Source organism: Malus sylvestris, chromosome 13 (assembly GCF_916048215.2).
Source record: "Malus sylvestris chromosome 13, drMalSylv7.2, whole genome shotgun sequence".
Lineage (NCBI taxonomy): Eukaryota > Viridiplantae > Streptophyta > Magnoliopsida > Rosales > Rosaceae > Malus > Malus sylvestris.
Genome location: NC_062272.1, coordinates 14,105,475 through 14,166,422, shown reverse-complemented (window position 1 = coordinate 14,166,422; position 60,948 = coordinate 14,105,475). Strand labels below are relative to the sequence as shown.

At 38.1% G+C, this 60,948-nt stretch overlaps 4 protein-coding genes and 1 pseudogene across 5 annotated transcripts; 4 read left to right on the top strand and 1 right to left on the bottom strand.

Annotated features, from left to right (window-relative positions):
- Window positions 1–4,534: 4,534 nt before the first annotated feature.
- On the top strand, window positions 4,535–6,477 carry LOC126595743 (S-adenosylmethionine decarboxylase proenzyme 4-like). Its single transcript, XM_050262047.1, has one exon. It carries the CDS (start codon window positions 5,083–5,085, stop codon window positions 6,148–6,150), a length of 1,068 nt encoding a protein of 355 aa, XP_050118004.1. The 5' UTR covers window positions 4,535–5,082; the 3' UTR covers window positions 6,151–6,477.
- An 8,489-nt stretch (window positions 6,478–14,966) lies between these two features.
- On the top strand, window positions 14,967–19,001 carry LOC126597730 (probable protein phosphatase 2C 35). Its single transcript, XM_050264538.1, has 5 exons — window positions 14,967–16,567; window positions 17,404–17,535; window positions 18,039–18,256; window positions 18,338–18,398; window positions 18,551–19,001. Exons 1-4 carry the CDS (start codon window positions 15,650–15,652, stop codon window positions 18,342–18,344), a joined length of 1,275 nt encoding a protein of 424 aa, XP_050120495.1. The 5' UTR covers window positions 14,967–15,649; the 3' UTR covers window positions 18,345–18,398; window positions 18,551–19,001.
- A 513-nt stretch (window positions 19,002–19,514) lies between these two features.
- Window positions 19,515–29,646, bottom strand: LOC126597162 (SAC3 family protein B-like). Its single transcript, XM_050263927.1, has 18 exons — window positions 29,421–29,646; window positions 28,654–28,752; window positions 28,279–28,377; window positions 27,509–27,742; window positions 27,114–27,191; window positions 26,534–26,701; window positions 25,847–26,077; window positions 25,504–25,760; window positions 25,159–25,259; window positions 24,968–25,061; window positions 24,751–24,872; window positions 24,101–24,328; window positions 23,932–24,023; window positions 23,759–23,852; window positions 22,905–22,997; window positions 22,007–22,803; window positions 21,807–21,921; window positions 19,515–21,411 (listed from the first exon to the last, which is right to left on the bottom strand). Exons 1-18 carry the CDS (start codon window positions 29,570–29,572, stop codon window positions 19,621–19,623), a joined length of 4,845 nt encoding a protein of 1,614 aa, XP_050119884.1. The 5' UTR covers window positions 29,573–29,646; the 3' UTR covers window positions 19,515–19,620.
- Window positions 29,647–30,189: 543 nt separating this feature from the next.
- Window positions 30,190–31,841, top strand: LOC126595267 (peptide methionine sulfoxide reductase B5-like; annotated as a pseudogene).
- A 142-nt stretch (window positions 31,842–31,983) lies between these two features.
- Window positions 31,984–34,720, top strand: LOC126597300 (F-box protein At3g07870-like). 2 transcript variants are annotated; one of them, XM_050264087.1, is made up of 3 exons: window positions 31,984–33,769; window positions 34,219–34,399; window positions 34,506–34,720. In XM_050264087.1, the coding sequence occupies exons 1-3, from the start codon at window positions 32,505–32,507 to the stop codon at window positions 34,623–34,625; spliced, it is 1,566 nt and encodes a 521-aa protein (XP_050120044.1). In that variant the 5' UTR covers window positions 31,984–32,504; the 3' UTR covers window positions 34,626–34,720. The 2 variants fall into 2 exon arrangements, with proteins under 2 accessions (XP_050120044.1, XP_050120043.1); XM_050264086.1 differs by having other exon boundaries at window positions 34,491–34,720.
- The last annotated feature ends 26,228 nt before the right edge of the window (window positions 34,721–60,948 follow it).

Here is a 60,948-nt window from a genome sequence, read left to right as displayed (position 1 = left end):
TATCCGCACTAGTGCCCGCCGAGAGACTAGTTATCGTTCATACAAACCGAACATTGGAATTCCAATTAATACATGTGTGTAAATATGTTTTGTACGCGTGAAAGTATGGCATATGACTCATCAGTCATGGCATGGCGGCTAGATAATTAAGCCCACCCTCTCGTTCATTCTCAATGATTAGTTTCATCCCAACAATTGCAAATGGTGAGACCATGGAGGTGCTCGTAGGGTTAACGTGTCTTCAAACTGAAATACATGGAGGCCCGAAGGGAGGGGTGGGACCAATTGTGCCAAGGAGTTGGGACACATGCTAGATGATGTGTCGCTTTGTAGGGTCGTTCATGGTGGCTGTCCAGGGGTGCATGAGGCCGCTGAGTGGGACCAATTATATAGTGTTGGAGATGTTGTAAATCCATGATTTCATTTATTTGGGCTGAGAACGAAGAGAAAGAAACTTTTGTATAAGCTAACGTGTATTTGTTATGATTGTATTTGTATCTTCTCCTTATGTTTTATGTGCTCATATGGCACGATACCTGTATGTTTTGATTTTCTTAATTATAAGTCCAAACCTATAAAAAGTTTAACCTAGAGAGCTTAATTCTAAGTTCAGAGACAATATAAGCACAACTTTCTCATGTGCCAATTTTGTGACTCGTTATTGCGAAAGGAACATTGTATGCATTTAGAATATTGATAAATAAGAAAAAAAAAGTTGGAATGTGGGATTAGGTTATACAAGATTTTAAAAATGGTGGGTTAGGGGGACCAAGTAAGGATTGTGGGTAAAGGCTTTCAAAATGCCTTTCTTTGTCCCTTCAAATTATCAAAATGAAACTATTATTAGCACTTTAAAAATTTAATCATGCATTCTTTATAAAAGTATATTTCTTTCTAAATACATAAAGTTTGAAATGCACTATTAAATTTTTAAAGTGTGAATAACAATTTTCTTTCAAAAAGGATATGAGTTAATCCTCCCGAGTTGAAGTTAAAAGGAAGACTTGTTGAGAGAGAGAGAGAGAGAGAGAGAGAGAGAGAGAAGCAGAGAAGAAGAAGAAGATTGCGTGCAGAAGAAAGAGAGTGGTGTGGTGTGGGCTTTGAGATAGTGTGTTGAGTTTGGTGATGCGCGTGCAGCACAAAGAGGTGGGATTGTGGTCATGATGGGGGGCTGCCAGCCACATATCCATAAGATTTATTCATGACGCCATACATTCTGCATCATTCCTCTTCTTAAAACAGCAATTTTTTTTTACTAAACTCACATATTTTCATCATTGCTTTCTCAACCCTTCCTAATTCTCTTCATTCAAATTTTACCCCTCTAGACCATACACCTTAGTGCATACCGACATGCATCATAAAAATACAAATTGGTTGCTTGCTTTTCTATTGATTTTTATCTTCCTCCCTAACGGTATACGGTATATAGTGAGAAACGATGTTATGAGTTCAAATTTAACAGAAGTTAGTTATGGTGTTTTAATAATTGATCATTCAAAATTTCATTTGAATGTGCGGTTTAGATTGAAAATCCGACACCATAACTTGGTTTTAGTTGTGCATCTATAACCTAACATGCAAAAAAAAAACTTTTGACAAGAGAAAGCTTCTTCCTAGCTAGCTGATCATTCTGAATTGTAGATGTAATCTTCAGCAATAGTCTTGAATTAAAAGCCATGGAGAACCAGAAATGTAATTAGGTGAGTAGCAAAACTTCATTGGAAAGCCCACCAAGCACTAATTACTCCCTTTTCCTTCAAAGTTACTGTACCTCAATAGTTTATGTCTGACCAGAATTAACACGAAAATCATGTCGGTAGTTTTGGCAAATGAAAAATATATGGACCAACAAAATTATACGAAATGTTAGGCAGCATGCAGTTTGTAATAGCTAGAGGTTTAAGTTATTTGTATAAAGAAAAGGTTTGGCTGATCAAAGTTGACATAATTATAAGTATGGCAATCTTTTTCCTAATTTTCCTTTTCGTTTTGGGTGAATGCTTAAATATCAACCTCGACTCTCCTCGAAAAGTATCATGTTGATAGTACGTTTCCAGTATACTGCTAGACATACGTGTTAAGATCTCGTATTTCGATTTTAGCTTATATCTTGATTCTCTGAACTGTGATTATCACGATCTTGAAATAACTCAAAACAAGTTAGTCTTACATTTTTTGAAGGGGAAACAAATTAACATGACAATGCCATCTAGCTGGCTACATGTATTTGCAGGGAGAATAAAAATGATGGGAGAATATTGGCTTTGATTTCACGTACGCATCTCCCCTAATTCAAGGATATTCTCATTATTTTTATCAGTCACGCCTGATTCCTTTTATTTTTGGTTTTTGCAAACGAAATTGTATATTATTTTTTTAACTTATAAGCTAAAATATTCATGATATTCTGGGCACGTCTTACCTTTGTTGTTATCAGCGCGCACCTGCTCGATCAATGCTCAGGAATATATATGGCAGCATTGTCCCTATCAACCACTTGTTTTCATATTTTTAGTGTAGTTTTCACCTTTCCATTGTCCCACGGCGCATTTTCAAAGTTTTGAGTGCTCATATCGCAGTTTCTTTTTAATTTTTGTAAACTTTTTATTTTATTATATAAAAAAATAGCATAAGTAGTAATAAAACCATCAAATTACGAGAATGAGGATTCGAATTTGAGTTCAGAAGATGAAGCCCACTATTCTAATTAACTTGACTAAACTCAAATCTTTACATTTTTTTTATCTCTTTTCTTTACCACTTTTTCTAATTTTCTATAATGTATTACTTGGAAAAATTAGTATGCCTATAAAAAAACATATTGAATTTAGCAACAATGCTAATAATTCATGCATGGATAGGAACAAACAAGAACATACATATATTCCTAGTCTATAATTGTGTCCCCGAATATTCAAGCTATGACTTAGATATAATTCCTTGTAATTGTGATGCTGAGTTTTGACCCGTCTTATTTTCAATTATTGACATTCAAAATTAACCGAAGTTTCCCAAAATTTGGCAGAAAAACATATATAACTATCTTCCTTATGTACTTGTGATGATAAGGTTCTTGTTCAAACAACAATTCCCTTACAACCTACTTGTGTTTGAGCAGACATATATGGACCAATCCATATGTCCAATTCTTACAATCGTAAAATAGTTATTGTTTTTTAAAGTAATAAATATTTCATTAATGAAATAGAATGAGAAACATCATTGATCAGGAATACAATTTTATGATTACAAACGCAACAAAAAGATAATAGAAAACCTACCCCACATAACCACATCGAACCAAACGGAAAAATACGCTCATGAGAACAAAATCTTGCATTACTTTTCTAACAAACTCGCAAAAGACTATGCTCATTCGGCAAAAAAGCCATGTTATGAGACATCACAAAGATGTCCTCGTAGTCCTTGCCTGGTGAACAAATAACGAAACCACAACCAAAACAAAACAAAAAAATGACACAACACAAAATAAACTCTTTTACGATTCCTCAAGGACGGAAGAACCACACCTAACCAACAAGAATGATATGCTCACAAAGCCTAAACTCTGCGAGCCAGACCTAATACCGTCAAGACACACAATGTAATTTTCACTCTAAGATTCGGAGTTGAGTAGTAAGTCATAACTGCTACAAAGGCTCTCATCCTCATGAAAAAGAATGACCACAACTACAAAGGTTCTTATCAACAAGCGAGATACCGACTCTACTAAAAACAAGAAAAGAAAGAGAAGGGATCAATTAAGAAGAAATACCGCCGATCCCAAGACCAAAGGCTTCGACGGCGATAGGTTTTTTCTTAGGTTTTCTTCTCAGCTAGGGTTAACTTTACCCTTCTTTTAAAAAAAAAAAAAAAAATTAGTTACTAGGCCTATTGATGATGTTTGTTTCTTGGTCCAACATCAATCAGTCAAGGACCTCCCCTGCTTATTTTTTAGACAACAAGAGAAACATGAAATGAAATTATATATGCAATTTAGCACAACTTATACCATGCAAATTAAACTTGTTAATTAAAGCAAGCAACAATCGTAATAATATTTGTTAACCAGGGTTACACCTTATAACACAATCCGGAATCCACAAGAGACGAGAAAACTCTCAAATTAAGTTCAAGTGCAACCTCTAAAAGTTTATTAATATTTCTACCAAACTCATGCAAATGACCTCGAAACCCTTAAAATGCCCTAATAGCAAACAATAAATTTTGACCGTCTCGACGTTTTCTTCGAAATACGTACTATGAGTTCAAATAAAAAACTGTGAACTTAACTTTAGAAAACTCAAAATTGTTTCTTTTAATTTATGTTTATCAAGTTGTTGCATGATTGAATTCTTTAACTATTATATGTCGTTAAAACTGAGTAGACATAACATTATTTGTGTCATTTCAACATTTACATTTGAACATATTAAATAGATCGAATAAGCTTTTCATCTTAATCAAATTGATATTAATTAAGTGGTAACAAATCACTAATTGGCAATATGCATTTGTTTTGAGAGAACAGTGACTGTCTGCCGACTGGAAGTAAGTGGAGACAAGTGCAGGGTTCCGGTACAAATTATACGCGTGGACATAAATTCCACTGCTTGCACATCAGTCTCTCTGTCTCTCTCCGCTCTTCTGAAAGGAAAAGATTTTGCTCACAAAAAAAATAAAATCGTAAGCAAATTTCAATATACATATCGTCATCCTTATTCACTTCATTATATATGCCTGCAATCATGATTCTTGGTTGCCACACCAGCATGCCCCTCCTCCTCCTCCTCTTCTCTCTCTCTCTCTCTCTCTCTCCCACCTACCTATAAATTCCACACACCCCACCATCTCACTCTCATCTCCACATTCCTCCTCACAACCTCTCTCCTCTCTCTCTCTCTCTCTCTCTCTCTCTCTCTCTCTCTCACATATCTCATTTCTTTCTCTCCATCTCTTCCTACCCATTCTTTCATTTGGAACTTGTTGATTTGTGCTCTTCTCTTTCAGGGCACTTGTTTGTTATCTTCCTAGGGTTTACCCTACAACTTGCGTGTGACCTAAACCTAAACAACCCAAATGGCGGTTTCTGGTTTTGAAGGGTTCGAGAAGCGTTTGGAGCTGCACTTCTCTGGGGACGACCGTAAAAATGTAGGGTCGTCGTTCGGTCTTGGTCTTCGCCTCCTTGACTTCGAGTCCTTGCAACATGTCCTACATGCCGTCCAATGCACTGTGGTCTCGGCCGTAGCCAATCACTACTTCGACGCCTACGTGTTATCCGAGTCCAGCCTCTTCGTCTACCCCACCAAGATCATCATCAAGACCTGTGGGACCACCCAGCTCCTCAAATCTATCCCTCCACTTCTCCGCCACGCGTCGCTAGATCTCGGCCTCACCCTCGTCTTCTGCCGCTACACCCGCGGCAACTTTATCTTCCCCAATGCCCAGCCTTTTCCCTACACCAACTTCCAAGACGAGGTCGTTTATTTAGAGGAATCTCTTCCCGACACTCTCTGCTACCGCAAGGCAAACGTCATGCCCTCCAAAACCCCCTCACATGCATGGAACGTGTTCTCCGCATCCAGAGAAAACACGACATGTCCTTTTGGAGAAGACGACAGCGACGGCGGACTGTTCACACTCGAAATCTGCATGACCGAGCTCGACCGCGACCTCGCCCGCAACTTCTTCCTCCGTCCCGGCACCAAATACGACGGTGACTCCGCCGGCAAAGAAATGACTGCGCTCACTGGAATATCCGGAATTAACCCTCGTGCTCTGATCTGCGATTTCGCATTCGACCCCTGCGGGTACTCCATGAACGGTATCTACGGGAACCGCCACTCCACCATCCACGTCACCCCCGAAGACGGCTACAGCTACGCGAGCTTCGAGTGCGTGGGGTCGGTCTACGACGACCGAGACGACGTTGTTCGGGTGCTGAAGAAGGTCGTCCAAATCTTCAGGCCGGCGACGATGTCGGTATCGACCACGTGTGCGAGCCACGAGGTGTGGACGCGTGTCGCGGGGGCATTGGAGCCGCTTGGACTGAAGTGCCGGAGTTGCTCCGTGGACGAGTTTCCCGCCTCCGGTAATGTCGTGTACCAAACGTTCGTCGATCGTCGGAGTAAGAAAAATAGTAAGTAGGATTAAATCGTAATTAAGTGGGGTTTTCTTCTATATTTAATTAGAAATTTAGCGGAAAATTTTAGAGCGATCGTACGGTGGAGGTACGAGGAGAAAGAAGGTAATGATCGAACGTGGGAGTTGTGGGGATAGGCAGTAGAGACGACGTGGAAGCATCGCGTATGAGGTAGCACGATGTAATGCACCCCCCACTTAGGTTTGTCACGCCTAAGATTTTGAGGTTGTTTTTTGTCTGTTAGTGGGGTACATCAAAATTAAGTGCCAAATGTTGAGAGGGATGTTTACTTGGAGTTTCTTTCCATATTCTCAAGATTTCTATTCTTTTCATTTTCCTTTTCCCCAATCCTTTTCGATTTCCTATTTAATTCTCCATATTTTCTAATCCGACGCTCTTTGTCTCACACAAATGTTGAAAGTGAGGAGTCGTGAAATGAGCAAAGAATGTTTAAACAATCAGCTGAACATTTGTTTGCAGTTGGACGTTTATTCGTAATATGACAATATATTATATGTAGACGTTCAAAAAATATGTTCAAACTCTTCAGTGTGATTATTTGAATATGTTTTGTTCCTTTCACAAGTCTACAATGCAAACACTAGCCCTTAATTAACACAACAATATGTTAAAATGTATAAGTTCAAAAATATGATCGACCTCTCATTCTTGAATATAGACCCATAATCCTGAATATTCTTTGTTCATTTCACGAGTATGCAACTAAGTATACCGACACGTTATATGATCAAGTCATCGTTCTTGTACAATAAGCATATTACACCTTGAGACCCTAACAAAAACAACATCGGTATTCTATTGAAAAGCTCCTTTGTTTTGAAGTGTCAACCCCAATTTGCATGCATGGGGAGTTAAATAAATTTTTTCATGAACAAAATAATTCTCCGTCCATGATAATATGCGATGGGCAATGAGGGTGCGTTTGGTACGTGGGATGGGACGGAACAGGGTGGGACGGACGCGTTCCGTCCCATGTTTGGCGCGCTAAAATTATGTGGAACGGCTGTCCCGCGGGACAGAAATGGGCTAATTTTGGTTCCGCGCTCCCCTCCTGGAACAGGTTTTTCCATCCCGTGGAACACAAAATTCGTTCCCTCTCCCATTGTCTCTTTCCTCGGATCTCAGCCTCTTCGTCTCCTCCTTCTTCCTTCTCACTTCCATCCGACACTTAATTTCCAGATCAAGGCCTCCTCCGCCCAGGCGTTCACCGAGGCTAAGCAGCGGCCTCCACAGCGAGTCTGTACGAGGTCCTCTAAGTCACGGCCAACGCGTCGCCAACGAAGATCAAGTCGGCGTACCGAAGCTTGGCCAAGCAATACCACCCAGACGCGTCGCGGTCGGAGTCCGACGATCGGATTTCATCCAGATTTTGGCCAAGCAATACCACCTAGACGCGTCGCAGTCGGAGTCCGATGACCAGATTTCATCCAGATTCACAACGCCTACGCCACGCTGTCCGATCCGGCAGCCCGAGATTTCACCCAGATTCACAACACCACGCTGTTCGATCCGGCAACCCGGGATTTCACCCAGATTCACAACGCCACGCTGTCCAAATTCACACGTCGTTGGGTTTCAAACCGACGGGTTTCGAACAGAATCTCGCTGACGGGTTTCGAACCGACGGGTTTGGTAGTCATTTGCGTTCCGTCCAACGCGTACCAAACGCAGAACGGAACAACCAACATGTTCCGTCCAGCGCGTACCAAACATACACGGAACCTTCGTCCCGTCCTGTCCCATTCCGTTCCGTCCTGTCCCGTCCCATCCCGTCTGCATACCAAACGCTACCTGAAGTCACGACCCCTCCTCACTATGATGTCATGCAATAGTTCCTTGTCGCATATAATTTTAATTAATTTTTCATCCTTTTTACTTTCACGTTTATAAAAAAATATCATATAATTTGCATGTGATAATTATTAAGGAACTTTAACGAAAAGCTCCCGGTACTGTTTACTTTAACGAAAAATCGTATTTTTACACTAAAAATTCAATCATAGTATTATTCACTTTATCCTTTAATTTGTTTTATTGTTAAAACTTAAAATTTTCAAGTCATTTTCATTAGTTTTCCTTAATTATTATTATTAAGTTGAAGTGGTCGGACAGGACACACATAATGAACAACCTGTCTAAAGTTGATTTATTACTCAAGGGGTTCATATGATATGAAATTATTACGTGGGGGGCTATAACTTTATTTTGTCTAAAAATGGGTTCATTTTTGTAAGCATTCTGTTTTTGGTAAGTGGACTGATTCGTAAATTGGGTAAAGCTGTTAACAGGCTAAGGCCCATTTCATGACAAGAAAAAGTTCTAAGCCCAAGGACCTAAAGCTCTTGCCCGAAGGACCCGGTGCAAGTCAAAAGAACCGCCTACAAATGAAGGTCTCTACTCTCTATCTTTTATTTTATTTTATTTTAATTCGAGAGATATTTTAGTTTAATTTTAAAAAAAAGTTATGAGAATGAGAATTCAAATTTAGATGCACTTCGGAAAGTGTATCTATAATCAACGAACACACACTCCCATGGAACATAGGAGAAAGACAAGATAATGGGATTTGGAGCCCAATTTTTTTTAACGATGACAAGTAATGGTAATTTTTACTAACAAATAAGAACACAATTATAAACACACGATAATGTAGTTACAAAGGTTTTTGTATGAGTATATTCTTTAGAGACCAAATATTGATCTAGTGATAATCTGCACAAATAAGTATAACAATAAAACTCCTAAGGACTACCACAAACACAAGTACCTCCATACTAGCACAAGCATTCCAGTACAAAATTGCCACAAAGCGGTAGATGCCAATGCACACACAGGGTCAGAAAAGAACTAGAATCCCACCAACAAATGGGTCAAAAAAGAAGGACATGATATTATTCTGCATTTTTTTCTTTACAAGCATAATGAACAAACACTGACTTGAGTGCCATAATGTGTTATGCATTGTCTTCTCCTCCCTCGTTGATGGCAATTGAAAGTTGATGTCTGGCTTCTCAACAAGGCTACAAGATTAATGTCGGAAAACCCAAAATTCTAAAATCTAACCATTGAAAATTAGTTTCTAGACTTCAAAATTTTTGGTGAATAATGAATGAAGGAAAAATTATGTTATTGGCTCTCCAAGTTTGATATTGGGCTGGACTACAAGGTATTTTCAAGCATCTGTTACTGTTCATTTTTGATAGCTTCAACTAACATGCTTCCTTTACGGGAAAAAAAAAAAAACTTCCTACTTAAACAAGATTATGTTTAAGGGATGTGAAACAATCAGACAACTAGTTGTATGGTGCGTGACGGGATATCATACTTCCTGTTAAAATGAAAACCCATCTATGAAGTAGTATGCATGTTTACATTATTTCGGAAAGTTATTCATACAGCACTAGTGTTTGTCAACCTAGAGATTGAAGCACAAGTGTTTGTCAACCTAGTTTTGGTAGTTCCTTAGTAATTTGATAACACAGAGAAGATATTAAACTTGAGCGATGCTCCAAATTAAACATGGTTTAGCAAGAGAAACATTAACATGATTGAGCTTGAGCTGTTACCCTTTTTAAAGTGCATGCCTTAATCAAGTAATAAAGCATTAAGAATCCAAGATGATTAACCAAAAAAGAAAAAAAACTTAATTAACCCCATCAACTTTTGGAGCTTTATTATCAAAAGCTGAAGATTAGATGGAGAAAAAGGCTACACATCAAAAGCTTGTATGACAGAATCTAGTGGGACTCATGAGACAATGCTTTTGGTCCCCCAATCATCTTGAAAATTGCAATTAAATTTCTACTCAGCAGCCCAATACCCTCTTTTCCCAAAAGCACTTTCGGAATTTTCTTCCTAACAAGGCTCAAGTTCTTCCGAGAAATTATCATGTGTATTAGAAACACACGTCACGATGCATTATTTTATGTGTTTTTAATAAGAGTGAACGACAAAGTTGATATGTCTTATTTATGTAAATAAAATAAAAGATATGCTAAGGAGACTCTATCAGAAGTGGAACTCTCAATGATCTCTCTATCACCTCATGTTTTTTACACAATATTTTTTAGTGTTGGCACGAGAATTAAAGTTAGACTGTAAGATGGTAGAGAGTCAATATTGTACTTTGAGAGTCTTCTTATCATTTCTCATAAATATGTTCTATGTGTTATAATTTGAGTGACATAATAATGTTACGTAATTGTGTTTTGGGTAGACCGCAAAATTGCTATGAGATCTTCCACAAGTCACAGCGGAGAGAAACTGTGAGCTTTGAGAGGTGTCCATGTTAATAATTTGTATTTTCATAAGAGTTCAAGGGGAAACTTCCAATTCAGACAGATAAGGAGACAAATAAATAATGCTACAAAACACCAATTACTAAAGAGCTGTGGATATGGAATTTGATCCTCTCCAGATCTTCTCATTAGGGATTCCAGAGATCAATTAATATCAATGGTTGATCAAAAATCATGTGATAACAATTATTTTTATTTATATTTTCAACAGTAAGGCAAATTCGTTTTGTGTGAAAAATATAAAAAAAAAAAAACTGTAGTTACACGATTTTTTATAAATGGTTGGTATTAATTGATTCTTAAGATTCACAGTGAAAAAATCAAGAGAGGATCTAATTCTACAGGATATAGCACATCATATTGGAACTTTGACTTTCACGTCCTTAAGAAAATCATTTCATGGAAGAGTAAACTGCCGATTTGCCCCCTGAACTATAACCCAACTTTCGATTTGCCCCTTGAACTTTTTGATTGGAAAATTAAGGACTTAAACTAATTTTTTTGGCCGATTTCCCCCCTACCATTAGTTTTTCATAGATTTCATCCAAATTAACGTTAACTTTTATCGTGTGCAAACCACGTAACTCTCATTTGTGGACAAAAGCGTCATTTCACTAGACATTCAGACAAAAAAGCTATATAATCACACATATTTGCATAGGTTTATATTTTAGAAATCTAAGGTTTTCAATTATTTTAAAGAATGAAGCGACCGAACTACCTACACATGTTGTGCATATGCTTCCATTTAACAGAAATTTGGATGGAATGAATGAAAAATTAACAGCAGGGGGCAAATCGGCCAAAAAAATTAGTTTAAGTCCTTAATTTTCCAATTAAAAAGTTCAGGGGGCAAATCGAAAGTTGGGTGATAATTCAGGGGGCAAATCGACAGTTTACTCTTTCATGGAATATTGGTGGAGTTTTGATTTCTATTTTTCAGTCAATTTTGAACATTACATGTGTTTGGAGACGAGTTGACCGGTGGTTTCCTTTTTAGTTTGGTAATATTTTTTAGTGTTTTACGACGCTCTGCTTAGCAAGTTGGTGCAGCTTAGGAGATTTGTGTATTTTGTCTAGTGGTGGCTATACAGCTGTTATAATTATCAGAGGGGGTATTCAAAAATTGCTTTTGTTATGTAATAATGTTCTATATTTAAAAATTGTTTTTGTTATCATTTTAAAATCTCATCATGTACTCATTATAAGCGTAATTTTTTTTCCTTTCAAAATATAAAAATTTGGAGTATAATGAGATATTTTTAGTGTCAATAATAATACCTTAAAAGGGTATTTTTTTTCTTCTCAGTTTTATTATATAATAATGTTATATATTCAACCGAAACTTTAAAGTTAGAGTTTTTGAAGTTTTTTTCTTCTTATGTGGTTGTTTAAGATTGAACTGTTTTTTATTATTTAGTGAACATTATGTTTGTTGCTTTTTTTACTTATTATTAATGATATTTTTAAACTTACAATCATTGCGTGGTAAATTTTGTTTTGATTTAATTGATTGCTTTTGCGGCTTAGTACTGCGGTCTAGTACTATTCATCTTCACTTATAAGTCAGAGGTCTTAGGTTCAATTCTTGCTAAAGACGAATTAAACTACATTATTGCTGCCAATTGTGAACCTGAGCCTACTTCTCCACCCCATTAATGTAGATAATATCGTTTATTAAAAAAAAAAGTGATTGCCTTTATAAATTTCGCACAGGACCCCTAAAATCTCATAGACAGCCCTGGTAATTATATTATTGGTTGTGCGAATTTCTTTTCTCATCAAGAAACTGATAGTTGAAGAAATGTACCCATTTGACATCTCATTATAATTTTTATGTTCTTAGCATCAATCTTTCTTTTCAAGGTAAGAAGATGTTCGAAATTTAGTTCGTCACTATATCATGTTCATAAAATATCATTATTATTACCAATTCATAATTATAACACATGAATTAATATTAATGTTATTGTCACTTGCAAAGTTGTACAAACATGAATATTTTGATTTTTATTTGGGTTGTCCTATCCATACATTTTTTTAATTCTCACATATTATTTTTTAATTTTTGTTCTTTAATTACCTTTATTTAATCTCACCATAAAAATTAAGAAAAGCACATGAGAAACATGTGTGGACGGCACAATCCTTTTATTTTTATTTCTGTTGATCTTGTCTTTCCGCAAAGCAAGGAAGCAAGGCATCATTTCGAAAAGCCGTCTCTCTTCAGCTTTTGCAAAGATTATTATTCCATGCGAACCCCACCCATACGTCACCCGTCCATATTAGTGATTTGATGCATTTGCTTTGTTTTTTATAACATTGCTTTTTTGTAGGTTTATTCCAAATTTGAACTTGCAACGCACTAAATAATAAATTTTGGTTCCATACAAGGTAAGTATATTATTTACTAGTATTTAATTAGATTTAGGGCTCCGATTTGAAGGACTCGGTTCGATATTCCAATTCAAGGAAAAGACTCAATAACGTGTTGACCAAAATTCACTTCAACAAATTAATTACTTGGAGATAATTGGAGTATATTCAACCTAGACGTTTCCATTTACGCCCAATAGTCAAAATGATGTCTTTAATATTTATTGAAACCCACTTATGTATTCTATTCTCCTTTGTGTACGTATCTTTGTCATCTTAATGAATATCGTATTTTAAAAAAAATATTTAATTGATCAAAATTACTTCAAAATTGGTTGGTTTTATTTAAAAAATTATTATTATTATTAAAGTATTTATCAAAATTAATTCAAAATGGTGTCTTTGGCCAACTATTCTTATGTCGTATGTGGCTGATTTTTACTATAGTGGGAATTGGGATGCAAAATGCTTGATCCATTTCCTTCCTAAGGTAACTGTCTATAAAATTGTTAATATTATTGTGGATAGTATTTTGGTGGCTTGTTCGAGAGGTGTATATGAAGACCAACTAGTGATAGTAATTTTACTATAAAGTATGTCTATGTGTTGACCTAGGCGCTAATATGAACACCAAGTGGCGATGAAGTTTTATCTGGGAGTTACATCTTCCGCCTAAAGTGTTATTTTTTCTTTGGCTTTTGTTGCTAGACAAATTATTGACCAATGAACACTGAGTTACACGTGGGTTGGCTAGCATTCTTCATGCGGGAAATGTGATGGTGTTTTTAAATCAATTGTTCATGTCTTTATAGATTGTTCTTTTGCTGCTAAGGCTCGAAGAAAATTTCCTGCTCTTGACAGCTTTTTACTGATGCACTTACTAACTATTAGTTCCAAAATCATATCTCTTCCAAAATATTAGTCTTGGTTTTTTCTATAACTTACTGGTTTTTGTGGTATTGGCAAAACAAAAATATTTTTGAACATGATTTTTCTCTCCTTAGTGATTCCAACTTAGTTATTATTGCCTACTTGAAAGCCATAGAGCCCCTTCGAACATATATTTTTCTTCATTGGGAACCTCTTCCTAAGTGTTGGGTAAAACTTAATGTTGATGGGTGTCGCAAGGGGTTGTCCAATTTCATTGTTGGTGGTGGTGTTCTCAAAATCTCGTAGGGAACATGGGTCTCTGGTTTTTTTTGTTAATGTTGGTCGAGGTGAGATTCTATGTGCTGAAGTTAGGGGTATTTTTATTGGACTACAACTTGCTTGGAATAATGAGTTTGAGAAGATTATGATAGAATTCGATTATGCACTTGCAGTACAATTAATTTTAAATGCAAAAGTGGATAATCACTCATGGGGAAGTTTAGTATTGAATTGTCATGCTCTTATGCACCAAAGTTGGTTTTGTGAAATTTGACATATTTGCCGTAAAAAGAATTTTGTTGGTGATGATTTGGCATGTTTGGGTTTGTCATGCAGTTTGGGTCCAGTCTTTTTCTAGCAAGCTCTTCCTTCTTGTCATCTGTTGCTAGTTGCAAATATAGCTAGAGTTTCATGATCTCAAGATATTCTTATGTAATATTTCCTTTTGAAACAACAATTTTTAATTTAGGAATCAAAACTCTAATTAGACCAAAGTCCATGAATCAATGCTTAAAAATTTATATATGACTTTTTAACCAAAATGGTCCATGAGATTTTCATAACTCATTTATTTGGTCCCTAAGATTTGAAATCAATAGAAATGATCTCTGAGATTGTCCACCATCAATCATTTTGGTCATTGGGTGAAAAATTATGTTAAATAGGGATCCAAATGACAAAATTACTCTCAATTTAATAAACAATAAGTCAAAATGACTTAACCAAAATTGAGGGTATTTTTGTTATTTTATTCTTATTTTATGGAGATTTTTCATGGAAGAACCAAAATGATTAATTGTGGACAAACTCATGGAACAATTCTATCGATTTCAAATCTCAATTATCAAAATGATGAGTTATGCAAATTTCAGGGACTATTTTGACTAAAAAATCTTTATATAATTATAAATTAAAATTACAAAAAAGGACAGGACCTTTACTTCTACATGGTTTGGTTGGTTCCTTGGGACATGGGTTTCTTTCACACACTCAACCCATGCACACATAGAATCTCATCCCCGTCTCCCTCTCTCTCTCAAGAAACCCCATTTCGCCACCATTTCTCAGAGTCACAGACAGAGACAGACACAGACCCCATCTTCTTTGGACTCTTCCTTTCTTAGGGTTTCGCATTTTTGATTCTTTAAGTTCTTGAGCCCTGATCTTGTGCCCTCAAAAGAAAGTAGAATTTGTATTTTTTCTTCTGAAAACCCACAAACTCCTCGGTTTTACTGTGTCAATTCCCCCATTGCGCGTGTGATCACAGAAACACAAAAAGGTCTCCACCTTTTAAACATTTTATTCCTTTGGGTTGCTCTGTGGTTTTGTGTTGAACATCGTTTCTGGGTGGCGGATATTTTTCTCTTGTGAGAATTTTCCCGGAAATTTCATTTCTTTGAGGGTGGAAAACAAAACCCACCTGAAATTATCATCTGGGGAAGCTTGATCCTCTGTAGTCACAGCTCAGAGGGATCACCACTTCAAGCTCCACATTGTCGAATTCCAAGATTACCCATTTCACCATTCGCACCAAGAATTGCGTTTTGGAAGCTGATCACGCTTGGTTTCTTTCAGGCATTTTTACAAACACCTGGGTGCAATTGACCTGGATTTGAATTTCTTGGCTCTGTTCATCTCGTTTCTTTCCCTTGTAGAAGCCATGGGTTGTGTCCATGGCAAGTGTTGCGGCCGGTACCCCCAGTCTTCCGATGGTGATCTCCGGGACTTCAGAGATGCTGGTCCGTACAGCGCTCAGAGGAAGCACATACTCTCACGGAGGTCATTGGAGTTCGTCCCTGTTCCTTCACACGGCTATCGTTTGGAGTACTCTTTGTTAACACAGCGCGGCTACTATCCTGACTCGCCGGATAAGGAAAACCAGGACAGTTTCTGTGTTAGTACGCAAGTCCGAGGTAACCCGAATATCCATTTCTTTGGTGTGTTTGATGGGCATGGCGAACTTGGTACCCAGTGTGCTAATTTTGTTAAGGACAGGTTAATAGAGATATTAGCCAATGATCCCACATTGTCAGCTGACCCTGTGAAATCTTACAATTCTGCTTTTCTAACGACGAATTATGAGTTGCATAATAGTAAGATTGATGATACTATGAGTGGTACCACGGCAATTACTGTGCTTGTTATTGGGGATACCCTTTATGTCGCGAATGTGGGTGATTCGAGAGCAGTGATTGCAGTTACAGATGGTAATAGAATTATTGCAGAGGACTTGTCTTGTGACCAAACACCATTTAGGAAAGACGAGTATGAGAGAGTAAAGCTGTGTGGGGCCAGAGTTATGAGTGTTGATCAAGTGGACGGGCTGAAGGATCCAGATATCCAGACGTGGGGTGATGAAGAGAGTGAAAGTGGTGATCCACCAAGGTTGTGGATTCCAAACGGAAGGTATCCTGGAACTGCGTTTACAAGGAGTGTAGGTGATGGCACCGCGGAGACGATTGGTGTGGTTGCCACTCCAGAGGTTTCAATGGTTAAGCTGACACCTAATCATCTCTTCTTTGTTGTCGCAAGTGATGGAGTTTTCGAGTTCCTCTCAAGCCAAGCTGTGGTTGATATGGTATGTCACTTTGACCATTTGTAGACTGCAATAAAGCAATTCTTTCATTGTTTGTTACCCTTTTAAATGATGCTCAACTGAATTTGTTATTGATGCATTGTATTTGAATGTCTCATTGCTAATACATTGATCTTTTGCTGCTTTTGGTATCTCACGGATAGTTCATCATCTTGCATGTTGTACAATGACCTAGGCAAATGATTGTTTGTATGCTCTTGTGTCCATGTTGGTCTATGATACATTGGGATTTGTTAGCTCTCGACATATAAAGCAATAAGTACGGAAGAAACCTCTATTGCCATCAGAAAATAAGTTGTTATTTGGAGTTGATTTTATAAGTATGGAAGAAACTTCAAATATCGTTGTGGAACATCGTTGATAAAACTATCTTGTCATTGGCATATCTAATATGGTTGTTGAGTCTGAGCTCAATATAAACTAATGGTTGCACTATTGGTAGCTCATTTAGAATCATTAATGTCATGTTGTCGTATTTGTACCAAAGAATATTCCAAAAGTAGAAGTTGCTTGTGTACTTTTCCTCTTTAGCATCTATGAACTGCTAAGTCTTTTGCCATTTTACAGTTTGCAAGCAAGTTAGCGTTTGAGGTACTGCCCTTTTGTGTCCATATATCTTCTACCTGTGTAATTGACCAATTTATATGTGGATTTCATCCTGTATAGTTACAGAGTTTTCATTAAATATGTAATTATTAAGCATTAATGCTATACACCAAAAAGAATAAAATGTCAAACTGTTTTCTCTTTTTAATTTTTAAATATTTCTATTACTATCCTTCCGGCTCACAAATATTCGCACACAATTCTTCGTACAGGCGGCAAGATATCCAGATCCTCGAGATGCATGTGCTGCCATTGCTGGAGAATCATATAAATTATGGTTGGAACATGAAATCCGGACAGATGATATAACAATAATCATCGTTCACATCAAAGGCTTGTCCAATGTATGAATTGTATAAACCTTCTCTTAATTTTATTACCTTTTCTTTAGGCTGATTCCAATGCCCCTGCTTTGTACGAACTCCCATCGGTCCTCATAGTGGTAAGCTGTAAGATTCTTGGGTGTAGGATATGTGGTCCCTAGGGGCTTCCATAATAAGGTTACACTTTTGCTTCTGTTTAGTTTCTATTGTAAAGTTGCACATTTTAAGCGGTAAATTTCTGATCATCCGATTTAGCAGGGTGACATCGGACACTGGGTAACATATGCCCCATGTCCAGAAGATGATTTAAATTTACAACTAGCTTGATGATATTATCTATAACATGAAGGAATAGAGGAATAGAGGAATATGAGAAATCCTATTACACTCCTATCGTATTGCTGCTTCTTATTGCGTTGCACATGACACATGCATAATCTGATATTAGCTATAGAGGGCATTGTTTTCCGATGTACGCTCTATTGATTGGCTCGTTTACCAACTTTATATTGTGCGTGCTACAGTCAGCTGGTGGTGCTACAGATGGAGCTAGTGGGGCCAATAATAGGCCAGCAACAAGGGTGAGAAAAACTTCCGAGTCATCTGTTACCACTGGGTCAGAAGTTTACCGTTCTGTGAGAAGTGATTCCTCAGAAATACAGTCTTGTCAGCTTGTGCTTTCGATGAATCGAAGCCCAGCTATTGTTGTTCCATCTCCTACATGTCAGAGCCCTGTGAGTTGGTATGTCTGTTAAGCTGTCATATATCATTCTGTGACTATTATGCTACAACTATCCATTTATGTTCCCTCCATTGACTGCAGTGGTTGAACTGAAGGGCCTTAATGGAGCTGCCACACGTCTCCTTGTTATTTTTCTTAAGTGGTACTTATTTACTTGATGTTCCCTTCAGTCCTTTTATATCAGATACAATTCCAATTAAGTTGACCATAACGAGCTTATTATTGGAGAGATCACTTTGGAGAGTCAATCAATGCCTTTGTTCAAATACCTGATTCAACTTTTTCTGATTGCAGGATGTGTGTTAGCGGTGCATTCAGCCGTTACCAGAAGCGTTGGTTCTGCATGTAGAAGATGTTCCCCTGAACGCTAATCTCACTAATAACACGGTTTTTGACCTATGTGATATGCCTGGAGAACATATTATCTTCTGCTAATCCAACAATATAGATAGAGGGAGGAAATGAGATTGAAGTAGGAGGTACATACAGAAGGTTCATTTACATGGAAATTAGGGTGAACATTTCACATACTTAATCTTCTTGTTAGTTTCGGTTGTAATTCGTCGTCTCCTAAAACTTAACGATGATGAGTAGATATAACATATTGTGTATGCTCCTGCCACTTCTCTATATGTATAATATGATTTCCTCTCGAGACAGAAATGGATTCTTAACTGATTTAGGCATGACCTACTTATGAGCAGTAAATTGCGCTTTATGTAACGCTATGGTTAGCGTTTCAGAATTCGAATCTTGTTTAGCTTTGTTAAAGATGAGAAGACGTGTGGTGTTATTTGGATGCTGATTTTTGAGCAATAATGTTGGATTGGATTCAAGAATGTGATCAAGGTATGAGATTGTCGTGGAATGTGGGGCTCTTTTCAAGTTGTTTGTTTCCTCATCAAGTGGCAAAATCTTCAGTGCAAGAGTGGCCTACATGCCTTCACCTTTCTTGGCAAACCTCAATTCTTATCCTAGCGATAACTACTTTGCCCGAAAATTGTAGATCTTGGTTATTGACCATCAATCAGGTTTCCACCGCTAGAAGCGATTGTGCATAATATACTTGTCTACAAATTGCCTAGTGAAAACATTGCTAGCCAATCACTGGAAAACAAGTGCTCCATCAAGGTGCTGTTCAATGCAGAGCAGAGCACCTTCTTTTTTGGGAGCCCGCGGCCAAAGAAAGAAAAAGATTAAAGTTTACGTGCAAGCATGCGTTTGGCGTCTTTTTAGATTATCATTGTGGGGTTAGGACTTCGGAGTAAAGCATCCCCAACTTGGTATATCTCGTCAGGTAAATACAATATTGTTACAACAAATATTACACGTAATACAAAATTCGTACAAAAAATCGTTAGAAGTTAGAAAAAAATGGACAGCTTCTCGTCTATCACATTCTGTAACATGTTACACTGTTCTAACAATCTGCTTAATTTTTCAGCCCCCTTGCCCACTTCTCCAGTCACCACCATTTCTCTGCCAGCATTCTCCAATCTCCCATTTTCGTGGGGTACGTTTTCTATTTCCGCTTGACCATCGTGCGCCAAACTTCGTTCATCCTCCATCCAGTCCGTTCTATTCGGGGTCTCGTGGATTTCACCATTAGGAGATGTTTCAGGAACAGCTACACCAGATTCTACCAAGGGCTGACCTCTATGGGATGAAAGAGGGGCGCGCCCAACTTCGAGGATTTCATCCAGAGACAGCTGATTAAGGTAACAGGGCGAAGGTCCGGTATCTTCAAGCCCCAACTTACCCAGATTTTCAAAAACTGCGTTAAGATGAGGACTCTCCAATACATAAGCTGACAAAAAGACCCCATTGGCTAAACCCATTAACCGCCAGTTGAAAATTCGTCTGAAGATCATAACCCAATTCGGGACTATATAGCAGCACGAGTCATGGCGCTCCAGCCGACAGCTTCTTTGTAGCATTACAGGTGCCTCTTTTATAGCAAGTGCAAGTCCCATCATCTTACTTGAATTCGTCAGGTACTCGATCAAGCCATTTTCAAGTTCACCTCTCAGGTTCTCAATCTCCTTTCCTGCATTACAACATTGGGGTAGCCATGAAATATGGTCGGGAAAAGCTGGAAGCCTACAATCCCCTAGTGCTGACATTAGCGGTTCAACTTTTTCCGCTGAGCTCCATCCTATGCTTGGCAAGCACCATTTCACAACCCTATACTCATCACTGAACTCCTCCAGCAAAGCAATCTCAGGGCAAGGCCAACTGGATGGATTTGATTTGACAGCAGCAGCAATTTCCTTCTGTGACCAATCCAATGCTTCATTGAAGGCAAGGATACAGTTGTCTGGACCTGCTTCATAATCTTTCATTCTGCCTAGTGGCTCCAGTGAAGAATTCAAGTGGGTAAGAACGAGTTCGCGTGTTTTCACATGATGAAGAATGGGTTGAAGGGGCGATTCACTTGCAAGCCACCGGAGCCCCTCCCTAAGTCGGTTGTCACTGAAAAAACCATCCAATCGTCCCATTTGCTGGCTTTCAACAAGTGGAACAACCAGAAAGCTGCTTATTAGTGACTTATCCAAGTCATGGAGACCCAAATTATCAACAATAGTGGAGTCATTAACATTGTTCTTGTAAGAGCCACTTAAGATCAGAAGGGGCAAGCAGGAACCATACGGTATCAACATCAGAAGGTTATGAAGATGGACTTTTTGCAAATTCCAAGGGATGCTCTCAGATGTAAGGAACAAAACAGCACTTGCACCAGATACACTCTGACATAGGTTATCAAAACTTGCATCCTTGACCACAGACAAATAGCAATTCAGATCTGAACCAGATTGGCCACGAACCCATTTCTTCCATACAGAGACACCAGGAGATGAAACTACAAGATCCTCATCATCATTGTCCACATCATTTGCTGAAGGCATGAGCTTTGAAAGCAACCAGGGGGCTGCTCCCAAGACATGGCTCCTCTGCCCTAGGTCATCACCTTCTAGATTGTTCATCTGAGAACATAAAACAGTTTTCCAACAGAGGCATCTAGCATCTGGATTTCTTGTGCCCAGTATATCCGCTATTACATCTGAAACATTAAGTCTTGACCATGACTGACCATGGTTTTTATATCTCTCCCTCAAGATGAGATCAATGTCAAACTCGCCAGAAGTGCTTGGTTGCTACAAAATGAAACAAAAAATTATTCCAAGGCCAAGATAAATAATCAGTTGGATTTCTTTCCTAGCTAATGAACTATGTTCTAATAGATGTAAACACAGCTCTCCTATAGGAACAAATGCTTCATAAAGTCAGAAAAGAACATTATGGGACAAGAAATCCAGTAAGACAGCAGTGAACAAAGAAACAATCTCTAAAATCCAACAATTTAATTATCTTTCCATTGATGAAACTATTGAATCATGCTCGAACCCACAACAACACCCAACTACAGCTACCTAAGCTCACAAAGAAGAAAATCTACTGCCTTTATGACTATCTTTTAAGCACAAACAAAAACAAACTTGCACGATAAAGCAGACAGGTATTTTAGTTTCATAAAATTGAAAAGGCTTACATCTGTCTTGAGTTGAATTGGTGGCCCCAATGATAAAGAATTCAATGCAGCATTTGCTGCCAACTGCTTTTTCTCTCGCAATTCTCTTAGCTTCTGAGCACGCCGCTTCCATAATCTGATGAGAAGAAAAGTGAGAGCATGAAGGTACAGGATAACAATAGCCTCAACATATAGCCAAAGAAGTACAACAAGCTATATACCTCAGTATCAACTTAAATTTTGCCTCCGCAATTTCTTCCTGTTGAGAACTCTCCATAACATCATTATTTTCATCTATCTGATGAAGATCTGGATGTTCCTTGTCTTCCAACTTATCAGTTACCATAATTTGGATATCTGGGTATTCCTTCCCGGAACTATATATACCAACAGATCTCTCTTGTACATATGTTTTTGACTCAATTTGCAGTGGCATTCGTTCCATGCCAGAATGCATGCTTGTCTCTGGAGAGTTACTAAAAGGAGCATCATAGTTTCGCTTCTCAATGGTACCAACTTTATCCGGCTGAGGTGTAAATGATGAGAAACCCCACAGGGAAGGAGACACAGCAGCCACCTCAGGGGAATCTTCACCGTATTGACCAAAAATTGGTGTTTGAATCATTTGCTGCTTTTGTCTGGCATCTTTTGGGGGTGAAAAAGCTTCAAAATTAGGCATTTCTTCATCAACTTCATGGACAGGTTTTGTAACTTCAATGGCTGGGGCACGACGAACAGGACTTTTCTTTTCAACATATGAAATAACTTTGGGTTCAGGCTTATTTGACTTAGTCAACTGAGGCTTTTTTGTTGCTTTAGAAGACAAGGGTATGACTTGACTAGAAGCCAAAACATCCTCTACTATCCTTCTTGACTTTTTCATATCAACAAGTTTAGCACACTTGGTAGGATAATCCTCATCACCATTGAGAAATGGACCTTCCTTCACCATATATGGCTCCTGGAATGACTTTATTACAAACCCATGATACTCTGAAAGGCTTTCAATTTCATCTTCCTAATTTCAATCATCAAAGCAGAGCATCAGATAAGTTAAAATGGTTCCTCCTTCGCCACTGGGTACCGAAATGGAATTGTAATCAAACCAAAGAATCATACCTCCATTGCCAGCCACTTGGCAGCATCCGCAATAGGGAGACCTTGGTTATTCTGGAGACCTGCGTGTATAGAAGCAAGTGCCTGGGTTCGTAACTGGTCAAAACAGAAAAGATCGTTAGTTATCTTATCTGTACCAATAAACAAATCTAACTTCAGCAGCAACAAGTAAATCACATCAGCTGAAGCCTGAAGATGAGCGGTGTTATGATTCTGTTACAAGACCCTATGGCCGAATCTTACTGCCTTGGGTCATAAGTATGAAAATCATTAGAGCCCAGGCCCTAGACACTGCAACCATACTTTAATCAAGTTCAACCCAAACTTCTATTCACAAAAGATTTCCATCCGAGTATAACACGGTTGATTTTGCAACTTCTTCCCTTCTTTGAGTAAGAAAGCTACCAATCAAACACTTTAAACACTTATGCTCAAAGAAAACACTCAGAAAACCCTAGGTAAACCTTATCTTAAAAATATGCTAGGTTTAGTAGAACACTAAAACTCTACAACAGCATATTAGAACAATGGCTGAGACTTATCTTTTAAGCCTATACTTTTGATAACACAGAGTTCAAAAGTCTGTTCAAAACATTTCCCTTGAATGTCATGGATGAACATAAATATGTGATTGATACAGCTGGAAAGGAAGAAACAAAATCTTTAATATGATTCTGTCTATCCAGCTCAGCAAGTTTCTACAATCACAAGCACATACTGCATTTTACAGTACTTGATGTTTTAGCAACTGAATGCCTTGCTGGTAGATAGAGCAGCTTGTTATTCTTTGTGTGAGGTCAAAGATCCTAAATGTAATTGTGAAGCAGTACCTCAAAATAAGCAAAATTTAACCATACCTTTGAGAAGTGAGCATGCATTAGGCATGCTTGGAGGTAACTTGCTTCCCTTGCAAGTCGAAAAAAAGCAATAAAATTACCAGTTCTGCAAGCTCTGCAAGAGGAAATCAATTGATATCAATATTCCAGTTTACACACCGAAATTAGAAAACACATGTGAAGGAAGTGATTACCTAGCGACATCACGTGCAAATAGCACCTCTGAAGTTTGTCTTATTTCTGGAGTCATCTTTGCAAGATCAAGCGAGAGCTCTGCAGGTTCAACCTAGCAGGAATCCCTTAATTTTGGACAACAACAAAATGGACCATGTACAACAGAGTGACTACTGCAGGAGACCTTACCATGTACCCAGGATGCTTGTCCAGCTTGAGAAGGGCATAATAACCTCGAAACTCTTTTTCTGTAGGAATGTTTATTCCTTTCTTTCTGTGATCATCATACAATTGGAACAATTCAACAGATGTTTTATTCATCTGTTCAATATTGAGGTGTGCATCAAATCCCTCAACAAAGCCTTCTCCTCTTGAGTATTCACATAATTCATGCATGACAATTATGTGAAGTCTTATCTGAAACTCAATGCGTAACAATCAGTCAAACAGAGCTTTGTATTTATCACCAACCAGATGCATCTTCTTGAAGAAAAAAAAATGCAGAGATAATACGTATGTGAAATACATAGAAAGGCAAATAGCAGTTTCTGGGTTACGTATCTATACAAAGAAAGAAAAACATAACATGAGTACATATGAATAATTTAACCAGTGTTTTTTATACAGCTTGAAACCAGACGATGCAAAAGGACCTCAGAAACTATGAGGAAGAGCAATAAGAATAAGAGAATTTTGCTATCCCATTATCCTCACTCCTTTCATATAAAAAAATAAAAAATAAAAAATCCGCACATTTTTCTTCACACTAAATGTTGATAATTATGTAGTTATGTTCACTAGCATATCAGCAAACAGGAAGAAAAGTAAAGAGGATTCACCATTTGCTCCAGCATAGTAATAGCCTCTTGGTTAAAAATGTGCTGCATTCTCAAGTCCATTCGAATTGCTCGCATCCGATCCCACAGGAAGTTGTAAATTCTAAGAAACCTATCATTGTAAGGCTAATTAAAGTCGTACCCAATGCACAAGGCTCCCGCTTTACGCAGGGTCTGGGAGAGGTGAATGTCGGCTAGTCTTACCCCCATTTATGGAGAGGCTGATCAAGCAAATTGAGCAAATAATCAATTGTCTTCTGCAGGATTGGCATTGGTCTTATCAGGTTTGCATCTCGCTCAGCTGTTCTGTTATACTGCATACCAATGACATTGAACATCCATCACACTTTATCTTATTACAGAAGTAATTTCTAGGAGAGTGGGGGCGGGAGGGAATAGCACAAAGAATACCTTTTTAACAGCAAGGGACATTCTGGTTTGATTTCTATCCCCATCCAAGCGCTCATATATATCAAGATCCCCTTTCCTTTCTCGTTCTGTCCTTTCTGACTCTGAAATATCAAGGAAAATTTAGTGAGATTAAAGGACTGAGTCTCATACTCTTCTAGCACAAAAGAAGAAAGGCAACAGATATAAATTACTAAAAATCTGGAGTGTTAATGTTTCATTGATATTTCCTCATTTATGGATGACACTATCGACCATTTGTCCTACTTTCCTCCACATTTTATCAAGTGGTCATGCTAGAGACATAAAAAACCAAAGATAATTGTGTATCTTGGTTGAGAGGCATACCTGGACACATATCCGGGCACAACCCAACAATGATACCAGACGACTCCACGCCTTCATCCTCAGGTAAAGCATTGCCATCATTACCATCCATAGCCAGTTCGGTAGATTTATATGCAGCTAATTTGTTCCTCTCAACATTAGATTGCTCATGTCTATTTGCAGTAACCCCTGGCTCTACATTATCAGGATTGTTTTGTGGAGTTTTACTTAATTCAACCTTGAACCGGGCTAACCGCTTAGCTTTGGCTTGCATTTCTCTGCAAATGACATCAGGAAAAATAATTTAGTAAACCTCAAGCTTGAGTAAGCATGTAGAAAATAACCAACACACCTTAAATTTTACCGTTCAGTACCATCTTGAGTGGCATGAGAGTTTCCATGAAACACTTGATCCTCGGGAAGTAAAGGTGGTGATCTTGTCCTTTTGGCCACAGGGATGCTGGTCACATTTCCTGCAGCAGCTTCAGAAATAGTATTGCTTGCAGATGGCAAAGACTTTTGATGTACCCGAGAATCAGGAGTACTAAAACTGGTATATGATCTAGTATTGAACCCAACAGAAGATACAGAAGGCCTGGAAAGGGTCATATAAGATTCACTCAGAATATTTCCCACCTTATTTTTAGGGATACAAAAGGGCATATGCCATAAAAATACCACTAAGAATAACAGGTTTTACAAGTGCACAAATTCCATTGAACTTCTCTTTTTCCAAACCTAAAGACCCACTTTCACTTTACAGTAAACAACCGCTTGGATAAACTTTGCAATGAAACTGTCCCATTTGTAGAAGAAGAAGATAATAAGAACTCTTCTATTTCTCTCCTTATGCTGCTATGCATTGCACATATATCATAATCTATTTTGGCTGCCCACACTACAGAAAGTAGATCCCAGTTGTCTTCATGAATCTTAAAAAATTTTAGGTGTCTACCAATATATGTTTATATAAGTTTTATAGTCATCTCAAGGAAAATGTGAATTTTCTTGGACAACTTCCTTAGTCTTAGTATATAGTAAAAGTAGGAACCTTGTTCTTTTCGAGGCCTGACCATTGTCATGTTTCAGAGGAAAATTTCTACCAGTAGCATAAGACCCATCAAAAGGTGATACTAGAGAAGGTTCTTGAGGAGACCGCAATTCAGCATGATCAAGTAACTTCTGACGACTATCCATTTCAGAAGAGGGAAATGCATGCCTATATGCGAACCAACAGCCCGATCAAAAAATTGTGGGATTGAATAAAGTTATCTTACAGATTAAAGCCATATTTAAAACACAAAAGGAAACCATCCATATTATCTTTAATAAAATATGAAGCATGTACCAATATAAGAAAAAAAAAGGTGTTCACGGGGAAGATACTTTTCTTCTCTATGATGATCCCATAGCAATAAGCAGACATGCAAAAATAAAGAGACCAGTATTTTTGGAGATAATGTAGCTGAACTATCATGTGCTCGCCCAAAACATAGTTTCCCAAGTACCAAACATGGCAGCGTTACAGTAAGCATACAACAGATGGATTTCATCAGAACATTAACAGTTTAAATGTCACCCATCATTTCAACTCAAACACGCACACACAAAGAGTTGAACTAAGAACTTACCCTTCAACTCCAACAGAAGGATGCAAATCCTCATAAGAGACCAAGGGAGGAGATCGTATTCTCGGAGCAACTAAGTGACTGCACATATTTACAAAAAAATCTGAGTGGCTATAAGAAACTATTCAACCTCAAGTTGAAAAGGTAAAGAAAACATATTAACCTCCTTATGGATCAATATAACAAGCATAGATCATATCACTAAAGTTGATACACTGGCCAAATTAAAGGTTTGCAGTCATATAATACAGTTTCATTCGCTGAAAAGTAAGCACACTTCTGACAGCTAGAGTCACTAGGTTGGCATAATGCAGTTTCTAATGTAAATAAGTGCAAATTCATCAAGATCAAACACAGACAACAAAACGAAAAAACTAACAAGAAAGAAAGGACTTAACCTTCTAGGGGCACATTGAGTGGAATTTCTAAAATTGACATCTTTAGACAGAAAGGGAGGCGACCTGATCCCTTTAGTGTCTTGGAATCTGGACACCTTGGCAGTAACACTAGTTCCAGAATTACGAGAAACAACAAATGATGTGACAGCAGATGGCCTTTGATGAGCTTGGGTATCATAATTCTTAAAGGAGGATCTCTGCCCATGATCCCAAGTAGGATGAGACTCTGTGGACCTGGAAGCAAAAGAATATGAAGTTATGACATTTCTGATTTAACAGCACAACTGACCAATCAAAATAAAACACAGGAGTGACATTAAACAGAAATGACTTACATGCGAATAAATGCATACATGAAAATGTAAAGCACAGAATCACGTTGCTATTGCTAAACATAAGGGTCTGTACATGTATCAGAAATGTATACACAACAACCATTATATTACAGAGGATGCTTGTTTGATAAAGTTAAAAAAACATCTAACAACGGCTAGTATATCTTTCAGAAGAAATGAAGAGAAAACAAAATATATTTGTACACTGTTATAGTCAAAACGTGCAAAACGTATATCCAGCTCCTTAGTTTAAAGCTACAGTAAGCTTATAGGTTGGTGTTTGTGTTTACAAAGACAAGCCTCAAGCACTTAGTTCTCCAAGACCACATGCAAAAGTAACTCACCAAGGGGTAGAAGAGATGCTAATTGTAATTGGTTTTCTAAAATTATCTTAAACACAAAATAATGAATGTACAATTACAGGCGTTGTTGTACCTATGATCTCCTGCAGATGGGTGGGGATGACTTGCAGCAGGACGAGCGCTTTCAAAAGCCAAAGGAGGTGAGTGCAGCTGCCCTGAAGATTCAGGCCGCCTATGGTGAAATAAAATCAATAAGTTTTTAATACATAACGGAACCCAAATGCTCAATGGCTATTCAATAACAGGTGTTTATGCATACCTCAGGTACATTCATGCATCAATAATATATCACAATACTATTTTTTTTCTATGACGGCGTCATAAATTACACATACACCATAAGAATGTGACAGCATTGAGACAGATACATACGGCAAAAATCATATAACACCAAGTGAAAAACATAATAGCGAATTTAGCTGTTTACTGTAACAAGGGTTGTCCTTACCTATAGACTCCCGCAGATGGGTAAGGTTGACTCGCAGCAGGACGAACTCTTTCAAAGCCTAAGGGAGGAGAATACAGCTGCCCTGGAGCTTCAGGCCCCCTATGTTCAAATAAACACGAATAATATTTTACCAACCCCAAATGCTCAAGGACCATTCAATCACAGGTTTTTATATGTGACACAGCACATTCATACATCAATAATATATCACAGCACCATATTTTGCTATGACATATGCATATAAATTAAACATACAACAATAACTTTGTGATCGCATTGGGACTCCTGCAGGGATGACTCGCAGCAGAAGGAGCTCTTTCAAAGGCCAAAGGACGTAGAGCTTCAGGCCCCCTAACATAACCGAACCCAATTGCTCAATTGCTATTCAATCATATATTTTTACAATCCTCCTTCGAATCAATCCAGACTTGCACATAACCCTTAAACTCAAAGAAGGTATACAGATTTAGAAAGCTGACGTGAGCTATTTTTATAGAATTTGATTCAACAAGCACCCAAGAATTTGAACTCGATGACCCGTATACATTCTTTTTCTTCAAAAAACTCTTCTACTCATACAAAATTGGGCACTAAAGTCTGCCCATTTATCCAAATTAAACCAAACAAAGAGAAATATAATATCAGAAATTCTTGGAGAGCGATATACAAAATTAAAAAAAAAAAAAAAGATTGATACTTTGGATTAAGTTTCAAATACCCAAAGAAACCCATGTGATGAACAATGAAGAAAAATTGAGAGAGCGAACCTGGACGGAGAACCCAGCGGAGCAGCGCCGGAAAAAGGAGGGGTGGTCGAGGGAGAAGGCGAAGGCGGCCGACCGCCGCCAAGGTTTCCGAAAAGTGGCTGCGATCCCGGCGGTCCTGTTGGTCCTGACGCCTTGCCAAATCCCGGGTACATTTGTGTTCAGAGTGTGTCTTCTCTTGCTGATGGTTTGCTCTCTTTCCCTTGTTTCAAACTTTTGAAGTCGCAGAGAAAGCCACCAAGTTTTGAGCTTTCAAACTTGAAAGCATCAAACGCCAAGTGACGATGTGGGTAATGGGCCAGATTCAAGCCCCACTCAGCCCATTTGGAACTATTGGGCCTTTAGTTACACGGGCCGCATCACATAACCGATGACAAAAAGTTCAAATCAAATGTTTGCTTTCAAAATTGATAGCAAATTTAAATTGATTATTAAATTTTTTGAATTTAATAATGAGTGGTGATTATTTTTTTGAGAAACGATAACGAGTGATACTATTTACACATTTTTTGTGTACTATATTTAAAAAAAAAATTATTTGATTAAATGATTTAAAAAAAATAAAAAAAATGTAATTAGCATTAGTTTTTAATAATTAACCAATTCACTCAGTTAGAAAATTTGATAATTAAAAAAAATTTCTCACCATGCATCTAAACATTTGTTACATGTTTTTTCACTTAACTTTGATTAAATTTTTTCAAATTTAAAAAAGTAATATTTAATGTGAAAGTTAATCAGAGTTATGTGAAAACACATAATAAATTATTAGATGTATGGTAAGTATACACCATAATTTTAATTGAATGCATCTACAATTTCAAAAAATTATTTAAAATTCTGATTGAATATCCTAAATTCATTAAAAAATTAAAATCCATAAAATCCCAATTGAATTCAACCACAATCCTCCACTAATTTGGAATCTTCTGGAGATGCTCTAACAGAGGATTTGGTTGATTTTGCGTCCATGTTCAATAATAAGTCTATCAAAAGTTTCCCAAGAAAACGCATGGACCAATTCAGAAAACTGAGGAAGAATGGCGGGCTGTTCTCTCGCCGGAACAGTTGAGGATTCTACGCGAGGAAGGAACTGAGTAATTCCTCTCTCTTTTCTTTTCTGCCTGTTCCTATTTCTAATTTTGGTCATCATATTTTATACTATGATCTATTTAGGTATGTCTCAATTCTCATGTGGTGTTTGGATTTTGATGGGTTCTGTCTTTTCTCTGGATTTTGTTGTTCTTGGATGGTATATTCAATATTTTTTCTGCTTCTCTGATCATTTTTTTTGTATTTTTGATGATATAACTCATAAAACATGTTATCATTTGCAAGATTGTATAACATATTCTAAGTCTAACAATTTGTTAGCCACAAAAAATATAGCATCTGTGATGAATTGGCAGAAGAACACCCATGAAGTGCTTTAGGGTTTGCTTACTTACTAATGGTATTCAACTGTTTTTTAAGTCTACTTGCAAAACTAAGACCATTTGATAACCATTTCGTTTTCAGTGTTTAGTTTTTATGTTCGTTTTTGTTAACACGTTGAAGACCTTTTTGTTTTCCATTAAGATTTAGAAATATTCCCACTCGAGGCCCCTCCAGCAGCAATTGAACTAAAATCGAGAATCACCGAGTTGTCAAACTTCTGAAAGATACAAAATTTTGCTAAATCTCCTAATTTACCCTACTTAGATTACTGAGGAAATTACTCCAGTTACCAATTTGATACATGTTACATAATCCCTTCGCCTTGATTACAATGTTGGGGAGATATTAGTATCTGCACAATGTGTGAATTGATTAAGTTAGACTTGCTTACGGTTGGAGTTATGCAGGCCAAAATTCACTGGGGAATATGCTGGTTGTGGAACACCATTCACATTTGTAAACCCCTTCTTCAAAAGCCAACTACCAAGTTTGATTCTGGATGCGGTTGGCCTGCATTCTACGAGGGTCTGCCTGGAGCCATAAACCGATCGGTGTGTTCCTGTTGCTGATAATACAAATGTTGTTTGTTTTTGTTTTTAGCTAATGCATTTTGCTGACATTGGATGTAACTGAAACAACTATGTATGTACTTCAGCCTGACCCAGATGGGAGGAGAACTGAGATCACATGTGCAGCTTGCGGCGGTCACTTGGGGCATGTTTTTAAAGGGGAAGGGCACAAGGTGCCGACAGATGAACGCCACTGTGTCAACAGCGTTTCCATCAAGCTTGTTCCTGAAACATCTGCACTATGAGGTCTTTTGGATCGTTGTCACAACAGATCTAGCTGCTTTCTTACGCTTAAACCTTAACGCGATTTCTGCCGTGTATGAAGAGAACACAAAGATTGTTAATCTGAATGTTGTGTTTGTGAATCTGTTATGATATTTTATTTTAGCTGAAGGGCCAATAAAACCTCTTTGTTTTAGTTTCGTGTTTCATGGCCTGGGGGTGTTGCATGGATGAATTTTTCCTGCCTATTCCAGCAACAACATTGGATTGTGTCAAAAGTGATTTTTCTTCAGCACCTACGGGCACCGAGTGCCGTTGCACATTTGAAAGTTGGTTTGATCGAACGGCTCAAAGAACATCGGTACTAGGTGCATGTAGGTACCGTAGAATCTGTCTCAAAAGTGCTCTAAGTTTAAGCAATTATTTGATGGGAAATTTGGAAAAGAAACTTTTTAGAATTCGTCTTCTGTGATTAGAGATATAGCCACTCGAGGCCGATTAAGTTGTCCTCGAGTTCCCTCGAGCATTTCATCGTGAAAATTATTCTTTGATGCCGGTTCATCGCGAAAATTATTTGGTTATGAAGTCTTCGGAGGTTGTCATCATCCCTGATCAAAGCTGCTTTCGCTCTGTACAATAGTGGAAATGAGTGTTGTCTTTGCATCACTGCGTGAATTCAAACCCGTTTGACTTCCTAATGTAACAAACAAACAAACAAAAATTGCTGTGACTCAAAACTCAAGTGTCTTGACTAGTCCAACTGGTAAACCAAGCCTACAAGTGAAGGAGGACACCGGCCCAACTTCTCACTTTCACGGCCAATTGCCTTCTCATTTCCCTCCGCCGCCGGAAATAAAAAATGCCGAGAGGAAGGAAAGGGCAAAACCCTACGAATCCAAACAAAAGAGCAGCAGCAGCAGCAGCAGCAGATACACCACAGCAGCCGACGACCAACAACCACCACCAACAACGACGGCAATGGCAGCCGCCCAGACTTCCCTCCAAATTTCAACTCCTCCAGCGGTCTATAGTCATGGACATCCTCTCAAGGCTCCCCATCAAAACCCTCTTCGACTGCAGGTGTGTTTGCAAATCCTGGCTAACTCTAATTTCCGACCCTCAATTTTCCCTTCTCTGCACTTCACGATCCCCCATTGGCATACTGATCAAGACTTTTCCCCCCAAAAGCATAACAAGGAGGCTCGATTTTACCCAGATTGAGGAATCATCTGGTTCTCGCTTTCGCTACGAAAAACTGAGGTTTACCCCCAAATTTAGCCTGCCCATTTCTGAATTTAATCTGATAAACTCCTGCAATGGTTTAGTTTGCTTGTCCGGACCCGAAAGAGGGGACCTTTTGTATGTCTGCAATCCAATTTTGGGTGAGTTCATCACCGTGCCGCGGAGCGATAGGGCTAGGCCTAATTTTACCTCTGTTGGACTTGGATTTAGTGTTGGGACTAATGAGTATAAGGTGTTGCAAACGTTTGTTCCGTTGAGTGAACCGATCAGCAATGATAGATGCAGCTATGAGGCTGAGATATACACCATTGGTACGGGGGTTTGGAGAAGCATTGGAAGTGCTTCTGGGAGCCTTGGTTGTCAGTTGCCCTTCAATGCTTATCTTCATGGAGCTCTACATTGGGTTTCTCGCGGTAGCGATGTTTTTGAGCTTATAAATTCCTTCAACTTTGAAAGGGAACAGTTTCAGGCAGTTGCCCCACCTAGCTACTTTGGACCGCTGGAGAAGCAATTTTCAGACTGTTTGAAGTTGGGAGTGTTGGAAGGTTGTCTCGTTTTGTGTGTGTTTGGGGACGATTCTAGTAAATTTGTTATGTGGGTTATGAAGGAGTATGGTGTCCGAGAGACTTGGGCTAAAACTCTTGTTATCGAAAACTTGTATCCGAGAGAACTTAGTTGCGATTTGTATGAACCCATGGTGTTTTTGAGAAATGGGGAAATTGTAATGTCTTACAATGATTGGGCTGTGGTTTGCTATAACCAGAAAAGGACGAGTCTCAGAGAAACTAGAATTACTCAGACCCGAAATCAGTTTCATGCAATTGGTTACAGTCCCTGCTTTGTTTCACTCTATAATGTTTCAAGGGCAGAGGAGGTGAAAAGGTACTGCAATTTTTCCTCACTTGTATACATGCATAGATTTAATTGCATTTTTTGGTTACAAGTTTACAACTTCTTGTTTGCTTTCAATTTGTGGAAGTTGATGTGTATGTTGGGAAATACGATCCAGACATTGAAAAGTTGAAAATATAGAAATCAATCGCAACTTAACTTCTGTCAATATCTCTTCATTTCGAAATGTTTTGATATGGTCCAATCTCTATCGCCGATCAGTACTCATCAGGCGGTTTATGAGTTGTTCATTTTCTTTTGTTAAATTCGAGATGATCTTTTTTTTCACATGTCAAAACATAGTGGCAATGGTTATCAGCAAAAGCAGAACTATTGTATTCCATAAATTTGTACGATACATGGATGTTTAGGGAGGAGTCTGAGACGTTTGTCGGGAATTATATCAACTCATTTTGGCATGCTTACTATATGATATGCAGGGTGCAAGGCTGTAGGAAACGTGACAATCTTCCTGCTGAAGAGAGTTCTGATCTCCCTCGTGAAGGGAGTTATGATTCTGCCTCTGAGATGCAACACCACAAGTCTACAAAACTTAACTCGGGCCGTGACTGGCCTTCTTTCGAAGCAAGTCTTCCAACAACCACGAATTCGTCTGCGAACGTGAGTCCTCATAGTTCATCAGTCTATTTTCTTAGCGATCACATTTTGTTTTCTCGAATCCATCTGATGGTTGTTACTGTGTCTTTCCTAGACAATCTCTTTTCAGCCGGATTTCACTTGGAGGGCAGGGGCTCCGTGTTCTCTATGCAATGAGCACTTGGGTTATGTTTTCAGCGGTAATGGGTTCCCGATGTGTCTACGATGCTCCAGCACTGGTTCCTCTTGAAAATTCTTCAGGATAACTCCGCCTCCATCGACGATAATGGCTGTCATAACTTGCTTTGTTAAATACTTTTGTTAATGTAAGTTCCTTGCTATTAACTTGTTTTGACTCGGAAGGTTTCTTTTGAGTTTTTAACTTATTTGCCGATAAACAAACGTTAGGAAATCATGTTGAAGACCCTATTGGGCCTATTCTAATCATCCGGGCCAGCCCAGCCCACTTTTTATCCAATTTTTGGCGCCTTTACCGTAGACCAAAATTGGATTTCGCGCGGGGAAATTTGCCGCCAAAATCTCTTCCTTAGTGATTTTCCGGGTTTTCCATAAATTCACTTCTCCTCTTTCAAACTCTCCAATTTCCTTCAGAAACCTAAAACCCACAAAATGAATCATAGGAAAAGAGTGGCAACCACACCGCTGATCGGCGGCGAAGCGCGATTAGCAACCCGAAGGACCTCTTTGTGAATTTCATCAACTTCCACAGGCTTTAGTCGTGGAAATTTTCTCAAGGCTTAACTTCAAGAGCCTCTTCAACTGCAGGTTCGTTTGCAAACCCTGCTTCCATCTCTGCATCTTGAGATCGCCCATTACCGACATCTTGATCAAGACCACACCCCCTAAAACCAAATCAAGGAAACTGGATTATACCTGGATAGAGGAACGCGCCGATTCTCATTGGGGGATCAAGAAAATGAGGTGGTTGCCAGGGATGTTTGGCTCATGTGGTGCTGAGTGATGATACTCCTAGTAGTGTGGAAGATGTTCGTGTGGTCAGATATTTTCCGGATGTATTCCTTGAGGATTTGCCTGGATTGCCGCCAGATAGAGAGTTGGAGTTTGTTATTGATCTGCTTCTAGGTACGAATCCTATATCCTTGACTCCTTACAGAATGGCTCTTGCCGAATTAAGAGAATTGAAAGTGCAGTTGCAAGAGTTAATGGATAAAGGTTTCATTTAGCCTAGTACTTCACTTTGGGGAGCCCCAGTCTTATTTGTGAGGAAGAAAGATGGAACTTTGAGGCTGTGCATTGATTATAGGCAATTGAATCGGGTAACCATTAAGAATTGTTATCCATTGCCTCATATAGATGATTTATTTGATCAACTCAGAGGTGCCTGCGTATTTTCTTAGATTGACTTGAGGTCGGGATACTATTAGTTGAAGATTAAAAATGAAGTTGTCCCTAAAACCGCATTCAGGACTTGATATGGTCATTATGAGTTTCTTGTGATGTCATTCGGGTTAACTAATGCACCAGCAACTTTTATGGATTTAATGAATCGAGTATTTCAACCATATTTGGACAAGTTTGTTATTGTCTTCATTGACGATATTCTGGTATACTTTAAGTCTAAGGCTGAGTGTGCTAGACATTTGCAGTTGGTGTTGAGCAGTTTGAGGGAACACCAACTATATGCTAAGTTTAGCAAATGTGAATTTTGGTTGAATCAAGTGGCATTTTTGGGACATGTCATTTCTGCTCAAGGCATTCAAGTGGATTCTCAGAAAGTAGTAGATGTGGAGAATTGGGAGCAACCTCGAACCGTCACTGAGGTACGGAGTTTTCTTGGCCTAGCAGGCTACTATAGATGGTTCGTTAAGGATTTTTCAGTGATTGCTTTGCCATTGACGAGATTGACGCGCAAGGAGGTTAAGTTTGAGTGGGATAATAAATGTGAGCAAAGTTTTCAACAATTGAAGTACTATCTCACTCATGCACCTGTTCTAGCACTTCCAGATGATAGTGGTAATTATGAGGTTTATAGTGATGCTTCTCTGAACGGTTTAGGTTGTGTATTGATGCAACATGGCAGGGTAATTGCTTATGCTTCGAGACATTTGAAACCTCATGAGAAGAATTACCCTACACATGATCTGGAGTTAGCGGCTATCATCTTTGCTTTGAAGATTTGGAGACATTATCTTTATGGTGAGAAATGTAAGATCTTCACAGATCATAAGAGTCTTTAGTATCTGTTTACTCAGAGAGATCTTAATCTTCGTCAGCGGATGTGGATTGAGTTACTTAGTGACTATGATTGCACGATTGAGTACCATCCTCATCGTGCAAATGCAGTGGCTGGTGCACTTAGCAGGAAGACTCCAGCCAGACTTAATGCCATCTATGATTGTCATGTTCCTTTTCTAGCAGGTTTGAGGTCCACTGGAGTGGAGCTAGGAGTGGAAGATTGAGGAGAAGCCTTGCTTGCTAATTTCCAGGTTAGGCCAGTTTTAATTGATCGCATTCTTGAGACTCAGATGATTGATGAGGAGACCCAAGAAATAATTCAAGCAAGGAATCAAGGCAAAAAGAAAGATTTTGAGATTCGAGAAACTGATGGCATGCTTATGCAGGAAAGTAGGATGTATGTGCCGAATAATGCAGAATTAAATAAAGAAATTTTGCATGAAGCACATATTTCGGCATATGCGATACATCCAGGAGGCACTAAGATGTATCATAACATTAGACCATTTTATTATTGGCCAGGTATGAAAAGAGAAATTCCTGAATATGTGAGTATGTGTGCCATTTGCCAATAGGTTAAAGCTGAAAGAAAGAAGCCGTTTGGGTTGATGCAACCACTTCCCATTCCACAGTGGAAATGGGAAAATATTACTATGGATTTTGTGTACAAGCTTCCTCACACACATAATGGTTATGATGACATTTGGGTGGTAGTTGATCGGCTTACAAAATCAGCACATTTTATTTCAGTAAGGGAGAAGTATTTGTTAAGCTGATTAGCTAAGTTATTCATATCGCAGATTATGAAGTATCATGGTGTGCCAGTTAATATCATCTCGGATCGGGATCCCAGATTTACTTCCAAGTTCTGGATAGCATTCTAGGAAGCTCTTGGTACGAGATTACTTTATAATACGGCATATCATCCTCAGACAGATGGACAATCTAAGAGGACCATTCAGACATTAGAGGATATGTTAAGATCTTCAGTGCTGCAGTTTGGAGATAGTTGGCATGATTGTTTGGATTTGATGGAGTTTGCCTACAATAACAGTTATCATTTGAGTATTGGTATGACACCATTTGAGGCACTTTATGGGAAATCTTGTCGTATGCCTCTATGTTGGTCAGACGTTGACGAAAGAGTTTTAGTGGGCCCTGAGATTGTGGATGTGACTACTCAAAATGTTTAGGTAATTAAGTCTAACCTGAAAGCGGCCCAAGATCGACAAAAGAGCTTAACAGACAAACATGCCATTGATCGGAAGTATGATGTAAGCGATAGGGTATTTCTGAAGCGAGTTGGTGAGGTTGCTTACAGGCTTGAGTTGCCTTCAGAGTTGTCCAAGGTACACGATGTGTTTCATGTTTCGATGCTTCGACATTATGTATCAGATCCTTCACATGTGATTCCTCCTCAACCTTTGGAAATCAATTCGGACTTGACTTATGATGACGAACCAGTGATTCTATTAGATTGGAAGGATAAAGAACTGAGGAACAAGACAGTTCGTTTGGTAAAAGTGTTATGGAGAAATCATTCAGTGGAAGAAGCTACTTGGGAGACAGAGGATCGGATGAGGGAGATGTATCCACGATTGTTTTATGATTATTAGTGGATGTATTTGTTATGTATAATTTCGAGGATGAAATTTTATAAGTTAGGGAGATTGTCACAACCTGTCCTGAAAATGTACATTATTTGTTATCGTTGATGTGAAAAGACTAAAATGCCCTTGAGCGTTTGTGGCATTGTGGAACTATGTGTGGTTAAGGACCAATGTGTTAAGTCCCTATTATTTTGGAACCAATTGGAAGTAAGTAAAATGGGTTGTTTTGATTGGTGACCCAAAAATCTGGACCACACATCATATATGTGGTGCTATGGAGGCACATGTGAGTTCAGGTAAGTTATGTTTGGTTGTGAGAATCATCGATGATGTGATATGTGATTAAGTAATGTTGAGCTCATGAAGCTGCACCTAGGGTAATTCTGAATTAGCTAGAGATATGATGTACATGCCTGTTTATTTACGTCACCTCTCGTACTATATGCTCATATTGGATCCAACTTAAGTGCACAGTCTTGTCGTACAAACCTTATTCATGGTTCCAACTCGTAGGTAACTAGCGATTCATCGCCCGACTATTATGAGAGAATAGAGTTGAGCATAATTATATTTCTGTTGGAAATATGTCCTGAAAGTCAATCTTTGGAAGAAACCTTTCAGGACAATAAATGGATGTATAGATGACTCTTATATATCAAATGGCAAAGATACTATTTAGGACTATCTCTATAAACGATATATGTCCTAAATAGTGAATCCATGGACAATGGATCGATTGAAGAAGTAATCTAATGAAGTTAGACTACAGAGACCTTCTTCACATAACCATCATGTCCAAAAGGTTCCTGGTCATAGGATTGTCGGAGGGATACTGACAATGCATAGACCGATACATACTATGTCCGCTTCCATTAGAAGGATGGAAGGTCTCATCCCATTCGTGTAGTGACACTAAGACAAGTATGTAGGTGCTCATTAAGGGAATGAGTTCATTGAACACAATCGAACGAGAGTACTTGCATGGAGGTCTACTCACATGTCAAACAAGTAACTCTAATGGTTGGAATAATGTAAGTAGTCATTTGACCTGAGGCATCATCGTTGTCTTGTGGTTAAGTACTTGATCTTTGATTATGTCAAAGTCACTCAATCCGCAGGTGTCCACGGCATAGTTGGGGTTAAGCCACTTAATCATGAAGGCAAGTGAATGCGCAACAAGGAATCTCTAATCCTCGTTAAGAGAGGATGAATACTCTAAGATATGATTCTGGAATCTTCGGTCGAAGTATCGAGCGTAATAAAGGAAAGCGCTCCTATACGACTCAATTGAATCATATAAGAAGGAATAATCACATTAGGGGTTTGACATAATATATCCATACCCTAGTGATGTGATTGAGAGTATTGTTTTAGAGAAGGATCGAATTACATTGTAATTCCAACTAAATAGGTTCTCCGAACAACTTCTACATTAGCTGGGGTAGCCATGATATATGGTTAGATGTCACTCATGGCTTGTGAGTTCTTCTAGATGATTAAATGTAGTCGTCAAAGAAGAAGGTGAATTAAAAGTAAATTTTAATTCACTAAGTGATTGGATTAAATATAATCAATTGGATTGGTGCCAACCACCTCACTGCCTTGCTAATTAGAACCTAAAACGATTGTTCACCAATACACTCTTGTAGTGAGTAATTAATGGATGATGGAAATAATTAATTGGATTAATTAAGTGTTGTGATTAATTAGAAATTCTAAAGAAATCATAAAAGCGATATTAGATCGTTTTGGGCTTAAAGAAACGTTTGGGTTTAATTGGCCCATTAGGCCTAAACCCATTGGGCTTTTATTCAAGCATTGGATGACTTGAAATAAATAAAAGCCCAAAGCCCAAACAACACAAAGGGGCCGGCCAAAGGAGGGAGAGAAATGTCAAATGTTGACTTGTTTCTTTTTGGCTATAAAAGGAACTTTATAGCAAATGGTTCATTAGGGTTTTTGGAAGTGTTAAAAGAACAAAAGAAAAATATCTCTCTAACACTTAAAGGGCCGGCCACCTTAGGGGGATTTAGCTAATCATCTTTTCACCCATTTGGTTATTCCTTCATCCTTCTCACTACACTAGTGGGTGAGGATCTTTAGAGGTTTTCAATTTTGGAAGCTTGAAGAGAACCTAGGAGCACTCATTCTAAACAAAGTGGAGGAGGCAAGGAAGGAGGCTAGGCTCAAGGAGTTCAAGGAGCAAAGGGCTTGGAGATGGTCCATCCTTGGTCTAAGATCTAGATCAAGATGTATAAAACTACTCCTAAACTTTGTTCTTATATAAATTTGTTTATGATGCATCTTACATAAACCTATGCATCTTGAAGGGGATTTGCATGACTATTGCTTTGATATTATTTGATAATATGCTTCCGTTGCTTTCGTATATAAATTTTGAATTGTATATGCATGCTAGTTACTAGAAATCCCACATGAAATCTCATGGTTTTCCCTTCAAGTGGTATCAGAGCCAAAGGTTTATGTATGATGTGTCCTTTTGGATTTTATGCATATGGGTTTTAATTTTATGTATGACATATTATTGCTTCATTCAAAGTATGTTTATCTTTTGTTGAAAAATGTAAATCAATAGTTGAGAAAGATATGTATGCAAAAAGTGTTTTGGATGCATGAATGAAGAATGAGTTTAGAACAATTTTTGGGGTTTTGAGTCATAAGGAGGGCACGACAAAAAGGGGTTTTTGGCTATGTGTTTGTGTTTTTATTTTGAATCACACACACACACTTTAAAGCTAGAAAGTAGAAATCTTGTCACTTTTGTTTTTGGGTTTGAAAAATCACCAAGAATATACAAATCTTGAAAATGTATTCATGGTTTTGTTCTTGGTGTTCATGGTTTGGTTTTTGGTGAAAATGATTTTATTTGTTTCGTATGCATTGTTTTGTGGTTTTGGATGATGTACAAACCATCCATAGCCATCTCAAAATTTATTCAAACCTAGACTAGTCTAGTTAAATTTCCATCACACTTTTCACTAAAGTCCTTAAAGCAAAACCAAGTGACAAGCAAAATTTAATTTTTTCTCTACTTTATGTTGGTTCAATGCAAGATGGGTGAAACCTCCCATCCCCATTATGTTGGCCAGCCACCCTAGTGGATTACCCACTTGTGGGGCTTTTTTGTAATGTTAAAAGGGTTGTTTATACTTTCAAGTATTTACGGTTTGACCCCTAACTTTTCATATTTGCATTTAGGCTTCTTCTTTTTGAAAAGTTAAAATATTTGATTTTAATTTTATTAGTTGTTTAAACTCATAATAATATTATGCCCATATGCACTAAATCTAAATGTTTATGTTGCATTCCATATGATTATTTAATGTGATTAAGTAGTTAGAAAAATGGGTGACTATGGACTTATGCCTTAAACGATAATTGAGCTATGAGATAAGGCGCTAAACTCAAATTGTTTGAACCTTGGGAATGTGTTTTAATTACTGTTTCAATTGGACCTTGTCACGTTGGACATTAATCTATCTCTCCCTCTTAGTATGTTTAATTTGTAGGAATTTGAACAAATCGGTTTGTAATTCTTATTATTTCTTAATCTCTTTTAGTTAGTATATTCCCTCTAGTGCTATACTAGAGTTTCTTTAACTATTGGTAAGGAGACATAACTAAAAGAGGGTTTTGACATGAGATTAAAGATTAAATGGGTCCAACACCCTAATTAGCAATGAATGATTATCTTTCATTTCTAATGGCTCAATGAAAATGTTTTATTTGGATTGAAAAGCACGTAATTAAATTGACACAACCTCCCTGAGTTCTTATTCAACAATGTTGGCTCGTTGTTGAATTAACCCAATAAGTCCATGGTCATCCAAAGAGCCTAAGATAACTATAAAGTCTAATTTCAAAGGAATGCAAAAACCATAGTAGTAGTAGTAGTTACTTCCAATATTTGAAAAATTCGTTTTTGATTTGATTTGTTTTTCTTAAAACAAATAGTGGGAGTATCATACGCTACTAAACTATAATGAATATAATTAGTAGTTATATATATCTCCAATATTTTGAAAAAAAAAAAAGTTTTGATATTGATTTGTTTTATGAAAACAAATAGTGGGGATATCATATGCTACTAATTTCATTAACTTTGGACTAGTAGTTATAATAGGACACAATTTATTTGAATGTGATTAAATAAATAAAATTGATGAGACCTTAAAATCCCTCAACCAACATACAATATTAAGTTGAAAGCGTAAGAGTGCTTTGAACACTTTTTCGTGGCCTTCCACCGTGGTAGGCTCCAATCGTTTATGATTTGTACACCGCCTCCACCCTATCATGGGGGAGTGCAAAGTGCATGCTTATACTCAGGAGGAGTTTATTTAAAACATTTGATGAGGTGAAGGTAGGCAACGAGTGTGGCCAATATCGTATCATCGTGAGGTCATACTTGGACCCCTATCTAAACCGGCATGGTGGGAAAGAACTTAACTAAGAAAAATGATGCCAATATCGTATCATCGTGAGGCATTGTTTTCTAGAGGCCAAAAAGATGGGTAATCACAAGAGGTTGTTGTGAATGGGTAAGTGTACCATCTCATTATTATTTTTGCTAGCCAATATCGTATCATCGTGAGGTGGGCTTGGTAATAGTGAGCCTCCCATAACCCGCTAGGAGCTTTCATTGAAATCTCCCGGATTCCATCTTGAGGGATATGAAATTTGCCAAAAATGGTGGGTGGTGTCATTCGGTTTAAAGACTCGAATCGTTTGACTTAATCAACAATCAAACTAATTATTTTATTGTTTATGTATTTAGATATGGTTGAAAGCACACTCGCGAAAATACTCGACAAACATTGCCTAGAGGGGCACAATTTCTCATCATGGTATCGTAATGTCAAGATTCTCTTAACATTGGAAAAGATTGTTTACGTGCTAGACAAGGCCCCACCTCACATACCTCTCGGCCCTGAGGCCACTGAGGATGAACGTGCTAAGTATGACAAGCACGTTGAGGATGACACACAAGCCAAGTGCTATCTGTTGGCTTCCATGAATGAGGAGCTACAGAGACAGCACGAGGGCATGGACAGTGCATCTTCCATCATACTCCATCTTACAGAGTTATATGGTGAAGGGATGCGCAACCGTCGCTTTAGCACTGTCAGTGAACTTGTGAAGACCAAGATGGTCAAGGGGGCTCCAGTGCATCAACATGTACTGAAGATGATAAGACTCATTGAACAATTGGAGAACCTAGGTACTCCACTTGACGGGGAATTGGCCCAGGACTTCATTTTGGCTTCTCTTTCTGATTCATTCTCGCAGTTCATTATGAACTACAATATGAATAAGATGGATAGTACTATCTCTGAGTTACTAAACATGTTAGTAACTGCCGAGAAGACTATGAAGAAAGAGAACGTTGTAGGGACTGCTGCAGTAGCCTACAACAAGCCATCTTCTTCTAAGGCTAAGCCGCAAAGCAAAGGCAAAGGGAAGGAGAAGAAGTCACCCACTCCTAAGCCGCAAGGAGGAGTAAGGAAAAAGAAGGCAAAGGAGCCCAAGGGGACTTGCCACCACTGTGGAAATGAAGGGCATTGGAAGATGAATTGCAGGTTATACCTTGCAACTCTTAAGGACAAGCCACAAGGTATGGTTTATGTTCTTATCTTCAATTCTAAATGTTAGATCTTCTAAACCTTTATATTTGATATAAAGGGCTAATCACTTGTATAATTGTATATAGGTGGAAGAGCTAAGTAGAAGATGAACAAGCAAGGAAAATGTTGGAGAAGGGTTCGGCCACCATATTTTTTGCTAACTACTTAGGAAGTTTGTTAGGCACTTAAAGATAGTCTTTAAACTTTCTTATTTTGTTAAGAACTTATTATGTGGCTTCATATGATGGAAGACCACTATTGGTGCCTAAATGAAGGTATATAATTAGTCTCTAAATGTATAGAGCTAATTCTTTTTGTATTAAATATTATGAATGTTTGAATTATCATATCAATGTAATGTGATGAATGCCTTCTAATATATTATTTCCTTAAAGTAGTGTTATGAATTGAATATTGTCTTGTTGTATCCTAGTTGAGATACAAGATTTATATCACTTATTGTAATGTGATAACCAAACTTTAGACTTATCAATTATGGATAGATCTCACATGTAGGACATAAAAGGATACAATGAATCTTTAGATTTGGTTTCAATTGTCTACCTATGAGTTCTATATGAATTGACAAAGGTCTAGAGATTCCTTTCTTAAAGAAAAGGAAGATCACATTATGATGATATAAGTAATAAGAAAAACGTTTCTTATATGATTATCACTTAAACCACAATAATCAAGATCACTCTTGATTCAATTAGTAGTTTTGAACAACTAATTGGGCATTCTTTAAATTGTTTTAAAATGTCAATTGTGTTAGTGATTAAACCAAGAAAGAAGTGTCTAAATCTATAAAATGTTTAAAGACTTTAGTCACTTAATAACGAGACATTAACTTAGTGAAGATTGAACCAAATGAGCTTGAAAGGTTTTAAAGCTACTACACAATGTCTTCTACCCGTATACTCCACGTTTATACATTTTGAATGTATGAAGTGATTTCTCATTAAAGTCATGAGAAATAGTGGGAGGTGTGAAAATGGATATAAACTTGAATATGATTGGTTTATAGTTGTCTAAAGAATAATAGTACCTGACTATTATTAAGAGTTTGTAATTTTAATTGTTAAAGGACTCAAGCTCTTCAAACGTTAAAATTCTATGTTGTGTAACATTCTAAAGAATAGTCTTTGAATATTGGTTTCGTCAACCTAACATAAAATGGTTATATGTTGGGAGTTGTCCATCTTTCTCTTTTATGAGAACAAGCTAATAACAAAGCCCATGGACAAATTTGATGAAACAAAAGGGAATAGTTTCAAAATGGGTCACAACATATAGTTTAACAACAAGACAATCCAAATTCGACATCTTATGTAACTATAACGCTCTATGTAGTTTTGATAAAGAATTATATCAACCATAAAGAAGGAATGGTTGAGTTTCTATATCCTTAGTAGGAGCCATGCTTCCACTAAAGACTTGGATAATTCTTATATGACTACATTAAAGGTCTTAGTATGACTAAAACTTGTAGTATGGTGTATGACACCATATAATTTAAATGAATAGACTTGACAAAGCAAGTCACACATTTCAAAAGGAATTACTTGAGAAGGAATTCTTTTGTGTATGATTTGTTTAAATAACTTGTGTTAGCTAGAGTTGTTGATAGTCTCAAAATAGTTGAGACATCATCAATAAGCTAATGGATCTTAATGATTGTCAATAGATCCAAGACAAGTTAGTGGGAGCGATATGCATTCAAATCAAGAAAATGTAATTGTTAAGTTTTTGAATGAATGCTAAGTTACAACAAGGCAAGTGGGAGTGATGTCATAATTTGAGCAACAAGATATGAATAAAGTCTATTTGATAGACTTGATAGAACATAGATGTTACTCGAAAATTGACAAAACATGACATGGTCGATTTTGAAGTATAGACTTGAAATTGAACTTATTGATATAGCAAGGCTATCTCAAGAATGTTAAATGGGGAAATTAAATCTCAAATGTTGAAGATTTAAGAAAGCATTTTCCTATATGATAGAAAATCACTTTCGTAACCCTTATAATGAATGTGTCACAAAATCACAAAAGGGACACATGTATGGACTTGTGAGTAGATATCTAAAAGTGAAGAACCACAGGGGTTGTCACTTTAAGATATTACTATATCCCAGGATCAGAACCAAAGCAACTGATAGAGTATTATTGCCTTTAAGAAAGGAACATCAGAGTGGGACTCTGGAAGCGTGCATTCACTTAGGTTATAAACCAAAGTGAAAAATAAGCCATTTTAACAAATGGAACTTCATAATGGATGAAGTACTAATCATATGAATATATTGTAAGTATTGTACTACAATGGTCTCAAGGTTGGAGCAAAGTTTGTATAATGTATACAAACGAAATATATGACGATATATTGTTTTAGAAACTGCTTCAAAAGGTGTTTTGAATGGAAGGGGTTCTTTTAGAACCAATGATTGAATCCAAACCATAAGGTCGTGAGTAGGACACTACGACGCAATGAGGCGATAGCTCAAGCCATGGAATTAAGGTCTCATCAAAGTATTCGAACACAAGAAAGAGACATCATCAAATGTTTTGGAAACATTTGATAAGTGAATCCCTTTTAAATAAAAAGGATTAATACATAACCAAGTTAACCTACGAGCATAAGCTCTCTCAATTAGAATGTATAAGATACACTAGTGATTGACTTTAGTGCAAGTCGGAGATTGTTGGAAATATGCCCTGAAAGTCAATCTTTGGAAGAAACCTTTCAGGACAATAAATGGATGTATAGATGACTCTTATATATCAAATGGCAAAGATACTATTTAGGACTATCTCTATAAACGATATATGTCCTAAATAGTGAATCCATGGACAATGGATCGATTGAAGAAGTAATATAATGAAGTTAGACTACAGAGACCTTCTTCACATAACCATCATGTCCAAAAGGTTCCTGGTCATAGGATTGTCAGAGGGATACTGACAATGCATAGACCGGTACATACTATGTCCGCTTCCATTAGAAGGATGGAAGGTCTCATCCCATTCGTGTAGTGACACTAAGACAAGTATGTAGGTGCTCATTAAGGGAATGAGTTCATTGAACACAATCGAACGAGAGTACTTGCATGGAGGTCTACTCACATGTCAAACAAGTAACTCTAATGGTTGGAATAATGTAAGTAGTCATTTGACCTGAGGCATCATCGTTGTCTTGTGGTTAAGTACTTGATCTTTGATTATGTCAAAGTCACTCCATCCGCAGGTGTCCACGGCATAGTCGGGGTTAAGCCACTTAGTCATGAAGGCAAGTGAATGCGCAACAAGGAATCTTTAATCCTCGTTAAGAGAGGATGAATACTCTAAGATATGATTCTGGAATCTTTGGTCGAAGTATCGAGCGTAATAAAGGAAAGCGTTCCTATACGACTCAATTGAATCATATAAGAAGGAATAATCACATTAGGGGTTTGACATAATATATCCATACCCTAGTGATGTGATTGAGAGTATTGTTTTAGAGAAGGATCGAATTACATTGTAATTCCAACTGAATAGGTTCTCCGAACAACTTCTACATTAGCTTGGGTAGCCATGATATATGATTAGATGTCACTCATGGCTTGTGAGTTCTTCTAGATGATTAAATGTAGTCGTCAAAGAAGAAGGTGAATTAAAAGTAAATTTTAATTCACTAAGTGATTGGATTAAATATAATCAATTGGATTGGTGCCAATCACCTCACTGCCTTGCTAATTAGAACCTAAAACGATTGGTCACCAATACACTCTTGTAGTGAGTAATTAATGGATGATGGAAATAATTAATTGGATTAATTAAGTGTTGTGATTAATTAGAAAGTCTAAAGAAATCATAAAAGCGATATTAGATCGTTTTGGGCTTAAAGAAATGTTCGTGTTTAATTGGGCCCATTGGGCCTAAACCCATTGGGCTTTTATTCAAGCATTGGATGACTTGAAATAAATAAAAGCCCAAAGCCCAAACAACACAAAGGAACTTTATAGCAAATGTTGACTTGTTTCTTTTTTGCTATAAAAGGAACTTTATAGCAAATGTTTCATTAGGGTTTTTGGAAGTGTTAAAAGAACAAAAGAAAAATATCTCTCTAACACTTAAAGGGCCGGCCACCTTAGGGGGATTTAGCTAATCATCTTTTCACCCCTTTGGTTATTCCTTCATCCTTCTCACTACACTAGTGGGTGAGGATCTTTAGAGGTTTTCAATTTTGGAAACTTAAAGAGAACCTAGGAGCACTTATTCTAAACAAAGTGGAGGAGGCAAGGAAGGAGGATAGGCTCAAGGAGTTTAAGGAGCAAAGGGCTTGGAGGTGGTCCATCCTTGGTCTAAGATCTAGATCAAGAGGTATAAAACTACTCCTAAACTTTGTTCTTATATAAATTTGTTTATGATGCATCGTACATAAACCTATGCATCTTGAAGGGGATTTGCATGACTATTGCTTTGATATTATTTGATAACATGCTTCCGTTGCTTTCGTATATAAATTTTGAATTGTATATGCATGCTAGTCACTAGAAATCCCACATGAAATCTCATGGTTTTCCCTTCAATTTTACCCAATCTTGTCGTACAGACCCTCTTTAGTGGTTTTGACTTATGTGCAGTATATTGCCGTATAGGTCATTGTAGTGACTTTGGCCAGATTGATTTTAAGCTATGAATTCAGTCGTACAGACTACCTCAGGTGTTCCGGCTAACATATCATGTTTCTATGAAATCATTCTTACCTGGATTGTTTACTTTGTTATATTTTGGCATGGCATACATATGAATATGATTATGTGAAACATGAATTGAATTGATATGATTTCATATATATATATATAGATATGTATATACTTATATCTTGATTCTGGAAAAATTATACATGTTTTACAGCGAGGGGTTAATATATTGATAAATGAAATGATTTTGTAAAACATTTGTTTTTGCCCACTCACGTTTTCTGTTTTGCGCCCCTCCCGGTTCTAAGTAAGCTTGCTGTTAGTGGCTCGGGATTGTCGGCTGTTCTGACTTATCAAATAATAGTAGGACATTCCTAGTACTGTATAACTAGTACTTGTCCTACTGAACTGCACCTAGACTTTATGCTCTAATTAGGAGTGTTTACTGTTGTAACTAACTCCTATCACTTTCTGTTAGTAATGCACTCTAGTAATCTGGTTTTTTAATTATTCATATAGTTGCTATCTTTAATGCTTCCGCACTGTGCTCATGGCTACGTCACTCTCACGTGACGGCCAGCATGCCTTGACCTCGGTCGGGGTGTGTCACCTTATCCCTATCTCTTTATTTATACCTCTCTCTGCTCCCACTTTTCCGCCTCGAATGCCTCTCTCTGCTCCTGCTTCTGTTCCTGCTCCGCTTCCTTGAATGCCTATTCTCTCTATCCGAAACCCTAGCTGGTTGGCTATTTTCTTTTTTTCCACAGCGTCGACCTGCTTCCTCTTCAGCTTGTTCTGTATGGATTCAATCTGTGCTTGCTACTGGATTTTGAACGTTACTGTCAGAATGTTCAGATTGGAGTTTCTCATAAAATTTCTAAAACATTTGGTTAGCAAATCAGGAAGGAGAATAGGAAAAACTGAAAAGGAGGAAGAAAGGGACGATCGGATGAAATGGGGAAGGAGAAGAAGAAAGATTGAAATTGGGGGAGAAATGAAAGCACGGACGAAATGGGAAAGAGAGATGTTTAATATGGGTATTTAGTTGGCATTGGTTTAAACCGACATGGATTGATTGACATCGAATTAAAAATCACTAGTGTCAAATTAAATGTACTTGGCGTCAGTTAAAACTGACGCCAACCTGACACACTTTTCTAACCAGTCAACTTTCTGACACTCTTTAATAAAAGTACTGCGTCAGTTTAAATAAATGTTGGTGTCAGTTAAGACCGACACCAACTTCTGACACACTTCACATATCGTCGGTCTAATGAAACTTTTGTCGCATTAAATATGATAGTGTCAGTTAAAACCGACACTAAGTTTACCAAGCGGGAAATTTCCCGCCTAATATTTCATCGAATTCGTCCTTTCTCGTGTAGAGTTTCCCACCTAATATTTCATCCAATTCATCCATTTCTTGCCTAATATTTAACCCAAAGAAAAAAAACAACCAGCTTTTTTTTTTTTTTTGTGTTATCTCATATAACATTTTAAAATTTTAATAAATAAATTTAACTTGAATAAAATACGTAATAAAAAACATACATATAATTTTATTATAAAATATCATCACATGCTAATTGAAACATAGTCTAATTAATAATTACAATAGATAAAATAATTAATATATTTATTCCAAGTTCCAAGTCATCATCTGTTAGGTCGTCGTCGGTATTGGGATAATTAACGAACTTAGTAGGCAACGGTAATGATTCATGAAAATGAGTCCCTTCCACGTTATAAGGAAATTTTCATTGTCAAGTATCTGATCTGAAAGCATATACAAACAAGTTTGAAGGTTGGATTGTTGAAATTAGTTTCGTAGAATACGTATCCCATCAAAACAATAGATGTAACACTTATAGTTTATTTATACTTTCATTAAGTATAACATAAGATTTGTGGTATCCATTAGTGTAAATATTTTAAATTGAAGATCAAATTCATTCATTGTATTCATATAGGGTCAAGGAGTGTAGCTATAAAAAATCATCAAAATCGGAGTTAAAAGAGCCGTTAAATCGTGATTTTTCTTTTATAACCATCGAAAAGTTTTGTCCCGTTACTTAATCTCTGAATGTTTGTTTTTTGCGATTTTTTGCGTATGCGATCTCGAAGCATATACAAATAAGTTTGACGGTTAGATTGTTGAAATTAGTTTCATAGGATGCGTATCTCATCAAAACGATAAATTTACTAACACTTAAGAGTTTATTTATACTTTCATTAAGTATAACATAAGATTTGTGGTATCCACTAGTATAAATATTTTAAATTGAAGATCGAATTCATTCATTGTATTCATATAGGGTCAAGGAGTGTAGCTATAAAAAATCATCAAAATCGGAGTTAAAAGAATCGTTAAATCGTGATTTTTCTTTTATAACCGTCGAAAAGTTTTGTCCCGTTACTTGATCTTTGAATGTTTGTTTTTTTCAATTTTTGGCGTATGCGATATCAAAGCATTTACAAACAAGTTTAACGGTTGGATTGTTGAAATTAGTTTCGTAGGATGCGTAATTCATCAAAACGATAGATTCACTAACACTTAGAGTTTATTTATACTTTCATTAAGTATAACATAAGATTTGTGGTATCCACTAGTGTAAGTATTCTAAATTGAAGATCGAATTCATTCATTGTATTCATATAGGGTCAAGGAGTGTAGCTATAAAAAATCATCAAAATTGAAGTTAAAAAAACCGTTAAATCGTGATTTTTCATTTATAATCGTCAAAAAGTTTTGTCCCGTTACTTGATCTCTGAATGTTTATTTTTTGCGTTTTTTGACGTATGCGATCTCGAAGCATATACAAACAAGTTTGACGATTGGATCGTTGAAATTAGTTTCGTAGGATGCGTATCTCATCAAAACGATACATTCACTAACATTTAGAGTTTATTTATACTTTCATTAAGTATAACATAAGATTTGTGGTATCCACTAGTGTAAATATTTTAAATTGAAGATCGAATTCATTCATTGTATTCATACAGGGTCAAGGAATGTAGCTGTAAAAAATCATCAAAATTGGAGTTAAAAGAACCGTTAAATCGTGATTTTTCGTTTATAACCGTCGAAAAGTTTTGTCCCGTTACTTGATCTTTAAATCTTTGTTTTTTGCGATTTTTGGTGTATGCGATCTTGAAGCATATACAAACAAGTTTGACGGTTGGATCATTGAAATTAGTTTCATAGGATGTCTATCTCATCAAAACGATAGATTCACTAACACTTAGAGTTTATTTATACTTTCATTAAGTATAACATAAGATTTGTGGTATCCACTAGTGTAAATATTTTAAATTAAAGATCGAATTCATTCATTGTATTCATATAGGGTCAAGGAGTGTAGCTGTAAAAAAATCATCAAAATCGGAGTTAAAAGAACCGTTAAATCGTGATTTTTCGTTTATAACCGTCAAAATTAGTTTCGTAGAATTCGTATCCAATCAAGTTCAATGGTGTGTATAAATTTATTTATTAAGTAGATTTAAATTTATTTATTTTGCATGTATAACATTTAAGAAATTTAATGGTATGTATATTTAAGCCAATCCAATGGTCACCAATTTTTAAAATTTAATTTAATATATATATATATATATATAATTATTATAGTTTGTTGATGCACAAAATCAGCGAGGACTTTGGTACAACAAAAAGTGTTAAGTTTGTGACCTTCGCTAGATTGCTCCGGTCACTAGTGTGGATAAGTATGTAAATGGATAGAGACATGAAAGCAAACACAAGATGTACGTGGTTCACCCAGATTGGCTACGTCCACGGAGTAGAGGAGTTCTCATTAATTGTGAAGGGTTTACACAAGTATATAGGTTCAAACTCTCGTTTTGTGAGTACTAGTGAATGATTTAGTACAAATGACATTAGGAAATATTGTGAGAGAATGATATCTATTTATAGAAGAGAGTTTCTAGTTTCATTCTGACATTGACATGTGTCGTGTTGTGATTGGCTTCTAATGTTGACACGTGTTGCGCTATGATTGGCTTATAATATCAACACATGTCGCGCTGTGATTGGCTTCCTGGTTGGAGGGAAACTCTTCTGGATCCTTGACGATTTAACGTTGATCGGTGCTCAGTAGTTTCGAGATTGGTCAAGTATGGTACAAACAGTGCTCCCCTAAGTTCCCGAGTGAGGGAAGCTCCTCGGTTGGGGACTTGCAAGATCCAAGCCATTGAGTAATCACGAAACTTCTAAGTACCGAAGTGTGGTATCATTTTCACTTGCCTTATCTGTCTCATATGTAGATGTGACATCTTCTCTGGAAGTACTTTTCCTCCATCCAGGGGTGGTATATTTAACTGATGAAGATGCACAAGGTAATGTATCAATTTCACTTGAAACTTACTTGTAGTTTCGAGCTTGGTCAAGTGCGATACAAACCCTATAGTTGGACTCCCCCAAGTCGCCGAGCTAGGAGATTTGCGGAAGGAGGTAACAGACAAGGTAAGCAATCAGACTTCCAAGCAAGCAACCTGGATCGGAGGTTCGACTTCGGCTTCCGGTTGATTGTTCTCCTTCTCATTGTGTCGTAAACAGCAAGAAGGATAAGGAAAAGCAAATGGAGAAGAGATGATATGAGATACTTTTGCTTTTGAAAAGGTAGTTTTCCACAGGCTTATTCTTGAACTGGGCTGGAGGGTTTTCTGGTTTCTTCCAGAGTATAAGGCCGACTCAAGAATTTGAGGGTCAAAACAAGTCTATCAAATCTAGGGTACATTCGACCCTGATGATATGTGATACTTTTACTGTTGACAAAGTAGTGGATGTATCAGCACGTGTTCTGTTACGCTTGTCTCTACATGCTTGCTTATATCATTCTCACTTGCCCTATCTGTTCCTCAGGCAGATGTGGTATCTTCTCTGGAAGCATAAGATGTTGAAGATGAGTACTCGAGAGCAATGCCAGGTAAGTAATCAGGTAAGGGGTTCCAGGCAGTCAATTTCTGAATGGAAGCTTGATTCTAAGTGCTGACTGATTGCTCTCTTTCTCCTTGTCTTGCAAGTAAGAACAAGGCCAAAGGAAAAGACAGGGAAAAAGCATGATATGGGATACTCTTGCTTTTAACCCTGATAATATGAGATACTCTTGCTCTGGTGTGGCTTGTTTGCAGAGGTATTATCGGGAGGAAAAGAAGTGAGCATTTCGAGAGACTCTGCTGAGAGTGCCCTCTCGGATGTGAAGAAAAGTTGAGTATTTTTTTTATTTGTAGGTCTTCCTGGCTGTGAAGGATGCAGGTCAACATATATAGAAGTCTCCCTAATAACAAGTAGTAGTGCTATTCCTTTACCCTTCTTGGTCATAGCAATGTAGTGGGAACTGCAAGCTTCACGTGTTTTTACTTTGTCAGAGCACTTTGAAAAAGTGGTCTGTGGTATCTGTAAAGCTGATGTTGCGTGTGAACAATGCAGACAAGCTTTATCCAAGGAAATCTGGCTTTCGAAGTTTGGAGAGTGGTGCCTCTTCGATTTTTGAACAAGCAATCCTGTCAGGGATCTGGCTCTCGAGATTCAGAGAACGGTGCCTCTTCGATTTTTGAGAAAGCATTCCTATTGGGAGTTTGACTCTTGAGATTTAGAGCGCAGTGTCTCTTCGATTTTTGAGAAAGTAATCCTGTTAGGAGTCTGGCTCTCGAGATTCAGAAAGCGGTGTCTCTTCGATTTTTGAGAAAGTAATCCTGTTGGGAGTTTGGCTCTCGAGATTCGGAGGGCAGTGCCTTTTCGATTTTTAAGCACGTAATCCAGTTGAAAGTCTAGCTCTCGAGATTCGGAGAGCGATGCCTCTTCGATTTTTGAGAAAGCAATCCTGTTGGGAATCTGCCTCTTGAGATTCAGAAAGCAGTGTCTCTTCGATTTTTGAGAAAGTAATCCTGTTGGGAGTCTGGCTCTTGAGATTCGGAGAGTGGTGCCTCTTCGATCTTTGAGCAAGCAATTTTGTTGGGAGTGTTTTCTCGAATGTGAGTAAAGATAGGGCATTTTTGCCATCTGCATTGCCACGGAGCACGAAGTTTGACACACATTGGGACTTTCTAGTTATCAAGCAGTGGCGTTGTTCCTTTACCCTTGTGGGTAATGGTATGGTAGCTAGACCTTCAAAATTTATGTGTCTAAACTTTTTTAGAGATCTTTGGCAAAGTTATCCGTGGCACTCGAGGAGCTGATGTTGTGTGTGGAAAGTGGTGCCTCTTCGAAATCCGGAGAATGGTGCCTCTTCGATTTTTGAACCAACGGCTTTATTGCCCTTTCTTTTATAAGGGCACCAATTGTGTGCAAGAAGTACATTCAGAGAGTTATTGCTTGTAGGAATTTTCCCCTTACCTCATTTCTCCTTCATCATTTCTGAGAATGTCTGGCCCATTCGACCGTCGTTTTGACTTGAACTTTGGTGAAGAGGCAGTCATGCCTTACCAAGACAACATATGGCGCCCATCCTTCTTATCCCCTACTGGTCCTCTTATCGTTGGGGACTCTGTGATGAAGAATGATATGACCGCTGCGGTGGTGGCCAGGAACCTTCTCACTCCCAAAGATAACAGACTACTTTCCAAACGGTCTGATGAGTTGGCTGTTAAGGATTCTCTGGCTCTTAGTGTTCAGTGTGCAAGTTCTGTGTCTAATATGGCCCAACGCCTATTTGCTCGAACCCGCCAAGTTGAATAATTGGCAGCTGAAGTGATAAGTCTCAAACAGGAGATCAGAGGACTCAAGCATGAGAATAAACAGTTGCACAGGCTCGCACATGACTATGCTACAAACATGAAAATGAAGCTCGACCAGCTGCAGGAATCTGATGGTCAGATTTTACTTGATCATCAGAGGTTTGTGGGCTTATTCCAAAGGCATTTATTGCCTTCGTCTTCTGGGGCTGTACCGCGTAATGAAGCTCCAAATGATCAACTTTTGGTGCCTCCTCCTTTTGTGGTTCTACCTAGTACTGAGGCTCCGAATAATCACCCTCTGGTGCCTCCTCTTTCTAGGGCTCTGCCGACTACTGACACTTCTCCTGAGCAACCTTTGTGAAGGCTCCTTCTTGTTTGTTTATTTTGATTCATGTATATGTACATATTTGTAACTTATCGGAGATATCAATAAACAAGATTTGCTTCATTTCAACATATTGTGTTAAATACACCAATGCCTTCTTCACTAAGTTCTTTGAATTTTTCCTTTTGTTGAAGCTTGTATGTTGAAGCTTTGTGAGTGAAGCATGTAGGTTGAGGTAGTGCTCTCTTAATTTCCTGAGTGAGGAAAACTTCTCGGTTGGAGACTTGCAAAAATCCAAGTCACTAAGTAGTCGTGAGACTTCCGAGTATCAAGGTGCAATAGCATATAGTAGGAGTCCCCCAAGTCTCTAGTCGAGGGAGTTGACAAAGAAGGTGTCTTGCTAGTAGCCAAGTTTCCAAAGTAACAAAACTTCACAATTTTCCTCTCTAAGTGGTAGCCCAAAACTCCTCATTCATATATATTTGTTATGAAAGTTGTTAGGCCCAAAGAAAAGGAGGCCTAGGCAATTTTTTTTTTTTGAATTTTCAAATTTCTGAATTTCTGAATTTTCGAATTTTCGAATTTTCAAATTTTCGAATTACCGAAAAAATATATATATATTAAGCTTTATAGGTGAAGCTTTGTAGGTGAAGCTTTGAGGTTGAAGCTTTGTTGGGTACCGTGAATTGATTTTGCTTCACACTATCTCGATCAAGATAGTTTGAAGCTTTTATGTTGAAGCTTTGTAGGTGAAGCTTTTGTGGGTGAAGCTTTTGTGGTTGGGGAAGCTTTTGTGGGTGAAGCTTTTGTGGATGAAGCTTTTGTGATGGGTGAAGCTTTTATGGGTGAAGTTGGTGAAGCTTTTATGGGTAAAGCTTTTGTAGGTGAAGCTTTTGTCGTGGGTGAAGCTTTTGTGGGTGAAGCTTTTGTAGGTGAAGCTATTGTGGGTGAAGCTTTTGTAGATGGGTGAAGCTTTTGTAGGTGGGTGAAGCTTTTGTGGGTGAAGCTTTATGGGTGAAGCTTTTATGGGTAAAGCTTTTGTTGGTGAAGCTTTTGTTGGTGAAGCTTTTATAGGTAAAGCTTTTGTAGGTGAAACTTTTGTCGTGGGTGAAGCTTTTGTGGGTGAAGCTATTGTGGGTGAAGCTTTTGTAGATGGGTGAAGCTTTTGTGGGTGAAGCTTTTGTAGGTGGGTGAAGCTTTTGTGGGTGAAGTTTTGTGATGAGTGAAGCTTTTGTATGTGAAGCTATTGTAGGTGAAGCTTTTGTGGGTGAAGCTCTTGTGTTGAAGCTTTGTAGGTGAAGCTTTGGAGTTGAGGCTTTGTAGGTGAAGCTTTGGAGTTGAAGCTTTTGTTGGGTACCATGAATTGATTTGCTTCACACTATCTTGATCAAGATAGTGTGAAGCTTTTGAGAATTTGTAATTGTCCTCTATTGATGAAGCTTTTGTTGGTGAAGCTTTTGTGGTGAAGCTTTTGTTGGTGAAGCTTTTATGGGTGAAGCTTTTGTGTTGAAGCTTTGTAGTTGAAGCTTTGGAGTTGAAGCTTTGTAGGTGAAGCTTTTGTGTTGAAGCTTTGGTGTTGAAGTTTTGTAGGTGAAGCTTTGGAGTTGAAGCTTTTGTTGGGTACCATGAATTGATTTTGCTTCACACTATCTTGATCCAGATAGTGTGAAGTTTTTGAGAATTTGTAGTTGTCCTCCATTGATGAAGCTTTTGTTGGTGAAGCTTTGGAGTTGAAGTTTTTGTTGGGGAAGCTTTTATGGGTGAAGCTTTTGTTGGGTACCATGAATTGATTTTGCTTCACACTATCTTGATCAAGATAGTGTGAAGCTTTTGAGAATTTGTAGTTGTCCTCCATTGATGAAGCTTTTGTTGGTGAAGCTTCTGTGGTGAAGTTTTGTTGGGTACCACTCATCTTCTGGTAGCTGGAATGAATGGTAAGTTGCTTTCATCACTTGGTTGGTGGTACGAAGGTGAGTTCCTTCATCACCTTTCATCATATTTCATCACCTGGTTGGTGGCACGAGGATGAGTTCCTTCTTCGCCTGGTTGGTAGTATGAATGGTAAGTTGCCAAATGATATTAGAGTACGGGTTGTACATTTCACCACCTGGTTGGTGGCATGAAGGAGAGTACGGGTTGTACATTTCATCACCTGGTTGGTGGCATGAAGATGAGTTCCTTCTTCACCTCGTTGGTGGCATAAGTGGCAAGTTGCCAAATGATATTAGAGTACGGGTTGTACATTTCATCACCTGGTTGGTGGCATGAATGAGAGTACGGGTTGTACATTTCATCACCTGGTTGGTGGCATGAGTGGCAAGTTGCCAAATGATATTAGAGTACGGGTTGTACTTTTCATCACCTGGTTGGTGGCATGAAGGAAAGTATGGGTTGTACATTTCATCACCTGGTTGGTGGCATGAAGATGAGTTCCTTATTCACCTGGTTGGTGGCATGAGTGGCAAGTTACCAAATGATATTAGAGTACGGGTTGTACATTTCATCACCTGGTTTGTGGCATAAAGGAGAGTACGGGTTGTACATTTCATCACCTGGTGCATGAAGATGAGTTCCTTCTTCACCTGGTTAGTGGCATGAGTGGCAAGTTGCCAAATGATATTAGAATACGGTTTATACATTTCATCACCTGGTTGGTGGCATAAAGGAGAGTACGGGTTGTACATTTCATCACCTGGTTGACGGCATGAAGATGAGTTCCTTCTTCACCTGGTTAGTGGCATGAGTGGTAAGTTGCCAAATGATATTAGAGTACAGTTTATACATTTCATCACCTGGTTGGTGGCATGAAGGAGAGTACGGGTTGTACATTTCATCACCTGGTTGGCGGCATGAAGGAGAGTACGGGTTGTACATTTCATCACCTGGTTGGTGGCATGAAGGAGAGTACGGGTTGTACATTTCATCACTTGATTGGTGGCATAAACATGAGTTCATTCTTCACGTGGTTGGTGGCATGAGTGGCAAGTTACCAAATGATATTAGAGTACGGGTTATACATTTCATCACCTGGTTGGTGGCATGAAGGAGAGTACGGGTTGTACATTTCATCACCTGGTTGGTGGCATGAAGATAAGTTCCTTCTTCACATGTCATCACCTGGTTGGTGAGAATAAGGGCAAGGTGTCGAGGCACATTGTAGCAAGTGTCGAAGACACAAAGTATGTTGAACCATTTCGAAGCACAATTGGCTTATGTATGGATGTGTTGGAATGTATAATGTTTATGTATGAATGTGTTGGAATGTATGATGTTTATGTATGAATGTGTTGGAATGTATGATGTTTATGTATGAATGTGTTGGAATGTATAATATTTATGTTGATTGATATGAGTGATGCTTATGAATGTTTTGCTATGCATGAAGGGATCCATGCTTTTGATATGTGAACCATGTTGGTTGTAACACTTAGTATCACATACTTTGTGTCAAAGTACACATGTTGAAGCTCTGAGTTGGAGTATAAGGGTAGGTCAGCGTGGACCAGGTGTTCCAGTGCTAGGAACATAAAAGACTCATAAGAAGTTGTCTGAATTCCCTCTTCTTTAAATATCTGCCGAATGGCTTGTGTGACAAAAGATCTCAAACGGTTGAGAGTTAAGACATTTGTAATGTGTATGCCTTCTTATAATAGCATTTCCTTCAGTACCTAGTCCTCCACTTTGAAAGAGTGAGGTTTGGCCCCATAGTCATAATAGTCGATGGTACGTTCACCCCTGGTTGTCTTGATACGAACTTTTATCCCTTTTGTTGTAATGGGCTTACTGAGAGTAAAAATCCTTCCTCTTACCAAGAGACTGATACGTTTGGTGACTTAGCGAGTAGCTAAATGAGGTAGAAGATTATGCAATGGGTGTCTGAATGGCCAATATCTCATCACTTGGAAGAACTTGAATTCCACTTCCCATTTGTTCATAGGGGTTAACCATATGGGGGTTCCCTTGGTATGTCCTTGCTTAGGCGGATGCGTGGTTGTAAGCTTGTGCCATCACCTCAGAGTAAGTCTTCCAAGTGTTGGCATTTATCATGTACTTGAAGAAACAATCATGTAGGCCTGCCGTGAAGGCTTTGAGGGCGGTCTTGTCATCTACCTCAGCGCAGCGAGAATACTCATGGCTGAAGCGACCAACATACTCTCGTAGTGACTCGTCCGGCTTTTGGCGAATAGTGTACAAGTCATCTGCAGAATGCAAGTGATCGGTCTGGGAGATGTGTTCAGAGACAAACGGTTAAGGTGTTCAATTGGGTCCTCCCTTCTAGTATAAAGTTGTAAACCAAGCTTTTGTTTTGTCTTCACTTGAAGGGGGTGTGGAGGATCCTTCTTGTGAGAGGGCCAAGCCCGGGTTGGTTCCAGTTAGGTATCTCGGCCTGACGTTCGGCCTTCAACTTGTTTACTTCCTCAAAGAGCTGTAGGATAAGGGGGTCCTGAGTGGAGTCATGTACCATTGGAATTTTCTTTCGTAAGTCTCCATCGCCTTTTGGAAGTAGGAAAGTTTGAGCAAAGGTGTGTGGTTTTTTCTTGGACTCGCCGTATTGACTTTTAGGGCGAATATGTCAGAATACCTCAGAGTCCCCCGTACCTTCATGTTCCTATGAGACCTGTTGTTTCTTCCCTAGATTGATAGTTGGCCTGGGTCGTAGGAGGGGACCGAGTCTTTCAGAAACCCTTGGGTTATTAATCTTCGAGCATATGTGGAGGGGATTCTCTCGACGTTGCTTTAGGAAGTCTCGGCAGTCACGATAAACGACTTTCGATCCTTCTAACCCTTCTGCAAAAAGGTGTCTTCCTCCACTTCTTCTACTTCGGGTCGAAGCATCTGGGTTGAGAGAAGTCTCATGTTAGTCAATGTTTTGATGATTAGCTCGCTCCTCATCAGGGATACCCATGTCGAATGGAGGTGACCCTCTGTGTTGAGGGGCACCCAAATGATGGTTGATGTCCACATGGGCAACGAGCTCGCGTGTTTGAGTACGCCTAGTTTCGTGGAGCGTCTCAAAGTGCTTCTCATACTGCTCCTGAAGGACCTTATTCTTCATTGCTATCTTGTTGTTCTAAGCTTCTAGCTCATCGACTTTAGCTTGAAGAACAACCCTCTTTCCTTCCTTCTTGCGTTGCTTCGCACTAAGTGCAAGAAGGGTGTCATTCTGTGTACACTGGCTTCCTTCACTCCCCATGTTGGAGATGGATGCCTGGTCAAAAGAGAGTGTATGAATGGTGGAAACCAACTTGACAAAGCTGAAGAGAGTGGGAATAAATGTCGTTCCCAGTGGGAATAAATGTCGTTCCCACAGACGACGCCAAATGTTGATGCACAAAATCAGCGAAGACTTTGGTACAACAGAAAGTGTTAAGTTTGTGACTTTCGCTAGATTGCTC

Coding starts and splice junctions, on each gene's coding strand:
- LOC126595743 (XM_050262047.1), top strand. CDS start 5,083: ATGGCGGTTTCTGGTTTTGAAGGGTTCGAGAAGCGTTTGGAGCTGCAC.
- LOC126597730 (XM_050264538.1), top strand. CDS start 15,650: ATGGGTTGTGTCCATGGCAAGTGTTGCGGCCGGTACCCCCAGTCTTCC. Junction 16,568..17,403: donor GCCAAGCTGTGGTTGATATG/GTATGTCACTTT, acceptor TTCTTCGTACAG/GCGGCAAGATATCCAGATCC. Junction 17,536..18,038: donor ACATCAAAGGCTTGTCCAAT/GTATGAATTGTA, acceptor TGCGTGCTACAG/TCAGCTGGTGGTGCTACAGA.
- LOC126597162 (XM_050263927.1), bottom strand. CDS start 29,572: ATGTACCCGGGATTTGGCAAGGCGTCAGGACCAACAGGACCGCCGGGA. Junction 26,702..27,113: donor CCTTCTGTTGGAGTTGAAGG/GTAAGTTCTTAG, acceptor GTTCGCATATAG/GCATGCATTTCCCTCTTCTG. Junction 25,761..25,846: donor ACTCAAGATGGTACTGAACG/GTAAAATTTAAG, acceptor TGTCATTTGCAG/AGAAATGCAAGCCAAAGCTA.
- LOC126597300 (XM_050264086.1), top strand. CDS start 32,505: ATGCCGAGAGGAAGGAAAGGGCAAAACCCTACGAATCCAAACAAAAGA. Junction 33,770..34,218: donor AGGGCAGAGGAGGTGAAAAG/GTACTGCAATTT, acceptor TATGATATGCAG/GGTGCAAGGCTGTAGGAAAC. Junction 34,400..34,490: donor CCACGAATTCGTCTGCGAAC/GTGAGTCCTCAT, acceptor TGTCTTTCCTAG/ACAATCTCTTTTCAGCCGGA.